At 36.7% G+C, this 72,089-nt stretch overlaps 1 protein-coding gene across 3 annotated transcripts; it reads right to left on the bottom strand.

The window, feature by feature from the left end:
* Positions 1-2,938: 2,938 nt before the first annotated feature.
* On the bottom strand, positions 2,939-52,449 carry RBM26 (RNA binding motif protein 26). Of its 3 annotated transcripts, none has more exons than XM_041471225.1 (22): positions 51,960-52,449; positions 41,140-41,258; positions 40,411-40,547; positions 39,406-39,494; positions 38,620-38,831; positions 36,503-36,763; positions 34,138-34,377; positions 32,519-32,659; positions 31,997-32,137; positions 30,865-30,976; positions 29,929-30,088; positions 28,365-28,529; positions 24,730-24,861; positions 23,658-23,729; positions 20,413-20,541; positions 18,189-18,263; positions 17,371-17,541; positions 15,911-16,015; positions 13,228-13,437; positions 11,408-11,494; positions 8,427-8,540; positions 2,939-5,081 (listed from the first exon to the last, which is right to left on the bottom strand). In XM_041471225.1, the coding sequence occupies exons 1-22, from the start codon at positions 52,028-52,030 to the stop codon at positions 4,992-4,994; spliced, it is 3,033 nt and encodes a 1,010-aa protein (XP_041327159.1). In that variant the 5' UTR covers positions 52,031-52,449; the 3' UTR covers positions 2,939-4,991. The 3 variants fall into 3 exon arrangements, with proteins under 3 accessions (XP_041327159.1, XP_041327157.1, XP_041327160.1); XM_041471223.1 differs by having other exon boundaries at positions 32,492-32,659; XM_041471226.1 differs by lacking the exon at positions 20,413-20,541 and having other exon boundaries at positions 32,492-32,659.
* Between the last annotated feature and the right edge of the window lie 19,640 nt (positions 52,450-72,089).

A 72,089-nucleotide genomic window follows, 5' to 3' on the forward strand; every position in this document is an offset into this window, starting at 1 on the left:
ACAGAAAGGACACTTCTCCTATCTTTTATGCAGCAGAGCTCTGCAGAACTGGGAAGCTCTATAAAAATGAGGGGTTTTACCCTAAAGGCATTTCTGCGCTTCAGTAGATCTCAGCTACACTATACATGCACTAGCAACATGCACCTGACTTCAGCAAAAGGATATAGATTCTTACATGTGTAGATCAACACACATTTTTGTGAAGTCTTTTTTTCTCTTTGGCTCAAATACCTTTATTGCACAAAATTTTTGAGAAGCTAGTGTTTCTTTTCCTTTTGAATTTAAAAGAACACTAGGTTTAACAAACAGACGTCATTCTTCACCAACTAGTAAAAGAACACCTGCACTGCTGAAGTTCTGGGGTCCGTAAACAACATTTCTGATTTCCAATAATCTTCTCAGCTTGTCAGGAAGAACTCTTAACACAATTATTTTTCTCCCTTTTCTTTGCAGATATACAGAATACACTAGATGATATCAGAAGATGATTTTTTTAAAGAAAAATTTTATCCATCAAATTACTACCAAAAAATTTATATACATCTGTAACACAGAAAAATAAAATAGTGTAAAAGAGTAAAAAGGCTATTCTACCCTCTCTGTATCCAAGAGGTCAAAATGAAACAAACAGGTCTACTGTAGAGGCCTTTCAGAAAAATGGGTTTTGAAGAGTATATGTCTCAAACTTCTTTCTTCTATTTGCTGATAAGGAAATACTAAAATCCAGTTCATCAACTAGACCAGACAGATTTGCTAAACATGGTATTCCAATCTTCGGCAGAGAGAGGTGAGAAACTGAATGAATCCGTTCTGCTAACAAAGCAGGAAGAATATTGGAATTCAAGAATTAAAACTATAATATCAAAATTGCTACATTATACCACAGGGTCAGATGAGATGATTTTCAAAGACATCAACTGGTCTCAGGATTACAAGCTTACTGCAAGAAGAAGAAAAAAATGTTAATCTTCACTCGAACTAAGAACAAAGTACAATCATTCAGTTAAGTTTTAGCATTAACACATATAGAAGGATTTTAAAAATAATTTTCTATTAGAAAAAATAGATGGTATGGGTGGTATAGGTAGTATGTTCTTGAAATCCTTCTCATTAGAGTTCCCATTAGATCTCAAGAGAATTCAAATAAAGATTGAAATCACTGAAGTCTATTTTTGTTGTATTTTTGATGTCCTCAGAGTTAAAACATGGTTCAGAATAAAACATGCAGAGGTATATTTAAATAAAAAATACTTATAAGACTGCAGTATTTAGGTACCTGTGTAACAAGCACACTAGTGCATTTATAAAGGTCTATGTTGACCTCTTTACACAAAAACTAAAGGTTCATCTTCCCCAAGGATAAGTTTACAGCTATACTGGCTCATTAGAGAAAGACAAAACTTTCTTCTTTTGTCATGATCAAGAAATTTTACTTCATCTGACTTAACAGGTTCATTTTAAAGTAACCAAGTGCTGTAACACCAACACAGTAAGATACAGCTCCACTCAGAATAGTGTGATATGAAAATTTTTTCTAATTTCTTTTCTCAGAAACTCCTCAAATTTCTATGTTCCAGTTGCTCTAAATTTAAATTTTTTCACTGTAACTTACTGTCCTAGTTGTAATAAAAGATAAGTAATACAGAATTAAATCTGACTATTATCTTCATTAGCTGCAACATAAAAAAACCCAAAGTTGAATTAGAGTCAATGAGGTGTTTTATTGAAGGTCTCTACCCCTCTATATTACTTTGTGCGTTTGTACAACTGTAGTGTATGACTGGCCTTAAGAGAAGGAAAAATATGAACAGTACTGGCCATAAGTATTGTTTCAAAGATTTATTCTTGTTAATCTACTGTTTTGTAGAGATTGTAATATAGTCTGAATTACTCACTGTCTTTACTTCAAATGTTTTGTAGTTCAAATGTAGTTATAAACAATACTGCCATTGAACTGCATGTCAGCTCACATCACTCAAGTCCTTTAGCATCCAAGAGGAAAATAACATACCTTCTTAAACGTTACGTTTTATTCCATGGAAATTTTGAAAAGCTGTATTGAAGAAAACCAAGCCAGCAGGATGTTTGGTTTGTTGACTGAAACAAGGATGCTGCTCCAGGTGACAAAAGATTTCACTGTAAGCTATGTTAATAAGGATCTGACTGAACTGAACTGACAAGCATTGGCTAAGGTAGCAGCAAAAAGATGGAGGGAAGAGCAGAACTAGACCAAGGAAGACAGAGCAAACAAGAAATCAAATGAAGGAATCATTTGACAATGACAGAAATCTGTATAGAATCCATTCAGATTGCAACTGGGACACTGTTTTCTTATGTTGAATGACATATGACCACATATTGGTTTTGACTGGGGTTGGTTTTAAAGTGAGAATAAACCGAGCCATTCTGATCCAGGTGTTTTTCAACCATTCAGAATGTCACAAGGTAACAGCAGGGAACAAAATACTCACCAGTAGAAAGTTTGCAGAAGGAAGGCGATAGAAAGAATTTTAAAAGGTTCCCTCCTTTGCAGGGTGCAAAGTTTCAACGAAATCAATCTTGGATGGATGCATTACCAGGCTGAATTCAAAACAAGCAGGCAAACTCAGAACCCAAATTTTCAAATTATATGATACAGCAATTTCAGATGATTTGTAAGAAGCATCCATGTAATAAGCACACTTATAGTTGCCATTAGCTTGTGTTGAGTGACTGCAGTGAAAAGGCAGGTTTGAGCAGCAAAGCACGCCGCACAAACACTTTATGGAGCATGGACAGTGTTTTACTGTGCTGTACCTGCTCTGTAAGACAACACACAAAAAATCTCCACATCATGGATTGTCAATTTGGCACTTCAATTGTACTAAATTAATTTAAAAAGTAGGAAAGTTTGTACTTAATTCAGTGAATTAGAACAGCTCATTCAGAGCATGGGATAAAAAGTTTCTTAAAATATTTTATTTTGCCTGAAATTCAGTGTAAAAGGAAATCAATTTCCCAAATACAATTCCTTATGGCAAAATTTAGAACTTAGTGTAACAAGCATGGCAGTCAATTGTGACATTTCAATGTGAAACTAGGACTGTACAAAAATTTAAGTGCATGTTTTTTGCAACAAGATATGCATACACATCAGGGCAGAGGGAAAAATCAAACCAAACCAAAAGCTCAACAAAAAAACCAGGATCCAGTTCTTGAAATCCCTTCAAATAACTGAAAAGCACAAACAAAAATTCTACAGCTTAAGCTCTTCTCTCTAGAATGCTACTACTTCTACTTTCCTCCATTCCTACTTTGGAATTGAAGAAAAACCAAAACAACCAAACAGGGACACGACTTATACCAGTTCTCCCCCTCTTTCTAGCAAAAGACAAAAACATGGACTAAAGAAAACACCCTATTAACTGAAGTACTATCACAAAATCACAGAATATTCAAAGTTGGAAGGGACCCACAAGGATCATTGCATCCAACACTTAAGTGAACGGTGGTACAGGCTCATATCCATCTATTTGATAAGTAAGACAGTGGTTTTAGGATGCACTCGTTAATGAATTAATGGGGGGGAAATATTAAATCAAAACAACAGCCCACCCACTCCCTTCCAAACAAAAACAAAACCCAAGAATTTAATACTTAACAAATGGGTTTCCTTTTCAAACCAGTCCAGCAAAACGCCACTAAGTAGAAATAAAACCAAGTCTTTCTGAGAGGTCCTTTACTGCAAAAGCGTAGGCAGTTTCCCTTCCTAAGAAGAAACTCATATACCAGAAAGACCAGCTAGAAAGAGCCAATGAAGATTTTCTGTAGAGTACACTAACATTTCACGTACTTTTGAATGGTGAATATGTGCTGTAGTGTGAGCACAGGATTTTCCAAGTGTTACTTTTGAAAATAAAAAATGTAATCATAAAAACACAGGAATATTAAAAGGTATTAGCTGTGTACTCAATTTTTTAGACTATTACCTAGAAAGTATTCAGATTCTCTTCACATATTTTTCTAAATTATGTTTCAGTACTGCATGTTATTTTTGTGGCATCAAACTTTCTTCTAGAGATATATTTTAAAAATTCCTTATTGTTGAGAGTATTATTCTATTCAAGATTTGACTTGCATCACTTTAAATTCAGAACATCCAAAAGTTTTTATGAAGAGCACACCATGTGTTAATGTAGATAAAACACGATTGAGATTGGTTTTCTATATTCAGTATTATTTCAGTATTATTTTAGTGTAAGTGATAGTGATTCAAGCTCCTTTTGTGAACATGGGGGTGGGGGTTGCCATCTGGAATGGTCTTTTCTCTTTTTTTTCTTTTTTTTTTTTTTTTTCTTTGCTTTTTTGTGTTTTTTTTTTTTTTTTTTTTTTCTTTTTCTTTTTTTTTTTTTAAGACCATTCCATTTCTTTATTTTTTTAACATCTTAAAGTCATAAGGACTTATATGCAAAGCAGTCATACACTTTATCATTAAAACCCATAGGTAAAATACGTACACAAATCCAACAAAAGGCTAGTACATAGTAAAGCCTAAGCATACTACTATGCAATATTATGAATACATAACTTTAGAGACTTCAGTTTAGTACTGTTATCTATTCATTTCTGAAAACATTCACAAAGATTTTAAATGCAAATTTTCATTCCGTATCTGGAATAGAACAAAAATTATCTATGTTATAACAACTTTTGGTCATTTGTGTTTGACCAATTCAGTAAATTACAAAGAACCCAAAGAATTCTGTAACTTTCTGTAGAACTATGTAATAAAAACATTGCATATGTTCCTAGTATGATGTCTTTAGCAATCATTTACTGAAATGTAACTCAAACATCAATCTCTCAAAATGTATAACCCACCAGCTGCTTTTTAATCTATATCTGAATCCAACTTCATCACAAAACCCCTTTTAATACAAAGATGCAGAAGTACATTAGGTAATACTAATGCAACACAGGTGCAGCTCTAGCATTGTTATTGATCAGTTGAATCATCTTCTCCATGAACGAGATTCATTCTCCTCTTCCTCTTCATCATCATCTTGAAGCAGTGAGTCATCCACCAAAGATTCTTCCTGAAACTTCAAGAGAAAAATATGACAACCATTATATCAAAAAATGTTAAAAATCAAAAGGCGAAATACAAATCTCTGTCACTTGCACTTTAATACAGAAGAAAATTTGGTTGTGAATAGGTAAACATCAATGCTTTCAATAAAGTACACTGGATATGTATGTCTTATAAACATATATTACTAAATGACAAATGAAACTTGTTTCAATAGACTTGAAGACGACCATGACACATGTACCTCATTCTTAAACAGCTCTTCTGATTCTTCAGCATATCATTCATGTCCAAGCTGCTATATTCCCATGAAACTTAATATGCTATACTGAAAACTAATGATTTTTTTGCATGTTCATAGTATCTTTGCCTGTTTTCATCCAAGAGCTTAATCCACATATTCCACAGTATCAAAAAGGCTGAATCTGGGATTTTTTTATTTTGAGAGCTTAATCAAGACTGAAATCAATATAAAAATTTAAACTAGGCAGGGAGACAGGTATTTAGAGAAATTCAGACAAACTGTATTAGTATATTCTCAATTCTGTTCCATAACATAGTAACTTGACAGACTACAAAGCCTTTGAATTTAAGTTGCCTTAATTTCTATCTACATATAGGCACAGAGGTGTATATAAACTATCCTATCTTGGAAAGTTTTTGACGATTACATCTAACACAGCAAACTGCCATAGCTAAAGAAAGGACTAAAACACAAGGATGTCTTTCCCTAGCAAAACTGCCCAGCTGTTAGATAGCAGCCGTGTTCTTTCTTGCCTATTCTTCATGTCTAAGGAATTGTAGGTTTTTTGCTATAGTATTTCCAAATTCAGCAGGAGGTGTGAAGGTTGATTTGCAAAATTATGAAGTCTTCTGAGAGAGAAGAGACTCTAGGCTAAAGAAATCCTAGAACTAAGCCTTCTCTCTTTCCAGCAGGCTCTTTTACAAGAGGGAGAAACTATGTTCTTCATTACTCTCGCATATGGAAAAGCACAGTTTCAAAAGGAGCTCTGTTGACACCTGACCTGTCTATCAATGCACGCCTGCATAGTCTGACCCTGACTAAAACACAGAAGCTTTCTGACAACATAGATTCTTTCCTGGTATTCAGTGAGCCAAAATACAACATTGCAACACTCAAAGAGGAGTAGTCCTGGGCAGTGCACAGTGCAGAACGCTACAGAGCACAAGACTGAGTGGTAGTAGAGATGATCAAAAAGCCAGGCTTCCATACAGGGGAACAATTACAGGGAGATAAAATAATTGAGGCGAACTATGACAGTGTCCCTGCATATTAAGTATCTTAAAGAAAGTGAAGAGAGAACATGTGGGTGGCTGATCCAATAGAACAATACTTATTCAGGACAGACACAGCTGAACACTAGCATTCCTTGTTACAGGATATTACAAATGCTACTCAGATTTTAAAGAGACCAGATAAATTAATACAATAAACACATGTCAAGGCCTTTCAACTATAAACTACAAAGACACCACATCTCTGATTCAAGAGGTCCCTCAACTGCAAACCCCTGATGATTAAAAGCTTATCTCTACTTACACATTTTATATTCTTCTTAGGGATCAACTGTTGACTCAGTAGAGTCAACTCTTTTGCTAGGCACCCAGGTGTAGAACATAAGGCATCTAGGAAGACCAGATGCTTTTAGAATTAGCTGCCTACTCACCAGGGATTTTCTAAAGTGCTCAAGTCCAAAAGACTTTCCTCTTATTTACATAATGGACTGGGAACCATGTTTTGTTATTAAGAATCTCACTTGGCTGAATTATATAGCTTTTTTTTCCTTTTTTGAGACAAAGTACTCACTTTCATTCAAGTCTTAAGCCTGCTACCTTCTCTAGCATAGGACTCAGCTGAACTAACATGGCATTACAGATATGGAATAATGAAGAAAAACTTTTTCATGCGCTTACAACTGCTGCTATAAAACAAATTAAGTAAGTAGCAAGCAGACAGAACCCATGAACAGCTAAGGGTTTTGATCAGAGTTCAACTCTTAGGCATTTTCCATAAGAATAATTAGCTAAGGCAGTTAAAAGACAGATCTCTCTGTAGTTCACCTACCAATGAATACGTACATTCCTTCCTTTCTTCTGCCGAAATGTTTGCCTATCCCTGCATGCCCCTCCTTCACTACACAAAAAGTCTCAGTGAAGTGGCTACTCAATGAGACCTCTCAAAACTGCATCAAGACTCCTTGCATCAACACACTGCTGTTCATCTTCCAAGGCAATACTTCCCTGAAGGAGATGCGACAAAATACCTAAGATGCTGTGAAGATTCCATAATATAGTCTCTTGTTCACTTACAGCTCATGACCATCTGACAATGCTTGAGATTTGTGTACACGAAGAAAGGAGCACTCAGTAAACTGGAATGCACAAACGTCTAATATGAGAGGTACCTATCTTCAACTGGCACACAAAAAATGAATGGGCATTTTTGGCAACAGGAAGCCAGCAGACAAAGTGACTTTCTTCAGGAAAAAAACAGAAAGCGAACACCACCAATGTAAGAAAACAAACTAAATTTGGTTGTATCAAATCAAACTTGTTAAGCTGCTTCTGTGGTAGATCAACCAAATGCCACAGGAAAAAGATGCGGACAAAATACTGTCATCAAGTAAGTCAAGGTGCATTTCCATTTCAACTTTTCTATGCCAATTATGTGAATACAGTTAACTGACAGTAAATAAATTTGGAAAAAGATTGCTTGACTTTATCCCCAGTGACATTTATTTTTCTGAATTCACAAACCTAGGTATTTTGAGTGTAATGAGTTAGATTGCATCAATACATATTGCCCCACTACTCCTACATTAACCAATTATTTGGACATGGCTTTAGTATCTCTTATGGACCAGGACGAAGTAACACTCAGAAAGGGTACTTTAGATGTTTGAATGAAGTCAGAAAATGCTCTGAATTACTCTTTCAACCGTATCCTCTCAGCCATATCTATAAAGGAAAATTAGAGTCTAAAATATGATCCTCTAAGAAATTAGGGCCAAAACGAGATGGCACAAATCCATGTTTTGGACAAAATCGACAATCTCTCTCATGCAAGTTCAAACCTGTTCCTTCCGTTTTCTAGATATATCCTCAACAGTTTTTTGTTATCTAAGAAATGAAATATTTCTGCAAGCAAAAGCAAACTATCTAGACTTCCAATACCCTAAACCCCAAGAAATATACAGAAATCTACTTTCTGATATCAAAATGTTAGATTAAAAAGTACAAGTATGAATCCACAGATTCATTGGTTTTAGCTTTGAAAAAGCTGTATTACTTCATCTTAGAAAAATTAAAATAGAAAATAAAGAAAAAGCAAGCTTACTTCTTCTTCATCAGGTTCAGCTTCTTCTGTTTCAACAGCTGACAAACTAGCAACAGGCTTGTTCCATGCCAACTTTAGCTCTTGTCCTTTGAAACGAGATCCATGAATTGCAGCCTAAAACAAGTTTAACTATCTTAGTGACACGTGACTTTACAAAAGAAAGCCTAAGTTGCAATACATTCATATTGAAGTACTGTTACTAGGTTAAATAAACAACTTCATTCACTGCACACACAATTCATACATCTTTTGAGGAAAAAGATGAAAATACACTCAGAAGAAAATAAGCTTGGAAAACCATAAATCATTTGGTAATGTGGGTAACATACTGAACCAACACCTTCCTGGTTTTTATTTTGCTGGGTTCCTCACCTTTCAAAGACAGACACAAAACTGTTAATGCACAACTTAGTGGAAGAAGTAAGACATCCCTACAAATGATTTAACCTGTTTTTAAAAACCCAACAACCAAACAACTGAAAAAAAGCCCCTTTGTGATTACAATTTAATCTACTGGAAAACGTTCCACTTCCTGTAAAGCTGTAATTGAAATGTAAAAATTTTTAACTTATGGGATATTCATGTCTTTCTAAGTACCAGCTGCATTAAGTGGCTGCTTTAGAAATACTATGTTCGAATTAAAGTAACATGAATGAGCATAAATCAGCGTTAGCAACATTCCGAAATAACCGTCATGGTCACAAAAGATTTATAGTACAATCTGAAAGTACAGCATAATGTGAAATGTAGAAACAATTACATGTTCAATGACATCTGAACATGAATTGTGTGATATTAAAGTCCCCAGGTATAAATTTTAAATCTGTACATATAAATTTATGATAAATTTAAAAGATTCTATGCTTATTAAAATGCAGCTCAGGAGCTTTTTGTCCATGGTCTCATCACAATGTCACATAACTAGAATTTTCAGAAGTACTTATAAGTGACATTTAGGCCCAGAAATAACTTGTAATCTTTGGAAGAAATTACTACTACATAAAAATGCAATGTTTTACAACAGGGAATCTTCCTCTTCCTTCTAGGCTAGAACATATATGATCATAAAGCCTAGGCCTATTTTCATTTAAGATGGTAAAATATTAGCTGCATTTACCTCACAATTTGCCTCAGCAGAGGTTTTTAATGATGAGGTTTTTTTTTCTACAACTTCTCAAATTACCAGTCTTAATGCTTTAGTTGTAAACACAGGGATGCCAATGGAAATACATTTAATATGTAAAATATCTTAAAGAAAATACAAACTTTCCCAGATTTGACTGAACCCAGTTTTCATGAAATCTTCATTAAAAATGAAGGTGAAATTAGACACAAAGTCTAATCAAACACAAAGCTGACAATTAAATGTTTTAATGCTCACTAAAATATGGACATCTCAAACATTGATCATGAATTCTGATTCTGATCCTTGCACTGAATCATACTCCATCTGGGAGAAGTAAAGACTTTATTTGGATAGTTCACAAAAATGGATTATTGTTCTAGGTGACCTATTTTTCTTTTCAGGGAAGCATAACTTTCTCGCCACACTTAAGAGTATTTCTTATGTAAACTACAATGTCAAAGAATATGAAACTGCAAAAGGAAGTGGCCAATACCAGGAAGCACCAGAACTAAAATCCCAGCTTTAATTCAATTCATTTATGAATATACTAATTACAGCAGCTTTTATCTTTGAACAGAATTTTCGTTCACTGTTGAACTGTGTTCCTTCAATACAGCTGTACAATACTGTTTTTCCCCTATGAGTTAGTATACACCATGTACCATTAACTGTACCTCCTTTTTTACAGAATAAATACTATCTCCATACAGTTAGTGCTCATCATTCCTATAGCTATGAGTTTCACAAACAAAACAGAATTCTGTGTTTCTGTAAAACATCTTTGGCACATGGATATCAAAATATCTAACCATAAATGATACTCTAAGTGTTCAAAACTATTGTTCCCAGTGGTTAATGTGCATTGTAAATAGCAGTTTTTTCTATCAATCACCTCACTGGTGTCTCAAGATGAACAAGAGAATAGTCTGGCCAGGTATGAAAACTGTGTTCAGGTAAACTCCACAAGATAAAATTTGCGCAAAATATAAACATAAACTGAAATCGTTCCATACAACCATACTGCAAACATGAATCCACTCTTTCTGTAGTCCCTACTATTTTCAGGAATATTCCATCCCAACAGTGACACAAGGATTTTAAAGAAGAAAAAAAAAATTGTAGAACAACTATGTTCATAAATTTGTTCAGGATCACATAATATACCTATATTATATGCCTATATCATGAACCAAATAAGGCAGGAGTCTTGCTGAGCCAAATGTATTAAATTCTAATGATCCATATGTAATATACTGAATTATAACTTCAGTCAACTCTGGATTTTAGTTTCTGTTAGTTACTTCTGCAACTCTATGCTTCTGTAATTCCACAAATTTCTAAAAAGATGTTTGCATAAATTTCCAAAAACATTCCATAAATTTCTAAAAATAAATTTCTAAAAATAAATTTCTAAAAGGGGGAAAAAAAAAGAATCATATCAAATCCCATTTACACTACCACGGGTTTTCAGACAAAGGTAAACCAAACTGATCCCCAAGTAAATATACAGGTTGACTGTGGAGGATGTCAGTGAAATTCCAGGTAGACTATGAGGGTACCAAGTCTTCAGGTGAAAAAACCTGGCAACTAAATGAAGATAAACCAAGACACCTAAATATAAATTCCTAAGTGTTTCTCTTAATTTCCCTCTAACATCCTGCACCTCGCTTCGCTATGAACTTAATTTCTTAAGTATTTCAGTACCTTTCAGTTCTGACACTTTTGTTGGATTTACACTTTTGTGTCAATAGTTTTAAAATGGTTAACAGTATTACATTTAATCAAATACAGTAGTGTAACATAAACAGAAAGTATTTGAATGCCACAGTGTATTTTCAAGAAAGACTGTACTCACAGCTTCAGCTTCTGCTCTTGTTTTAAAAGTAATCACCGCATGGAGAGAAGAGTCATCTATCTGGCAATCTTCAATTTCACCATATTGCTTTTGATAAATAAACAAACAAAAAAAAAAGTTTAGTAAAATAGTTCTCCCACCCCTAAAAATGCAGTACTAAATAAAATGTCATTAAAAAAAAAAAAGTAGAAAACTGGAACAGTGTATACTTCACAGTCTTAATGCCTTAATGCCAGAGAACTAGTCCTAGCCAAGAATACAGTTACTTGTACTTGCACTTCTAAACCATCAAAGTGCTCTTGTTTCTGGATTTCCCAATTCCTATAGGTATGAGGTAAAACTATTATAGAAATAGGCTGTTCTGCTTTAGTATTTCTCTTCTGATTAGAAAGAAGGGATCTTGAAACAATTACATTAGCCTATTATGAAACTCTTCCTCAGAAATATTTCTACAGGAACTGCAGAAAAAGTTTGAAAACTTAACTGTGTTTCAGCATCTTAATAACATGACTTATCTGTTCCTGTAATGGCTGCGATGGTATTGCTACCTTTGACGCTGCCATCACTGTAAGCTGCTAAGACCAACCAAAAAACCACATCTGTGTAAGTGAACTGCACGGCTCGTGTGCAGAGGGCTGCATCACATCACAAAACCAGAAATACAGCTCAGAGCATTTCCAATGGAATCTGAAGTAAGTTTAAAACAGCAAATTTGCAACCTGCAAAATGAAATAATTAATTTTTTTTCTCAGTGATATCCTACTAACACTGTGAATGGAATTATATTCGTTCATGTTTCTAAGGTTCTTTTTGATTAATATTTTGGCTTGTTAAAGATAGTCAATTTCCTATAAAAAGAGAGACAGGCCCTTGTTTGATTTTTTTTCTTGTTTTTAAAGCTTCCTGCATGACTGCCTGGCAGGAAATATTAAGTAGTCTGACTGGAGTAGAATTTAGTGGACTAACTGTCTCCTGGACTTCTCCCTTCAGAGAGGACCACAGCAATTAAATGTTGGGGAAAAAACCCCAAACAATTACAGCGGAGGGTGGCACAGATGGGAGATTCCCATTATATTCTTATCATTTATTCCACAAAATAAAAAAAATTGCTTTTATTGTACTCTTTTTTTTTAATGGAGGATAAGGGGTTTTATAAATTTATGTTAATTTTTTACTATTATATTTGCAAAGAAAAATTTGCTAAAAATTATGTATGTCCATTTATCATTTTTTAGACTGAAAACAGAAAAAAAAAAAGTAGAAAAATATCTGACTTCTTAAGCTTAAGTATATGATTAGACAGAAATGTTTGGATGTCTTTTCAAGATGTACATATGACTGCACAATTTTTCATTCTGACTCTTAAATTCAGAAAGTTGGGCAAAAACACTGAAAATGCTTGAAGAAAATTTTCATTAAGCACTTGTTAAGGTACTTCAACAAAGACAGAATGATTTCAGGTACTGAAAGTTTGGCAATAAATCAAACTTTGTTCTCACCATTCCTTCAGTTATTTTATTTTTCTGTACCTAAAAAAACTGTAAAAAATTTACATTTGTCCTGAGCAAGTAAATATTACAACCTGTTTGTCTTTTTAAGAAAAAAAAAAAGCCTTGTAAATGCCATGTGATTACAGCTACAACTAGTTGAAGCAACAGTGTATTTTTCCTGTTTTACCTTTTCCTAATGCATCCTCTGCATATCATGCTAAAGATTCATTCCTACATAATATTTCCAGATGAACTGAATCAGGAGAGAACAAGTCATCCAATGGAAGTATGTTATCCAAAGGGAAGAAAAAGAGTGCAATTGTGACATACCGCAAAATGAGGCAGAAGATCTTCTCGGTCACTTTCGGTGAACGCGGAGATCTCCAGAGCCCTGGGCCGATGATCCACCACCGCGTGCACAGGAACTCCTCTGCCTCTGCCCCGGCCCCGGATTCCTCTGCCTCGGCTACGCGATGCACCCCGGCCTCTCGCGTGAACCCCTCTGCCGCGAACTGAAGAGAGAATCCCTCGCTTGGCAGCCTAAGATGTTTACACGTAACAGTGACAGATTAAAATTCACCGTCTACGTGGTTAGATAGAATTAACAAACACATATTCTGATGTTTCCTAAAAACACATCCCCAAGAAAGCCCCAGAAAGAGCAGTTTGCAGGTCTTAAAATAACAGAAGGTGAACATTTAAGTAACATTCAAAAGCTAATTATCTAAAGGTCAATTATTACCAGACCAATAATAGGACAGAACTAGGAAACCAAAACCAGGTATCAAAAGAGCCCTTATCTGTGAAGATTAACTCCTCATAGGAAAAAACAACTGCTGCATAACTGAAATGTCATTATCAAAATTTCTTGATATGGTGTCCAACTACTTAATTAGTCTCTTTATCCGTTTGTCTCTGAAGTTTAGGCAAGACCTTTATTCTGACCAGAATTATTGCAGCCTAAGAGCTTTTGGCCACAGAATTGTGAGATGCGAACAAAGGCTTCTAAGGGGCATCTCCAAGGACAAAGTATTCAATGAACACTTGGCTCTAGGTAGTCAAAAACTGCCATTTCCGCAGTATCTGTGTACACCTAAAGAACTAGCACATGCTCTTCATGAACAATCAAAAGGCCGATGACAGGGACAGTAATTTAAAAAATAATTTCAAAAAGTTACTTTAAGCTTTGAAAGACCACTTTCAGGTATCTAACTTCAATGTTTGCAGCAAGAAAATACATCTTTCTGAACTCAAACAGATCTGCCATAGGAATCAAATGTTAAATGAAATCACCACACTTTTAATAAAACCTAAGCAGTGTTTACAAACTCAAGCAGCAATGGCACTACTTTAATCTATATCAGTGATGCCACCCATGAAGAGATAATTTTCTTATGGATTTATTCATTAAATTATTCAGATAAATTTACTCTAGTTTGCTGTTTAGTTTTTTATAAACATAATGCTGAGGTGTTTGGGTTTTTCCAGTTTTGTTCTTTGTTTGTGGTTTTTTAATCATTTAAAAATGTTTAAATGAGTAATTCAGGGCATGCTGACTCAACAAACAAGCTGTAAACTATTTGGATTTTCTTTCAGTAAAGTCAGGGTCACCTGGAACAGAAAAACAGGTTATGAGTCAAAGAAACAACACATTAAATATTGTGGGAGTCAAAGTCACAAGCACAATGTGTAAATACAAGTTTCTAAAATAATTTTTAATTCTGAAGAATCAAACAAACACCAAGGGAAAAAAAAACCTCCTATCCCTCTTGTAATCTGTACAAGGGATATATTTCATGCTGTTCCCTGAAACATAAGTGTGCATTACTGATGACCCCGTTTTTCTTCATCTACTTCTATTGGTATTTGCTAAAGGATTCAGGAAAGTCATTTCAATATTACTGTCCTGAAAGAGCTCTTTTTTACCTAACTCAAAATAAAAACAGACTTAGAGATGAAGAAGGATTAGTGCACTTAGCTGTAACTTTATCTTAAATGTGCACCTACTTCTCCTATTTTACATGTCATTCAATTCACTTATTTTCTGAGATGCAGAATTTATAAACAAGCTTTCAGTACACTTATATAGCATTACTCACCATCAGAAAATATACTGTTAACATAAGCTTTTGTATCATCTCTATTCAATTGGCTTGATTTATTAGCAAAACTATTTTCACAATTACCAAAGCTGCATAACAACTTAGTTTTAAAGTAAGGATTTAATGCAACTTGGCTGCACGTATGTGCATATTCATAGGCAGTATACGTAAGACATGACCAAGCTTCATTAAGACAAGAGTGATTTAAGCGACACAGCAGCCCTGCTTAACAGTAAAAAGAAGTAAGATTATCAAGTGATTCAAGTACATACTGCAAGAAAGTGCAATATAACACAGAATAATTACCAGTATTCATATTTCTCAAAATTAGACACACATATGAAGAATTTTGTACAGCCATCTCAATTTTTTTTCAAATTAAATACTTAAAGAAAAAATTGTGTTTCTACATATTGAATACTTCTTCAAACACTGTATTTGCTTCTGTTAAGTTCTCCTCTTGAAACTAACACTCTAATAATATTACTTTTGGCACCTCGGGCTTTTTGATTAATCTCATTAAAAGGATGCTAACACTTAGAAACAAAAGATTAGGCAGTATTTCTTAACTTTTCTGGGTCAAACACAAAACGACCTTCACGCAACAATTTAAAAACACTCCACACTCAAGAAAGCATTAATACCCACAAATCTATAAAATATCATGTCAGCTAAATAGCTACAGAATTTAAACAGATTAGCAACTGCAATTAGAGACGATACTATTTCTCAATTCCACTGCAGAAGAGAAAGTGGTTTTTTAAAACATTATAGATAAATGTCTCCATCTACATGCAACTTAATAGTGCACTCTGGATAAAAATAGTTCATTATACAATATGCAAGCTAATAAACATAAAGGAAAATATTTGATTAAAAGTTAATTGCTACAAAAGAAGACACAAACATACTTCCAGCTGCAGTTCTGTATATTTTCTTCTTAATTCAGTAACTTCCTCCCCAGCTTGCATCTTCTTGTATAAATCCAGTTCAGTATCAAGTAACTCCTTCTGCATCTAAAAAATTGTTATGGATATTGTTAGTTCCACAGTTCACATTCTCTACTAACGACACAATTGTTCAATAAAAAGCTGTAACTTTGCAGGTATACTACTTATTTCACTGGGCTTCCACCTCCAAAAACATACAAAGCACAAGCTTAGGAGCCTTCATGGCAAGGTCAAACTTTCATCTGAGCTTTGTGATGTCAAACCTTTTAGACTACCAAGCAAAGCCAAAGCTAATGGAATTTTTTCTATACATACAATAAAAATTCAAGATGTTATGGTGATGAATGAACTAAAAAAAGATGAAAAAGGCAGTACAGCTATGAATTAACACAAAATCTATGATCAGTACTGCGATAAAGCATCTAAGTTTATTACAACATCATGATGCGAAAGCACTAATACGGTAGTTCTGTTCAGATCACAGTAAAAAAACACAGGAAGTAACAAGACCTTTGCTAACAAAAGATTGGTCTCTGATGCACTCAAAAGTTACCTTCCAGGACACAGTACCTTAAAAAAATTATTGAAGTTCAGAAAATATATATGAAGCAGAAATGTATCTCTGAACCCCAATTAGGCGCATGTTCACTGCAACCACTGAGGTGCAGGGTAAGATGTGACCATGAAAACTTAATTTGAAGTCCTGATCCAAAGTGAAACTTTTCTAATGGAAGAAGAAGGACCCAAACATTTTAGTGACATCACAAATGAAGGCTAACTATAAAAAAACTACAGAGGATTGTGAAACAGTTTACATTTACACATGTTGATTCAAAACAACAGCATGAAATCTTTGCAAAGGCTGGATGTCATGAGATTAAGGTTTTGTGCTTGTGACAGTTGGAAACCAAGCATCACCACTGATAAAGAAAGGTGATTTTTTTTTTTCCTGGAATCTTTAAAAGAAAAAAAAAAACACCTTGATTATCCAACTGGCAACTTCAAACTCAAGTCCATTCACCCCCATTTACTGATTATCTACTGCAACCAGATGAAAAAAATCCATTATCTGTATAATGGTTTTCCAAATTTTCAAAATTGGAACCAGTGTCTCTGAAATCCCACTGTGCTGCAATACATCAGTAACATGACAAAAGAAGCGCTTCTGAAATTTAATGATGACCAGCAGTTAGCACTCACAGAGCAGCCAGTGACACTGGTGTAATGAAAACTTTTGCGGTTTATTATTAGTGGTCTTAATGAAGACTTCGCTGTTACAGAACTGTGCCAAGTCTGAAAAAGGAAACAGCTCTTCCAGGATACACCAGTTTGGATTTTAAATACTGCTGATGGGACTACTTATTTTTATTGCTCTGAAACAAACATGTTAATTCATCAATTAATAACCAAAACCTGAGTACCTGAGTTTTAGTTTTCATGCTTTTTAAAGGAGTCCCTCCTCCTGGTGATACACCTTTTAATTCATCCTTTAACTTGGTAATGCTATTAGTCAAAATTTCCAGTGTTTTCATGATTTCTGCTTTGTCTTCTGACTTCATGGCTTTATTCTTCTCCAGCTTTGAGATCAGCATCTGTCCAGTTCAGAAAAAGAAAAGTCTTTTTACTCAGCTACTAATACAGATCTGTTTTCCACCGGTCATTATAACTAATGGAAAAAACCAAATACTGCATTTCTTTTGCTTTGACCTACAAATCAACACAAAGGACTTTTAACATATTGTATAAATTAAAATCTTTGTCTGAATGTCTGATTCGTTTTCAAATGAACATCTGATATTTCCAATTCATTTGGACAGATTTGCTTAACACACTTGAATTATTTCAAAATTTTCTTCATCTTAAATGACACTTTGGCTTTTTTTTCTCTTCCTAACCCTAAGTGCAGTCATGCATCACTTCCTACATAATTCTCTCCTGCTCTTGTCGAACAGAACTGAGGCTTTCCCTTCTGCCAAACATATGCATGTTGCTCCCAAATTAGGCAATATCAGTTAAAATTGAACATAAATTGCGTAAGTTTGTAGGGCTTTATTTAAATGAACTAACAGGACAAGTTAGATTAAAACTATAAACCTCAAATAGTATGATAATTCCATTCTAAGAGAATGCTTATTTTATAGGCCTTTTATTTGTTCATTCTTACAAATTCTGAAATATTTTAAATTGAACTGAGATTTTATAACTGAATTGATGACTGTCTTTAATGATAGTATTTTACCTTCTGTGTTTCAATATGCTTCTCCAAGATTTCTTGCTTCTTTTTCCTCACATCTTGTTGAAGTCGCAATGCTTCCTAGAAGCATAAAAAGATTACAGAAAGTTTCTAGACTTTGAAGCATTAATGCCAGAATAATACACTATACCTGACAACTACACAGTAGTAACTTACAAGAACACATAAAACAATAGTAACAGGAAATGCAAGGTACTGATATTTCCAACTATGTTTTAGAATATAATACATCACCAAAATAAAGAAAGATCTAATTATCTTTTTTAGTTACATCTATGCTAGGAGGACTTAATTATTGCTCACATATAAAGTAACACCTTACACAACTCCACTGAAAGCTGAAAGGCAACATATTACACTACTTCAAGAGGTAAAGCATGCAAGTGTTTAAATGTGCAAGCACAATTATTTTGAAAGCAACTGTAAATCAAGCCCATCAATTAAAAAAACAGTCTCCAGAACCGTTACAAGCAGAAAGAAAACTTTTTTTTTTTCCTAAAATTGAAGTGTCATCCAAAGAAAAGCACCTCTTTTGTATCTGAGCGCTCCAACTGGGAATCAACAGTACAGCTACTCCATCTGCCAACAAAAGAACCTTGACCAGGCAATGGGCAAATCAAAATGAACTGAAACTGATCAGTAAGTGACAATACTGCACTCCGAATGAGAAGCAGGATGAGATGCCACCCCTGCTGTGCTCAGTGCCTACTAATGGTGCTTGAAAGAAAGCAGTTGCTTCTTGTTCTCAAATACAGAAGTCTTAGACAACAGAAAACCCTTAAGAGCTTTGATATCTACATATTTAATGGAGTAGTAGAGGAGAAGCAGAAGATGACCAACTGGTATCAACTGCAAGTGGAATATCTTATACAAAGATTGTAAATTCACAGCAGCTATAGAAAAAGAAATAGCAGTTAAGTTTCTGTATGTCTTCCCAAATACTGACAAATTCTGCTGCATGAAATGTTAGTTTTTCAATACAGTGTGCAATCATTTTTCTGAAGGCAAAGGGAAGGTAAGATAAGGGGATGAATGCGAAAAAAAGATAGCGAGACAGGAGGAAAGGAAGGGAGTCAGTCCCACAAAATGATGTCTTCCCACAAATACTAGTATATCATAACAGAAATCTCTGAAGGCAGGAAGGAGCACAAGATCACATGAAAAAAGAGCCAATCACTTAGACACAATTTGTCTTCTCTCAAAAAAACCTCTATAGCTCTTATGATGAGTCAACAATTTTATTACAAGGTTTTTGCCATTTTACAGGCATTTAGCATCTTAACTTGAAAGTTAAAGGCTCTAATTCTAAAAGTATGTGTTAGGGGACAAACATGAAATGAAATCTCAAAATCAGAACTGCTTTCTATAAATTCTGGACCAGTGGCAAAACTCACATGCAGCTACAAACTGCTAGTTCAAATTACATTAGACAGAAATTAAAGAAATTTAGCAGTACTTGACCAAAATCTTTAACAATTATACTGATTTCAACACTTACGTTTGTACGCAACCTTGTATTCATAATTTGTGGTTAAAAAACAGTAAGGCAAACAATGTCCTGTATTTAGTTTCTCCAAATGATAAGAACAAACCTGAAGAAGGAGTTTTGCTATGCTCTCCTGAAAATTCTAAGCAAGCTAAACTTCAACTGAGTGACCTATTAAGTCCAAATACATTTTTGTTGCATTTCCTTTCTAACATATATAAAAAGGGAAAGCCTAGCACTATGTAAAAATAAAAGTGGGTGCAGAAGAACTATAGCTTTGAAACAAGAAAATTTAGAGTCATAAAATTCTCAGTTCTCTTGAAGAAACCATTATGGTCACATGTACAAAATATACTGAGAATAGAGGCCAGCTCCAGAATAGTTTAAGAGAGAAGAACAGTGACTATACTATACTCCCTTTCACTCACAACAGACAATTCATACCTCAACGTGTAGATTCTGATTCCAGGAAAAAGTGTTTCACATTTTGAATTTCTATAGTTTTAAACCTGCTTACACTGCCTGAACATACACTGAAAAATAACAAAACAATGCTGAATTTTCTTGTAATATGTGGGGGGGGGGGGGGGGAAACATTATAGTGAATTTAATCTTGCAACAAGTTTCATCTACCATTCTTGAGATGAATATACATAGTGCTCTATCTCTAGGTCACAAGTTCCCAACCTAGGTCCATTTTAAAAAGAAGCATATTTAATTTACCTGTTTTTTCTTCTGTGCTTCATTAGAGTCTAGCACGGAAGTGGAAACAACAGGCAAAGATTTCTGTGCTGCCTTCAAAGCAGCAGGGTTGTACACAGTTTTTGTCAAGCCAGTAGAAGTAGATAAAACCTATAGGAGGAAATCATTTTATTTTTTTGCCAGTGAATTTCAATCTTTTAAAAAACCCGCATGAGTGCTCAAAAATATATAAGCGTCTTTTCTTTTGTCTCCTTTGATGATATGGAATATAAAAATTTGGTGTAGCAATTATATTTGGAGTTGTTGAAGTTAAACAATTTCTGAAGAGGCAGCACTACATTAGATATGTAAACTATCAACACCAGCTTACAAATCCTCTCCACTGAGATTTGGTATGCACTTCCAAGTTTCAAATACATAAATATTTACGTATTTGAGCATAACTAAGGAAACAGAAGATTGAGATTTTTACAAGAGTAACTGTTGTTTTTGTGTTTTGAAGTCCAAAATACAGTATTTCATGAAATTTCCAAGCAAAAGTTCAACATAATTTTAGGGACTAAGGTCCAACGTAGAGACAACTGTTTCTTTTCATGTACAGTTGGTGCAAAGTAGAGCTTGCACAATCAGCAAGAAGTAACTCAAGTACAAGGAAGTCTTCAACATTATACAGCACAGTAAGAGCCTCCTATATCTCTCTGTTCTCTTTCCTACATTTGTAATGAAGTATGAAATTTCTCCATGACTTACTGAGAACACTGAGGACTGCTTCACCATCTCCCTAAAACATATTATGCACCTCTCCAAAATACCTGAAGATTTGAACTATTCTGTTTTCTTAGCCTGTTCCTTAAAGAGTTTTCTTGGCATGCTAATATTGAAAACTCCACAGCTAAGTCCTAGAGATAATACAGGTACGATCTTGTCCACCTTGTTAGCAAATAGAAAAATGTATGTAATTGGTATGATTTCCAGGAGTTTAAAAATACTTCCTATCTATGTGGAAAATTAAAAGATGCATGCAGATTCTAGTGGTCACCATGCATTCCATAAAATAGCAAAATGCCCACCAACAGGAAGGGGAAAAAAAAAAAAAGAGACAGACAAGAAACAGAAAGGCAGAAAAGACCAAGAACTTAGAAGAATTTACAACAGGAAAGGTTCATATAAACCCTTTGCACTTCAGTGTGATATTTATGCTATTTCTTCCCACTGTATAGTGTTTTCAAGAGTACAGAGTGCATAGGAAACAACAGCAAAAAGAAATCAACACATGTTATAGAAGGTGGTACAAAACGCTCTAAGAAGGCCATTACAAAGATGAAGGATTTTTTTTTCTAAATCTATTAAAGAACATTTAAGTATGCATATCTGAATCATACAGTTTCTATTACAAAGTAGCTTTAGACAGGCTACAAGACAAACAAACAGAGGATCAAGCAAAGACAAAAATGTTGACACAATCCTTTCAACCTGAACTATCTTCAGGGCAGAGTGAACCACATCTCCTCATCTCTTTTATGTAGGAGATGTAAAGAGAGAAGCCACAGCACCAACACAGAAAAGTCAAAAGCAACACTAAGGTCTTCTAAATTGCTTAATACTATTCAAGAGAAACAATAGTGTGAATAGCATGAATCTCTTCACAAGTCCACAAACTTTAAGTCCCTATACAGATCCTACAAGGTCTCACAGTGACTGTTTTAGCACCTTTTCCTCCTGCTTTTTGGGAAGAATAGCTACCTTCTTTCTCACTGCAAAGTTCTTGTCAAACCGTGCACTCCATCAGATGCAAAAAAACCATCTAGGACATGACACCTCTGTTTTTTGACGGATGTCAGTAATTTTATTTCTAATGGTTATAGAATACAATAACTGCAAACTAAGCAAGGTATTTCCTTGTAAAGAGGCAGCAGTAGGTAAAAGTAAGTCAAATCAGATTTTAGAATCCTACTAAAAATGTCAAAGGAAACTGCTGTTTCACAACACATCCAGTGAACAGCCCAGCCGCTCAGCAAAATCACATCTGTACTGTAACACAACAGAACAGAAAATCATTCTAGCATAAAATTTAATCTTTGCAGAAAAGCGTTTCAGGATAACTCAGCTCTTACACAATCAGGAAAAGAAAGTATTTCCATTCAAGCTGCAAGATGAAGCAGACTTCCTCAAGCATGTATTATGTATGTAAAATGTAGATCAGGAATACACAGCAAGGTATTTATCTTCAACTAATTTAGAGTACCAAGAATGGAACTAACCAAACTAACAACAAAATACAGGCAAGAAGCCTTGATCAATGCATTTAGGTGGACTGCTCGGCTTGAAATGAATCAAAGATGCATTCTCTAATAAGACAATTAACATGATCAACTTCAAGTATTGTTGCCTTTCTATGTTAAGCACCTCTGGAGTGAATTTTACCTGTTGGATGCCACTTAATCCATCAACCACCATAATGAAAAGGGGTGGGAGGGGATGTGTGTGGGGAAATACAGTGGATGCTTCATTTATTTCAGGTCAAGCTAACTCCCAATAAAAAAGATATACACCTAGACAGAGGATGCCTGTTAGGAGGTAAAATCCTGTCTTTCTACCACAAGTTTTCTCGAATGTTAAAACATTGGGGAAGCCTATCCCCTGAAGTGCTAAATAGATCTGAAAACATGCATTACAAACTTTGCTACTATAGTAAACACATTAACCACTTGTATTCTGGAAATTGGAAACACTGGCCAAAATACATAGCTCATAACCACAATTCAGATGCACCTTTCCCCCCTTACCTTTGTCCTTTCTATACTGATTAATTTCCACCTTTATCTTTTCACAAGTACTGCAAATTGTAAAACCAAATAAAACGGTAAATGTTTACAGCATCATCTTTTAAGGGGCACAGAAGCCCAGAAACATTTTATAGAACTGCTTTCTATACTGTCATATGTAATGTCAAAATTTATTTATTTTTAAAACTTATTTTTGTATACTTCTAAACATGTCAGGATTATGGAACATATCCAGTTCTTTTTATGACTGAATAAAAGGAACCTGATAGATTAAACAAAACCCACAAAATAGCAGCTTTTGTCCTTCTTATAATAATTTAGCCATCTGCTGAGTTTTGACTTATTATACTTCCTAAAACTAATCCTTCACAAACTGTTTTATTCATAGTTATGAAACAATATTGACACAAGGGGTTTGATAAAAAAATTGCTTCTACTGAAAACATACATGAGAGGAGAGAATATGAGGCATTTTCTTACCTTTTCAGTTGTTGGAGTAACTGGCTTCGACACAAAACCCAGTCTATCCTTCACAGATAATTTAGTCACATTCTAAGAAAACAAAGCATAATTATACTTCAAATGTATAATTATACTTCAAATATACTACAAGCACTAGCAATTTAGAAAAAATACTTAATAAAATCATAGACTTTTAAGCAACAATAAAAGGAAAATATTCAAACAATTGATAAAATTAATTTTAGATATTTGATTTTTCAGTTAATATATGTCTATAACTGGGTAGGACAAATACAAAGCCAAATTTGGAATCAAAGATTATCTTACATACTTTTTGCAAGAAGTTCAAGACATGCTGTCTCGCAAAGGATTATCTGCACAGGCCCTTTTAAATACACTACAGCTCTTGTGTTCTATAATCTCCTATTTGCAGATCACATCTGCATCAAATGCAGAAAGTTGTTGGAATTTGAATTACAAATGTGTTCTGATTTGTGTTGGTCTTCCTTTCCAGAGGTAAAACCAAAGCAGTGGCATAATGCTAATAAGAAAATGTTGCAAATATAATAAAACATTAAAGACTATTTCTAATGGGAGTAACACACCCAATTCTGTCATTATTCACATTATTCACTGTGGTACACTCTTCCTTTTATTAGGGGAGATGAGCAAATTTTAAAAATTCTTCTAGATACAGAACTTCAATCTCTAATGGTTTTAGGTGTTTAACAGATAAAATACATATATGTTAAAAAAAAATTAGCTTTTAGTTCTTTGGATAGAGACTCACTTTATTTTGCAATCTGACACCAGCAATATAACACAACAGTCCTCAAACAGTCTGAAAGCCTTTCAGCTTTCCTTTTTAAACTATGTAAAAAGCTACAATACTAAAAAATTAAGTACCAGGCTCAGGTAAAAAAGCCCTGAGGAAAACTTTAATAGGAAAACACCACTAACAATGTAAGAAGCAGAAGCACTTTGAAACAGTAAATGTGTACTTGCACCATAGAAATAACTGGTACATTCGTACACTACGGAACCTATTTCAGACAGACCAGGCAAATTAATTTCTCACTACAATACAAACCTGAGTGACTTCTGTGTTGGCACCCTGTGCTTCTGCAGGTTCAATATTACTCGCAGGTACTGGGCCGAGCCGCTCCTTCACTGACTGCTTCACTACAGGCAAAGTGGGCTGCTGCACTAAGGGCTGGATCACCTGCAACACCGCCCCAGCCCCCAAAAGGCACAGCACAAGATTAACAACAGAAGGCTGCCACAGGTGTCATTCAGTTAGTACACAATGAAATTATAATGGAATTTACATTTACACTTCTTCCCTTCTACCATTCACCTGATGGGATAAACAAGCACTTCATGAAATTTATTATGTTATACTGAAAATTTGTGTAGTGCGAGTGGCAATAACATTCATTTTGCATTTACAGCTTACAGAAGTGACCAAACAACTGATTTATTTCTATTAATTACATTTACTCAGCCTAACTTAAATTCTACCTGTTAGAACAAAATAAAACGTAATAAAAAGGTCCTCTGATTCCTCTCACAACTCTTTCACCATCAGCTGTTTAGTTATGAAAAGAGAGAATACAAACTTGTATTACAAAGACTCTCACTTTTGACAGTGATACGTCACACTTTTAATCTCCTATGTGTTTAACTTGGACAAAATAGAAAAAAAAAGGATATAGAAACATGCAGTCGTGGGACCGAAGAAAAAGAAAAGAGAGCAGATCATCTTTGAATCTACAATGGATATACCCTGACAGATAACACCTTTCCTTTTTTTTCTTTGACAAAAACATTCAACAGTTAAGACCAAAAAATATGCTTCCAAGCAAGCTTATTGTCATATTTATAGCTCTCAGAAGGTCATCTAATCCATTTCTCTCCACTGTAGGGCAAAGTCAGTTATGCCATTACTGACAGCTTCTATCTATCTCGTTCTTACAAATCTCAGATGAAACAGGTCCTGTCACCTCTCTAGGCAAAAGTGCTTCAGTATGCTTTGGCATTAGAAAATGTTTTTTTAATATTTAACCTAAATCTCTTTGTACTGCCTTTTTAAGCCCAGAACTTCCTGTTTTATCTGCCTCAGATGTGGAGAGGATATTATTTTCTGCTTCTTGGCAGAAGCCTTTTATTTGATGATTTACTATAGTTGACTCCCATCATCTTTACCTAAGTACTTCTACCTCTCTTGGAAATTCTACAGCAAAGAATTTCCAAAGTAATCCTGCTGATAAAATAGCAATGGTTAAGCAATTGTGCTGATCAGATGCTACTGAAGGGACAATTTAAAAGTCAACTGACTTTACACTGAAGAAAATTCAAAAGCCTGTCTTGGGGCCTGATAGACAAAATCTGGTTGGATGCCATTACAAATACAGGTGAAAATTAACACGTACTTAATTAACACAACAGAAAACAAAAATACAAGTATTTATAGTATGTGAAATTAATTAACACGTACTTAATTAACACAACAGAAAACAAAAATGCAAGTATTTATAGTATAAGAAGAAGTATTAAATTTCCACACTACTCACAGATGTGATACCAAATATTAATTTCAATGAAAAGAGAAGTAAATATTCATGCTCCTGAAAGACTTATGAATACCTGTTTACTTACTTAACAATTTGTTAAATGTTGTATCTTGGTATAGAAGAACACAGAAGCATTGTACTTAAAATTCTGATTTCCTGTTAAAAGTTTTTCTTGTTACTGTGTGCCTTCTGTGGCTGATAACATACTTCAAAATGCAGCCTCCTTACATGTGCTGAATGGCTGTTCTTGGTGAGGCAGGAACATCCAATACTGTCCCCAGGACTAAGGGGAATTCATTCTCAAAACAACAAAGTTAACTTGCTAAAGGTGGTGTGATTGGAAGCTGTTAATACCACTAAAAATTATGGGACTACTAAAAATAAGAACTATATAGATCGAATGTTTGTTTGGAAATACAGAGTTAATACTCCAATAATACTCTGAATAGCATAATCAGCAAATAAGCTGATAGCAGAGAGCAAGCCATGCTTTGAGTAAGAGGGAATGTCTGTAGTAATGCAAATGATGTACTCCACTGCCCTCTTCTGGCTGAGATGTAAATCAAGCTTAGAAAATAAATACCCATTTTGACCAGCACTACTTTAGACAAAGCATTAAGGATATTGATAAAATCTAAAGGATAATAACAGGGAAGACCGTGAGATAGATGTCATTAAAACCGAATTTTTGAAGACAAAAATCAGGGCATTTCTTAAAAAGGAGAAAGAAAACTGTTAAAATGTTGTACATCAGGATTGCCATGGATAATCAGGTCACTGATTGTAAATGATGATGACAAACACCATCAAGAGAAAGTAGGAATCAGAGCAGCAATTGAAAGAATCCTGTAACTAAAGTAATTCACGTATTAAATCAGCATATATAATTAAGTGACCATTTCTTCTACAGAGCCTGTCTCATATTTTTGAAGTGCAGAATGTGCTGTTCCACACTGACAGCAAATCCAACAGAGCAGGATACACAGATATTTTGAAGGACTTGCTACACCACCCGCTCACTGAGAAGACTCAATTCAATAATCCACAGAGCCACAATGAAGCCAAGGTTCCTCTTCTGCTTAAGTACAGCCACTACTGTACTGCTGACAAGTCTGATTTGGCTTGACACAGGTTACAAATTTACCCTTCAAAACAGTAATTGCTGTTTTATTCTTTTTTATGTTCCCAAAGCTGCTACGAACATGACAACTTCCAAATATTCCTCTGCAATTCAATAAAAAAATGTAGATCAGAGTATTTCAGTTGTAAGGGACCTGCAGCAACCATCTAGTCCAACTGTCTCGTCACTTCAGGGTTGACCAAAAGTTAAAGCACATTGTTACGGATACTGTTCAAATACCTCTTAGAGAGTGACAGGATTGGGGCCATCGGCCACCTTTCTAGAAAACTGGTTTCATTGTCTGATCACTCTCTCAGCAAAGAAATGCTTCAGGCCCACTCTGGATCTCTTGTGATACACCTCCAATCCATTCCCAGACATTCTATCTCTGGATATCATAGAGATCAGCAACCATCTTCCTACTTAAAAACGTCTCTGATCCCATCCTAGAAAATTAGTCTCTGTAATGCAGTTCTTCTTTTCCACTGTTGTTCGCAAACCCTTAGATCTACATGTGTATACACTGACGCACCTATGTGTAAACCAAATTCTTCTGTTACTTTGTACAATAATACACATGCTCAACACGAAGGGAATGGGAAAGGGAAAGGGAAACAGAAGGAGGAAAACCAGAAGCTCATGGGAAAAAAGAGAGATGATCTTTCAGGAAAAGAAATAAAACTCTGCTGCCTTTCTTATGCTCACTAGAACAAATAAAAAAGCCTATATTAATTAAAACAAGATAGATGTTATTCAGCAGAGTTTCACCAAATCTTGCTTGACAGGATAACAGAGTGGAATACAGCAAAAGTCATGGAAGGGCTTTCCTTAAATGCCTTTGGTCTCATCTTGCTAATCAACTTCGTATATCAGGTCAAAGAATTTACAACTGAAGAGTGACTTTTGGAAATTAATTACATGAAGTAGTCATTATTTCAAAGGAATTTAGTTTACTTGATATAAAGAGTCTCTTAAAAATGTTTTCAAGATTCTTTTCTACATAATATGCTAAAACAGACTTAGATCCTCTACCTTCTGTGTGGTAGTCTGGATTTGCGGTGCGCTGCCTTCTCGATGCCAATAAACTTTAATAAAACGATTATTTAATACTGCTTCTGTACTTGATATAGCTTTCTTTGCTTCCTCATGTGTGGCAAACTGAATAAGGGCACCTTCTGGATCACCCTGATATGCAACCTAAGATTTAAAACAGAAGAACAAAACTTATCACACAGAGGATTCTCATTTGTGTCTAAATTATCATTAAATCATTAGCTTTCAGGCTCAGAAGCTTACAATTTACACCCAATAAGTGTCATTAGATAAATACTTCCCATTCATGAGCCCATTTGAAAGGCCTGGTGTCAAAATCAACCTTGAGTTTATGCTAATAAACTTTAAGAATAGTTTAAAAGACCTCAAAGAAAGGAAAGCAAAACCCCCAGTCAACCAGTATTTCTGTCTGCAAATATGAGCAGTTGTTTGAAAGACAAAAGAAAGCATCAGCAAAGTAAAGAAAATTACTATGAAAAATGCACGGGTCAGATAGTAAGTGCCCTACCTAAAATTAGAGCTAGTCAGCAAAGCTCATTTTGATTTCCCTCCTTTGAGCATTAACACATTATTTTAGCTTCAAAAGCCAAGCCTATACCCTCTGCAAGAAGAGCATAGCTTGCAACCTCCATATACATATCTGTCTCTCCATAAACATCCGTGTTTTACATAATTGCCTTAATGAATAATACCACCTGCTAATGCACCCATATTCTCAGGTAAACTACAGAAAATCTAAGAAATACTTAACAGCAATTTGGAGAGATTTAAAATCCCTCCACTGTTCAGACAGGCACAGTGTTTATTCTGTACTGTATCAGTATGTACAAAAATATTGTTGCACTTCTTCATACCAGCCCTCAGTGCAAACAAGAAAGGGTTTGGAAAAATGCATGGTAGCATCTGAAACTTGTTGACAATGAAGAATGGTGAAAGCTCACACTGAGTAGCTTGGACACTGGGCATGAAATAGTGACATTACACGTGCAGCCTGCAATATGTAACATCAGCCTCACTCAGGCCCTAGTTCTTTCATTGCTTTCCTCTCTCTTCACTTGCTTATTGGGTGACTCCAATAAATCACAAAGTAATTTTAAGGGACAAACCATCATTACCATGGAAGGCAATTATGTCACAGGGACTGCTTTCTGGATGAGAAATGCACGTTTTCTGTATTTACAATTTATCTCTGAATATACAGAGTGTTTATGACAGCAGATCCATACTTGATAAAATGGCTGAGAAAAACCCATGTGCAATCAATTTTCAGTGTTTTAAATGTCTCTTAAAAGTCTTATCTCTGAGGAACACATTTGTTCAAAATCTAAAAGATGACTAGAACATTTAAGTTCTGCTTCTTCAATGGCAATATCATTAAAAACAATGAGATCTTATTTAAGAAACAAGTTAGGAAAGTAATAAAAGAGTTTCAGGAAAAAAAAAATAATCAAGAGTTTCAGTAAAAAAAAAAAGGCATTCTTCTTTTAGCAAATACTACTACCTTTACATCAAAGCATACTGCTTTCTCTTTGTTGACTCTTACCTGCAAGTTGACTAAGTTTCCAAACTTACTGAAATGCTCATTAAGTTTGCTGATGTTGTTAAGTTCTGGAGGAACTTTTCTCAATTCAAGTTTTGTATTTTCATTTCCAAACTGCACTTTCTTCTGGAAACCTGGACTATTTGTTCTGTTAAAATTTTGCCTGCAACAAATAAAAAATCAAGCCAGAAATCCATAGCAAACTAGCAAACAGAATGTTAAATTGTAGATGCTTACACAGAAGCATGTGTGTATGAGACATAAAGATCTGCAGACTTAAAAAATAATGCAATTTTAGAAGAGTGAAGAAGAGTACAGGACATACAACCATACAACTGCTATCTTCCCCACTGATATTCTCAGTATACCCCAGCACATCAATCTGTGAGAGAATTCATATTTATTTGCTCATTTCAGTGTAATTCCTGACTTTTACATTGCTTCTCTCCAAAAACTATTTCCTAGCTATTCCATGAAACTTCCCCACTACTGTTTCAAATAACTATTACTTCAAGGCTTTCCTCACTCCCAGCAATCTCTTAAAATCCCTTCCAACCTTGCACCCTCTGTTTTTTTCTCAGTAACATACCTGGCAACTCAAATCAAAATAGTAGTGATAAAATTCACATTTCACAACTAAAATCAGTCATCTCTAACAACCATCACACTGCAGCTTCCCTGTTTCTTATATCATGCTAATTTTCAAGGAACAGATCTTAGTATCACTCAAAGCAACTTCATCTATCTGTATACTACCTTTGATAGAAGACAATCAAAAAAATACAGCTCACACTATAGTATGATTTACTTTAGTACCACCAGTGTACTCACAGTTTCACTTGCTTGCAATTTATAGAAATAAATATATGTTTCAGATTACAGTAAAGTAGTTAATGAAATTCCAGCTCTTAAGCCAACACTGTGTTAACAGTCACTCACTTGTCAAACCAAGTCTTCTTTGTAGGAACTCCACCATCCCCTGCACCAATTGTTCTTTTCCTGGATTCAGCATCTACCACTATTCTCATACTACTTTTATTAGGAGGTTTTTCTGTAAATAGATGAGAAGATTTTACTTTTTTTAAAATTTATTTTTTGTGCATTTGATTGTAAAAAAGTATTCTGCTCACACTGAATTTGCACTGAAAAGCACAATTGTTTATTTTGAAATTACTATGATTCTTGTTCTGACTGAATCAAACCTTGGTCACAGACTTCTTAACTATTAACAGATGTGACAGATCAAAATAGCTAATAGCACTCATTTTGTCACAGTGACATCACACATACAGATAACAAAAGAGGTGTGACAGAAGGCATCTGCCTCAAGATGACTGCGCTCTGATTCACAATGATTCACAACGTCCCATGCAATATTCTGAGGCTCACACAACTCCAGCTAACACCTCCATTCTACTATTAGATGACACACACAAAAATGGTCATGATAGGAAATGCACAGTACTCCAGGGCAGTAACACCTAGGAGCAAGATTTATGGATGGACTGGGAAAGGAGTCACTTTTGCTGAAGAACAGGAATCACACTGGGGGACTCCTCACTGAAAATACACCAACAGAAACATAGTAAGATTAAATAGAAATACATACAAATGCAAATAAAAACCACATTAAAAATGGTTTTATCCCTTTTCCATGCTTATTTAGTGTGCTGCTGCTTCTTCTCAGGACCACAGGAACTGTGAGGTTAAGATTATTCATGCATAAAACTGATACCAGATAAAAATGACTCCCTCCTCTCTAGAAGCAAAAATCATCCTGAGATTCGACTATAGAAACATTAACATTTTTCTGTAAAGAAGTTATACGAAGTGACCAGTTACTACAGCTAAGGGTAAACTGTTCAATGCTCTAGCAAGAGATTTCATTCTACCTGTAAAAATGCATACACAAAGCAATTATAGACATAGTTCCCTAATCAACTAAACATCTCTTAATTCCAGAAGATTTTAGGAAAATGCTGTATTTTCCAGTATTCTCTGGAAAGTTCATCAAACTGCATTAATGTCAGAAAATCAGCTAAACTAACTAAGTATAGCTTTGAGAGCATACCTCTGGGTGGAAGATCCATATCACCTGATGTGAGTCCTATCAAATTTGGTCTTTGGGCATGTACTCTATGTCTATACATAGGTCTTGAAGTATTTGTTATACTTGGAGCTTCTGGATTATAGCCATCTGTGTCATACGTTTCTGGTAACAAAGAAATTGTCTCATTAAAATAAATTGCAGTTAAAACCCTTAAGGTTTCAGATACAATATTTAATTTAATTACAAGATAGAGTTACAATAAAAGAGCTGTATAACCACTATCATAAAAAACCGTAATGCCAAGTTTCCTGCTTAAACACAATGAAAATATTACTCTCCAGTCAAAATTCACACTTTACATACAAATTTTACTTCAGCCTTGAACTAAGTCTGGAAAGAAGAATGTTAATTTACTGTCACAATCTATATGATACAAACTTATTCTCCCAAACTATGACATTATAATCTCTATACAGTACAGTATAATATGAATCAATGTTATTCTATTTAGCAAACCTTGTGGGCAAAGCCTCAGTACTACACCTGCTGTAAAAAGAGAGGGTGGAGCAGGAGGCGGCTGGTGATGAATACCCGTGGTAACAACAGTAGGAACTGAGCTGGTTGCTGAGTTTGGGGGGGCATCCATGCCAGCAGGCTGCAATGGTGGAAGGGGAGGGGGTGGTCCTGTCAAAAACAAAGGAAAATGCTGTATTAATTTATTATCCACTACACTTTCATTACATTCCCTTCATAAGGAAACTGATCTGAATTGCTTTTAAGGTTATTTTAAAAAAAGGGGCTGAGAGGGCACATCTGCAGACTTGATGCTGTACCAGAAATCCACATGAAACCACCCCCAACAGCAGATTACTCAGAACTTGGATTAGACAGAAAAGCATTTGAATCATTTAACATTTCTCCAAATACCTTCTTTCTACAAGCAAAATTTAACTGCTAGACCAGTATTCATCTTTACCAAATGAAGCATTTTAAAGCTCAATAAAAGCTGATCAAAGAAACAAATTCTATTTTTGAAGTAAAAAAGTATTTTTTAATATTACAAAAATATGCTATGATCACAATAAATAATTTGACTGAAATTATTTTTCCAAACTCTCAGAAGAAACCTTCAACTCTAATGGAACGCTTTTTAAAATTGAGGGAGTTTTTTTTTGTTTTGTTGGTTTGACTTTTTTTAAAACAGGTAATGTGACTCTTTCAAAGCTAAGCAGTCAAGCCTGATCTTTAGTTTAATCATTGATGGGAGTAGGTTTAGAAAAAGTTATAAAGTGATACATCTGAACTTGTCAACCAGATCTGAAACTAGCATGTACAGCAGAACTGACCAAACCAGAGGAAGTTACATTCTATATTAACTGAAATAAATACATTCATTCACACCTTTCTTAAATATACTATCAACAGGAAATTAAAACAGTTTAAGAAACTTCTAAGCAATATCAAATACCAATTACTCCTGAATAATTTTACTAAGTGGGACACCTTAGTTAGAAAAAAAAAAGAGAGAAAGGAATAATCACATAGAACTAACATAACAACGTTTAAACCACACAAAGCAACTGAGCCCAAACTTTAACTACTTTATAAATGACAGCCAGGTACATGTTTTCATGCAATTTTTAGTGCTTCAGCTGAAGTACTTTCCAGTGAAACAGTAAACAAAGCTAAGAGTTTTTCTTAGAAAGTTACAAGTTTAGTTTTAAAATTAATCTCAAATGATATTTTCAGGTACAAATTTGATGTGGTCATGAATTCTCTTTACCTCTATTACTATGAATGAAAAAGGAAGGATCAGCTGTTTCCAGGATTTTCCTTTTTTTGACAGTACTCAATTTTGGACAACTTCTCCTATAACACTCAAGGAATTGAATTTTGCCATGTCATGCTTTTGCTTAAATACAATGAAAATATTATTTGATATTAAATAGTCACATTTAGTGTGCAGCATTTTACAACAACCAACTCTGCAACAACTATCATCAGACAGAATAATTTTGAGGTAAGCTATGCCATAGTAGAGCACAGTTCAACTTTACATAATACAGCTGGGATTCTTCAAAACGGCATTTTGCATTGTGTACAGTTCAAGTAAGATCCAGGCTTTTCTATTAAAAAAATGGGGTTTAATCTTTTTTAATTACCTGTTACAGGTGGAAGGCTAGGTGGTAAGGGGCCTGGTGGTGGTACTGGAGGTCTAAGGTTAACAGGAGGAGGACTGAGAATGGGTGGAGGGGGAGGAAGTCCAGGAGGAGGTGGTCCTTCGACAACAGGGGGTTGTGCTGGAAAAGGCAGAATGCCAGGAAGATTCACATCTTCTACCACTACTGGATCACTTCCATGATCAAAAGGGCACATGTCTCCTCTCATACAGAAACCCTTCTCTGAAACATCAAAAAAACCTGATGTTAGTATTCATCTGTAGCTCAATTCAGGGTAGATACAAGACATTCAATGTGTAATGTGGCAGTTGGTAAATTAAGAGCTCCATATACCAGCAGAAGTTTAGATCAGAAAATGAAATTGGCTGTTTAAATTTGTTCTTAAGAGTCAGCACACACAGACATTGCAGAAACTTGCTAGGATGAAAGTGTTTAATTATTCTCGAAGAACTAATTCTGCACTGTATTATAAATGGTGAAAGCAAAGAATGAACTCTAGAGTCATCACATTAACAAAATCAATTTGTTTCTAAGCAAAAAAGTGCAGATGTTAAGATTGAGAAATCCCAATTATAAGTTAGAAGTTAATATTATGAAATTCCAACATGAGCAAATTCACTCATTTTTTTCCTCTTCTGCAATTATTTCAGGAAACATTATAAACATTTGCCATAGTTTCATGTGGTTACATAAGAGCATAATTTGTTATTTACATATAACACATGCATTTGTAAATATTAAATATATATAAATAAAAATTAATACACATTCACTTCTTTTCTTTTACACACAAGTGAAACATAGAAGGAGGTCAGAGGAGGGTCACAAAAACTACCAAATGCCTGAAGCACCTCTCTTACAAGGAAGGGCTGATCAGACTGGAGAAAAGAAGGCTCAGAGCAGTCAATTTAAGTACTCACTCCAGCCTTTATACTTTGAACTTTTTGGTGGAACCTGAGGTGATACGACCAGAGGTCACAGTATTAAACTAAAACATTGTAGATTCAAAGCAAATATAAGAAAAAGAAATTATTATTATAATGAGGGTGGTTAAACAGTGGAAGAGGTTGCTCAGAAAAGCTGTGGATGCCCCATCGCTGGAAACATTCCAAGATCATATTGGACTGGGCTCTGAGCAACAAGATCTCATTGAAGATGACCATGCTAACTGTAGGGATGCTAGACTAGATGACTTTAACAGGGCCTTTCTAGCCCAGTTCTATTATTACCTGTTTAGCAACAGTGTCCACAGAAACAACAACAAAATACCAGTCAGTGCAAAACACGGACAAGGCTGAAACACCTTCTGGTAAAATAGGAAGAAAGAAGAGTGCCCACTTCCTCAAAACACGATGTGGGGAAGCAGTATGTACTATCTCATCTTCAGGAAGAGTTACAGAGCACATGAAATTGAAATGTTAAACAAAAACAGAAGCTCAGCAGAGGGCAAAGTTGAAAATTTGAAAGTGCATATAGGAAGAGCAGTATGATGGAAACATGTAGCCACTGAAGAGAGAAAACTTCAAAACAAAATGACACATTCACAATTCCACTTGTTCCATATTGCTGTGATGTACACTGGCAAGTACAACTCTGCCAACACTTGAAAAGCTCAGTTTCCCATTTTTTTTACTTAAAAATTTGAATCAGAGTTCTGAATGTAAACTGGCCTAGAACTTAAACTCCTCATTGTGGTATGCAATAATAACAACAATAAAATCCCTCAGAAGCAACTTTACAGGAAGATTTCAACTCTCCTGAGCTCACAGGTTGACTGGGCTGAGTTTAGTTAAGGCACTTGCCAGCTGCAGCAGCCTCTTGTGTGTATTTTGGCACAAGACATTTAAAATGAAAGCTTCTGACAGAGATAAGTGAAAACCTAGCCAGTTTTGAGAAACACCTACACAGAAAGAAATGAGCCTGGGAAGTTTCAGCTCTAGACCTTTCTAGGTAAAAATTGTCTGTTAGGATAGAATGAAATAGGATGAGATCAGTAAAGTGCCAACCATTGCCAAAACCACCAAATACAGGATTTGGTTGGAACATGACCTAAGACAGAAAAGCTGGGTAGAACTTGATTTTTAAAATGAATTTTTAATATACTATTTTTAATTTATACAAAATAGTCCCAGCAAGCAAAAAAAATAGACAAACACTAAATGAGCAAGCTGTCTGAAGTCACTAAGAAGTGGTAACATAGTAAAATTTGCAATCAAGAAGTGTGCAATAGAAAAAACCCACTATACTAGAGAAGATCAGAAAAGGAAGGGTGAATTACCTCAATCTTTTCAGAAAGAGGACAGAACCATAGCTGCAGGAAGCAATTAAAAAATTAATATGTACTTACCATCATAATCTCTACAGCGTTTCTTTGGCAGCGGAGGTCTTCCATACGAGTTGTGGTCCAGCTGCTCTTCGTGGAACTCCGACCAACTTTCAGTAGTGTTATTTCCATGATGAGCAGGAGCAATAACAGTAATAGTACTGCTCAGTGTAGGGACAGGGTAGTGGCCAGATGAAATATTTGTGACAGAAGAAACTGGAGTATAATTATTCTCTAAAGGATCTGTTCTATCCATGTCATATTTTGGCTTTCCTAAATCCCTTTCTGTAACAAAAAATAAAAATAAAAATTATACTGGATAATTCCTTATCCACCTTATCACCAGAAGCAGCCACTACTCTCTAAGTATCTTTACTTCACATCAACTCAATACATATACACAATAATAGAAATGTTTTACAGGTTGCCCAAAATGTCTGTGGAGTCCCCACCCTTGGAATTATTCATAACCCAGCTGATCCGTAGCAATCTGCTCCAGTTTATTTGTTTTGATAAGGGATGCTAGACTACACCACCTTCAGAGGTCTCCACTAACCGCAACTATTCCATGATTCTACATTCCAAAGGTTTAACCAGAAAAATATTTTGTGAAGTATATAGTCAGGCCCTGGGCAATTTTAATAACAGTACAGTAATATACCCACAGTACAGCAGATACACTATCTAACTTCAGGCAGAGTACATCTTCTTTAGTGATGCATGTAAGAACTTCAGATGTAATATTTTTTTGAATAAAGGGAAGCAATGGCAAGAAAAGGGTAACCATGGCTTGAAAATACTATAGAAGTTACAAAGCTTTAATGTTTCAATACAATGTTATTGCTGTGTCTTCATTTTATCGATCTTCCTTTTCTGTTGCACTCAAATGCATGCATTTATTGCATGCAAAGCTTTGCCTTAAGAGGTGAAATAATAATGCTTGACAGGTATGGAACACTCCTGGGCAGATACAGCAAGTAAAATGACCTTTTATTCTGAATACATACAAACTATTCTCTTCAATTTCTAGTATTGCCGCCAAATAAAAATTAAGTATCCCAATTAAGACAGATTAGTTATGTTATGACATAAGTTAACAGACCTAAAAAATTCCACATTAAAGGAACATTATGTAATATCTTAAAGATGGCTCATCATGTGGGTAAAACAGGCTTTTCTTCATGTTCTAAGAAAAAGAAACAAAGCTTTCACTATAAAATATTGTCCATAAGGTACTGTCATTTCAGTTTGTGTATATAATCCTTAAATTAAGATTTAATCATGTTGTAATCTTTTAGTTAAACTGCTGCATGTTATTTAATCTGCTTGTTAAAAAGTTGTCTGGAAAATAACCACTCTCGTATTTTCAGAAATCTGCATTTCTAGTTTTAAGGCTGGGTTACCAAGGCCTGTTTTACGGAAAAAAAAATAATACACAGGAGAGTTCCACCAGACTATTTTTCACCTGTACATTGTCTAAGACAGGACAAAGACGTAAAATTATTTTCACTGCTCTTTTCCAATTTACCATTAAAAACTATTGAGGGAAAAGGCAGTCTTTTCAGCTGAAAAAGCAATCCCCTTTTCAAAGAAGTTCAATTCTACAAACTACTGTACTGAAGCCTTGAGTCCTACGGATATGTGTACAAATGCAAGTATTTACTGTAACGATTTCAGCCTTTCACCTATGACACTAAAGTGGGGACAAGACCAAAAGAACTGAGCTGTACTGCTCTGCTTGACCAATCATTTACTGCCAAACAGCCAATTTCTTTGCCACTTCCACCTTTATAGATCAGTATTAATTTCCGTATCTCCCTAAACCAGATTCTGAGTTTCTTAAAACTTAATGAAATGGAAACAACTCATATTTTTCTGCCTCTCTTGCAACAATGCTTAAAAGTGGCCAGCACAGCCACGTCAATACAAAGATATTAAAGAAGAACAGAGGGTAAAAGAGGAAAACAAGAGCTGAGAACACAATCACAAAAGCCTCATTTGCACAGAAAACAAAGCTAAATTTGAATAAAGGAACAAGAACAATAGAGGAAATTCTAGTACATTTTGAACACAGTTTTCAAGTTTAGTTTCTAAATTTTGTAGAAAACATTCACCGTATTTTAGAGACCAACTGTTGGTACCTCTGCTTCGCGTTCTGCTCCGGCTTCTGCTCCGGTCTCGATCACGGTCCCGCAACCTCTCTTTGCTCCAACTCCTACTTCGACTCCTGCTGTAGCTCCGACTCCTCCCTCTCCGTCTGTTGTATCGATCCCTATAGGAGTCTCTTCTGGGAGGATTTCGGTCATAATCCCTCTTCCTAGAACGTTCATCTTTTTTCCTTTCATCGCGGCTTCTAAACATGACATATTAGAGGTTAATTACAAGAATTATGAAGCTGTAATTTGAAATCTTTACTTAAAAACTTTAAGAAATGTCAGTGGAAAACTAGAGAAGGGCTACAAATTGTATGTAACTTATGCTACTCCTTTCTTCTCAGAAGGATTTTAAAATTAATTTTGCTTATTAGTTTTATTTTTACCACGCCTAAGATTTTTAAAACATATATTAATTTCTGTTTCAGCCCAATGCTGCATATTTCCCAAGTTGGAAACACCAATACTCATGGAAGGGAATGCTTCTAAATCAAAATTCGAACTCAATATCAAGCAGAATAAATACTGCAATACAAATCACAAATCCAGAACCAGAATTACTCCTAAAAGTCCAAGGATAATAGCTCTGCACAACTTGAGAGACAGGTTACACTTACACACACTCACCACTTAACTACATATGTGTAAAAGCAATAGAAGACTTCTTTTTAGGCTTACTAGATGACAAGACAGAAACAAAGTATTTAATTCAGTAAAAAATCCAAATTCATCTGATTACTGACATAATACAAGAGGTTAAACAAAATTTTTTACCTGGTTTCTCTGTAGCGAGAACTTGACTGAGGTGGGCTGTGATTTAATCTTCTAGAGAACTTTTTCTCTCGCTCTTCCTCTTTTACTATCTGAATTCAAAGCATATGTATTAGATCAAATTATGAGTATACTAAAATGCAGACTTCTACATAACCAAATAAAACCAAAAACTCTGAACACTGAGCAATCAGCAGTAACACTGAAATTAAATATTTTAGTCTCTAACATAATAAGAGAATCTTCATAACATGTCTGTTTCTATTTCTAGGAATATTCAAAACGCTGTTTGAGAGAAAATAAAATAATCTTTATAGTGCTACACAGAAAATACAGCTGCTTTTACTGTATTTAGACAGTAGACAAAAAACCATATTAAGGCTTTGGGAAGATTTGAGAAGGCATGGATATTCAACAACCAACACCAAAGCCTTTTTTTCATCAGCAGGTTATCTAGTTCAGTTCACACTTAAAACACTTTCATGCAGGCAAACTTGGGCTGCTATTGAAAAGCACAGACTTACTCTTCTGGCTCAATGAACAACATAAACACTTGTGACAAAATGATGTTATCTGGATCGAGCAGCTGAAGGAATGAGAACTGCAATTTAGAATGGTGGCCTGGATTTTTGGAGCATTAAAGAGCAGCACAACTACAACAGCATTTTTGACCAGAGAACTAATGCAGGCTGTACTGCAGCTCCTACACTACTAAATAATCTCACTGACCTTTGCCTCGGCACAACATCCTTGGATTATGTTTGAAACACACACTTGTGTTAGAAAAATCGTGCAGCAGTGCTCAATATGCCAAGCATAACTCTTGTGACTTATCGTAACACTGTCATGTAATTATTAATAATATTATTAATAAACATAAATTATTATTGACATTGATTATAATAAATTGCTAATAACTATTATTAATAAACACTATGAAATTGAACACATAAGCAAATTACATGAATGAGGAAAAAGATGCACGTGTAAATTAAAATCAATGCCCACCTCTTCCTTTTTTGTCTCCTTTTCCTGGTGCTGAAAAAATTCTACTTTCAGGCTTCCTGATGATGGCTGTTCTGGTGGAGGTAGGTAGCTTTTTGTATTCACAGCATCAAACAGTTTTTCCACAAATATCTGAGTTTCTAAAAGTAAAGAACATACAAATATCCATTATACAAAACCATGGTTAACATTTGCTTTAAAAATAAATAAATAAATAAATAACAATAGATAAATACATAAATGAACTTTTTCACAAAAATTTTCCATTCTTGAATTATTCAATGTCTCTTAATAAAGCATCCAGAAAAATATTTCTGGCATCTATATATACAGAGGTTCAATACTTGCCCAGAGAAGTAGTGGATGCCCCAGCCCTGGAAGCATTCAAGACCAGGTGAGACAAGGCCTGATAAACCTGGTCCAGTGTGAGATGACCCTGCCCAGGACAGGGGGCTGGAACTATAGGATCTTTATGGTCCCTTTCAACCCAATGATTGATTATTCTATGATTCTGTGCCTCTGTGAGTACTCACAAAACATATACGTAATATATGTGTGCTAACGTATACACCTGGGCTTTTTAAAATTACTTTATGAAAACTGAATTACAATTTACAAAGTAACAAAGTTAATAAAGAGATCAAAGCCCAATTCTATGGTAAAAGATTGCTTGAATAAATTGAACAAGACAGAATTTTCACTCAATCTTAACTGTTATGACAAAGCCCATACCTTTCTGAAGAAATACATCCAGCTGATCAACACACAATGCCTTCAGTTCTTTTTCACTTTTATCCTTCTTTACCAAAGCCAGAACATATTTAGCTAGGGCAGATGGATCTGCATCACATCTGCAAATAGATTAGTTAGAAAAAAAAGGCAATTTAATTACAGAAATTAATGTCTGAAACTGGTATGACCAATACATATATAGGGCAAAATAATTTCCTACAAAAGCAATTGAAAAATATACTCAGGTGTATTTTTCAAAACATAGTCCAGATAGGTAACATTTCTAAGTATCACTTTCTTTTTCAAGAGAACAACTGCCTAGAATATATCGTAACAATACTGCACAGAGAACATCAGAGCTAACTAGAACAAACTGTTTAGTAAGAAACAGCCTCAACTGCCTAACTGTTCTGTATTAAAAACAAAGACAATGAATATTTCCCTAACTCTCCAAAGATGGAATCAATAATTCTGAATGCAACACTGAGTAACTGTTATCTGGGAAAAGTCAGTCTATCCAATTACAAATTAATACAGTGATACAGTAGAAGTGATCTATACTAAAAAAAAAAAAAAAAAAAAAAAAAAAAAATCAGACCCTTGAGTATTCTCTTAAACACACTTTAGAACATTCTTGTTACTACTTACATATGAACACCATGAAAACTGAAACTCATTTTTTCAGTTTCAAACTTGATTTCAAAAGCCTAAATTCATATATTGTAACAGACACTTCTGTAAAAGGTACACTGAAAATTGAGGGAAATTTAGGGGATCATTATTCATTTGGCATCTGAATTCAGAATTCAACATACAATTAAATACAGAGAACCTCAATGCAGAAGTTGATGGTCTTATGGACATCAACAAAGAACTTAGAATGAAGAAAGCCATGCATCCACATTCAGTAGAACATTATTTAATGTAAGTAGCAGGTTTTTTTACAATGTTTCACAAAGAGGAATCTACAATGAACTTTGTGGTGGTGTTGTAAAGCCTGCCAAAGCACGTGAGACTACTGCACAAAACCATTCATGTTTCAAAAAGAGTAACTAATTAAATAGTGAGACACTGTTCCTAAACAACTTAATCTCCTTATTTAGCATATACTAAAGGAAGACTTCAGGCCCCACAAAACAACGCAAGACTGAATGGATGCATACCATGTGATAAAGACAACTTTTTTGGGTGGTCGTCAAAGTTTCTGCTAATGTTTTGAAGAACAACAAGAAGAAAAAAACTGCATTATTGCATCCTAACTGTACATGCTTTCTAGCAAAAATAACCAATAAGAAAAATTAATCTATGGTCAGGGAGTTGCACCGAATATGAACATTACACAAATACTGCTCTAGCAGAGAGGTCCAACAGTCATAACAAAGGAGTTAACATAACATAAAAAGTTGGAAATCCTTTCCACCATGAGTAAGATACAAATACTGAAGCTTAACTGTTAATCTAAATGTTGATCATTGAAATGACATTATTTTGGACACTGGGCAAAAGAACCCAAATCCCTAAACAAACATATCACACCACCTAATTCCTCTCACCAGAGAAACTTATCTCCTGCACAGCAAGCAACATCCCCCAGGCAAACATATCTGCTAAGCAAAGGAAGCCAATCTGTCAGCACCTATGGATAGCCTGGGCCCAGCACAGAGAGCCCTGAAGTTAAAGTCAGGGCTTCAAACGTAAACCAGCATCCTTTAGAAAACAGGTAATACTAGAATCTCATGCTGAAAAAGCAACTTAGGCTGCTAGTGAATGTACTACTGTATTCCATGTTAGTCTGCATTATTTATAGATACAGGAAATTGGAGTTCATAATCATTGCAAAAGAACCCATGGACACTAAATGAACAAAATGAAAATATATAGTGTTAATCAAAAACCAGGCTGCACGTTGACTGAAAATTCTTCAGAAAATTTTCACAACTAATTTGCTCCATTCAGGTCTAACAATTCTTAATCCAGAAGAAAATACAGTCCAAGCACCAAGTCAGTGCACAATCTGCCACAACCTCCTACAGTGAGAGCAGTAGGACTGCAACGCTGCAGGCACCTGAGCACATCAGCCAAGCAGATTATCTAAAAGCCCAGTGTCGAACAATACTCATCACAGGCTGTAATGAGGGTTCACTCTCAGCCTTCAGCAGGCCATAGGACCAGCATTTCATAACCTCTCACTCCTTGAATTTGAAAAGTTTTTAACTTTTTTTACTGTTTCTTCACACAACTTCAAGGGCACTTCAAATTTTCAGTACCTTCCCAGTTTCAAGCTGAATTGTGCCATGGAAAATTAATGTGCTGTTTTCATCATGACATGGGGAGAAGACAATTTTCACATGATTATCCTCAGTTTTCCTTTTTTAATTTTAATTTCCATGAATGTGGTTCTCATTCAATAATACAGTCAGCTATAATTGAAAATCTGCTACAACTTACTTAAATCACATGTGCACTCAAAATTTAGTGGGGGGAAGGAGAAAAAGGGGGTAAAAACCTACTGCTCCTAACTACTACAATGTGTTTTATTCTCCAGCTCCTACAACACTGACTATACAACAACCTCATATTCAGTTTAAAGCAATTCCCCTTTCATAAGCAGGATAGAAACCAGAAAATCTCTGGAAAGCCACATAGACCATAACAAAATAAGCAAACCATAAACTATCCCCCCAAAAAACAAACCAAAAAACCCACAAAACAACACAAAACCAACAAACAAAACCCCAAAACCCTAACAAACAGATGATGCTTAAAAATAATGAACAGTTAATGCTTTCATCCTCCCTGCCATGATGACTTCGGAAATCTCAGCAATCCTGTCCACCCCAGGACTTGAAGTCATCTACCCAACTCCAAGATACACTTATGAAAATATTCTCAATGGAAATGTACTTTTAATTTGCAAAACACAGGATCACTTTCTGCTGTGCACTCATGCACATGTTTCAACATTTGTCACCCTGTACAGCCACATATGAACAATGTAAAACACTCATACTGAATTCTACTATTATATCATTCAGGGTACAGGGGAATTTCTACAACAATAAGAATTTACGTGTTTTCAATTTTGGCTACTTAACAAACACTATTTTTTTTAAATACTAACAGGCAAATTATTTCAAATTGACACTAATTAAGCAATAATGAATACAGTGAGTTTTGTGGCAGAGTGAGATGAAGATGCTTTTGTAAACCAACACTAGGATTTTATGTGCTTTAATTTTTTAAAATTAAACTGCAAATGATCTCTACACAGATAGAGGGTGACATCCTTTTTTAACTACTGACTTGAAACAGAAGTCTCTTCTACATCTGTTCTTCAAAGCTTGGAAAAAAACCCACAATTAATCTTTTTCTCCACACTAATGTGAAGACTGTTTCTGTAGACAGTATCTTAAATAAATCTAACAAGTCTATAATATGATCTTTTATGGCTTTTCAAACTCTTCTAAAATGCCATTTTTTAAGATGATGCTAAAATTAAATTGCTAGCAACCTCAAGTGGTGGAAGAGAGGACTAACAGGTCTCACAAAGTAAAAAAAATAATTAAAGTTTTGCCGGAAAAATTCTTTATAGCTACCAAGAGTTCTAGATATAATCTTTAATAATTTTGTTTGGAGGGAGCATTTTAAAAAAAGCAATTCCTTCCTACTTTTTCACTCAAACTTAATTCTGAAATATTCTGTATAAATTCTCCATCCACCGGTTTAGTCAAAATCCGCTGGTTTGGATTATGGGGCCTTGAGTTCTTCTGATAAACAAGATCTTATGTTCTTTAGTTTAACAGTATTTTCACAGAGAACAGCAGCCTTTGTGTGTGAATAATACGCAACATGCTTGCTCTGTCTTTGTTGTGCATACATGGATTTTTTTCACCAATTTTGAGCTACCGTTGTCAGTTTTTCAAAACCCCTTTGTCTTGCATTTTATGCTCTTATAATCGACTTTGTTTTGATAACAAGTAATGTGAGAATAAAGAAAACAGTAAAGGCACCCCTGCCAATGGCAGCACCCATGCCAATGGCAAACATACAGTGTAGCACAAGAATTTATCATACAATATATGTATCCTGCTATATTCTTGCAGACTGAAAGATAATAGAGAAAGATTCTTAACTGGTATCTCAGAAAAATGAGAATACCATCAACACATTGCAAATACTCCAAGTTGCTCTAAAAATGAACAAAAAGTTTATATTTTGATTCTACTGCTGACTGAATGATATACATTTGCAGTTATTAAATACAGGTTTGAATCCTTAGCTAAACTTGAATATAGCATACTACATCAGTCCTCACCATAAACACAATTTGTGCGTTACAAGTGTTACAGAACTTTATACATAACTACATTCTTATAACACCTGGCTACTAGAAAAATGGTCACATTCATCAAGTATGTAGAAAAACACTTCTCAACTCTGATTTCCCTATCTTCATCCCCTCAACAGGCACATGCTGCAAGCACTAACACAGATCGGTAATCACAAATTTCTCCTCCTGTTTTCACTTTTGTGTTCTCTTTAACAAACAAACAAACACCAGCTGGCACAAGTAATCTGCATTCATTTCCACTGCAGCAAGTACATCCCAGTGTGCACTACTACAGCGTGTTTTCTTACACCCAATTTCAGTATATCATATATTCAGAAATATATATATATATCATTGTTTCTAGCAATGTTTGTTTTTACCTCTAGTAATACTTTTTTGCAGTCTGTACTCTTTAAGTAAGAAAATACACAGCACCTACTCCTCTCTCTTCAACAAAGGAGACTGCTCATGCAATCTTGCTTTAATAAACAGTATTGAATATACAGGCACAGATGGAAGAATTCTCTTGCTAGATCGCTACATGCTCTTCAGAGAATTATATGGATACCTCCAATTGCTGTGCAACAGATAGAAGCTTCAAAAAGGAAAGCAATTCCCAACCAAGCATTTTGCTCAGTCACAGAAGGAACAGTACAATAAAGCTCACAGGAAAGTTCAAAACCCCATGTTTCTGACCTCATGTTGTTTTGCAGTCATTATCTGAAATTACTATTTCAAATAAAGAGAAACCAGAAAAGCTGAAACTGTCAGGGTAAACTTAAGTTTTAATTCTTTTGTTGTAAATAATATTTGAAAAAGGAAAAGTAATTTGGCTGAGTCACCTCTCAGTACAGTATTTTCTTCTTATTTGAATACTCTGCAATTCATTAAACACTTTTTAACCTGCTTCCAACTCACTTTTTTTTTTTAATATAAAATATGTTCTGAGAACCCACTTCTACTTTTTTAATCACCAGGCAACTACAGACATTAGCCTTAACTGAGAAATGCAGTACACGTGGAACAGATATTAAAGGTATTTGCAAGAACACATTAGTCATGTAGCTGTATGTTCTAAAGCCCTTATTAACACATAGCTTACTCTGTATGCACACACTACTTTAAGATGTAAAGGAACTACACAAGGGGATTTTTTCTTCAGTTTTAAAATTAATGTACAAACCAAAAAGATGCTGCAAATCCTGAAACTAGTTCCTTTACAAAATTTTAACTACTACAACACACTAAAACCTCAGAAGCATGTCTGCAGTCCTCCAAGCAACAAATGGTGTTGCTCTAAAGGAAATAACATGTAGGTGCATGCCGTTTGCTGTGCTCTGATCCTGAGAGTTAATAACCTAAATTTCAGAGTCTAGTTTTGTTGCCTGAAGACCGACTGCTAAAATACGGCTCATCTCTTGACATTAACCAATGTGGACATGGCTGTGTTTGAAGGCTGAGAGAAATGCTTTCTACTTGCAGGGCTGAGTGGGTGCAGAAAGATGCACACAGCCTACTGGGCAGTGGAGCCAGCCTAATTCAGGCAGCTGCACCACTCTCTTGTTACTAAAAAAAAAAAAAAAATCTATAAAAAGCTATGGTGTAAAGTAATACGGTGTAAACTTACTTCAGTAAGTAAAATGAACAACCAACTCATTCAGCAAGATCCAACTTTTATCTTGAGACACTATCGTAGCTGAGAAGCACCACTCTTATGACACTCACTTTAATTACCTCTCTAACAGTACTTAAAGCAATAGAAACACATTGAGGAACGCTGCAGCCTCCAAAGCTGCTATTCAAGCTAATGATGCTATTAAATCAGTTCTAAATTATTCTGATACCCAGATCTGACATGTTCATACAGCTGCAACCAGTAATTGGCAGCCTAGAATACCACCCCTAGATTCAAGACAGCTCTCATGAGGCAGAACAGCTGTCAGCTTGCTGGCTCTCCAACACCATTCAATGCAGAAATCAAAACTCATCACAGTGTCTCTGTGACTCGCAATGCAGTCAAAGGGGTTTCACTTGACTGCAAGAACAGAAAAGGTTTCCTGTAACGAGGAATAGTTTTCTCCTTTTTATTTTCTGCTTCCAACTATACCTAATACCACTCTTTAAATACTAACATAATATTTTTACACAGAAGCTTAGCAGTATTGGCACTCTAGGCTAGGAACCTTGATTTCTCAATTACAGTAGCTCTCCGTGAGTCAGGTGAACAGACTACCAAGTTTCATAGCAGATGCAGAAAAATAACTAGTGTTAAAAACTACCTACCACTGATGTGCATTTGTGCTTTATTTATCTTAGTTACAAACAGCTTCACACAAGGTGTTAACAAAGTAAGTGAAATGAAGAGACATGCTTATTGCTTCTGAACTTCTAAGGAAGTTTTATGGAAAATGAGAGAAATGTCATGGTGGCCCAATGAGTGTTACTGGTAGGGTGATGCGCCACATGAAATAAATGACAAGGTTTTTCATTTGAACTTATTTCCATGCCTTCAAGGTCCTCGCTTATCAGCATATTCCTTACACCACTGTTAAACCGTTTTTATTTGCTACCTTTTCCCAGTAACCTGTGAAGCCAAAAAAAAAGGTCTGAAAAGCTTGACAAACAAAGAGCAGTGAGGGCATAACACCAGAGGACACAGATCAATTACCAAAAAATATTCCAATGATATACTCAAAATATTCTTTAAACAATTTTCATTTTATTCCATCTGATGCAAGTCATTACCACATTCACTTACAGAATTCACCAATGAAAAATACCTTTCCATTTCAATGAGGTATGCCTAAATACTGCATAAATGTTGTAGGCATTTCATCTTTTTTTCAAGTTTGATTTAGTACAGGAACAAACCTTCACAAAAATGTAAATACAGTGAAGTGGAAAAAAATTAGATATGGGAGCCTTAATCAAACTAAACGTAAAATTCAGCAGGCCACAAATATTTCAATTTAATTTATTTTACACAAAGTAATTAAAACCAAGGAAACTTTCCAGTGTAGAGAATTAGGGCAAGGGGGAGAACATTACAGCATCTTAAAAGCGAAATTGTGAGTATTGCATTAGTACAAAAAGCTCGTTTTTTTCACAAGTAGCGATTCAAACAAATTCAAGGAAAAAAAAATTAAAGAAATCCCTACTTGGAACTTTGCCAAGCCAGATCCTGATATTCCAGCAAGGACCATATACACAGTTTATAGAGTATCTGGAATGGACTTGCAGGAAAGAAACTCATCACAATTGACAGGCTCAGTGTGTGCCTTGTTAGTATAGAAATCAGAAGTGACAGGCAGACTGTTATATTCCAAGTTTAACACTTTCCAATACTTGATAGAAACCATGCCATGAACAAGAAAGTGTGTAACACTAGAAACTTAGCTCGTTGCTGTCTGCAAGCAACGAGGATGACTGGTAACAAATACCTTCTTTACAGAGCTGACTGGAGTTGAATATACAAGACAATTCTAGTCAAACACACAGTAGCCACAGCACAAAAAGCCTCTTGCCACCCTATCTGTACTGGTACTACATTTACATGGCTCTATCTGCAATGATTCTGAGTGTATATTTAGCAATTCTGCACGAAGAGTTATTTCCAAAACCACAAAAGCAGCCTCTTCTTGAAGAGCTGCAGAAAGCTCCTACAGAACTATTACCCCTAAACGGAGCTGGACTGTGCAAAGGCTCCAGCATGGCAGCATTTGCAATTTCTGCCTCACTGCAACAAGACAAAACTCACATAAGGCCTTTTTGTAGGGATGATCACCAAGGCTTTGCCAAAGGCATCAGAGTAGTCCAAAACAAACAAACAAACCCAACAACCTACCACTAACAAAATTCCAAATCTTACATCCTCCACCATCTCTCCCCTTCAAACATTCTTGTCTATGAGCAGTGTTTCCCAGAGACTCCATGCGAAAGCAGTCCAACAAACAACCAAATCTTGTCCAGTCTACACAATTATGTAACACGCTTGTTTCATTAGATTAAGAAGTCAGCATTTTTAGAATGTTTAAAGATAAAATGAGACAAATTTTGTGGCTATTGCTATATTTTAATTCTGAAACATTATGTTTGAGATGTACATGCATTATGGCCCTTGGAACAAGCTATACGTCCTGATTTAAAAAGGCTAGCTCCTCGGAAAAGGCAGCTTGGAAAGTGCAGCACGTTCTAACTATTCAGCTCTAGGTAACTAGCACATAAATATAGATCGAGACATTTCTGTATAAAATTATTTCATGTTTTTTTCTTAAATGCACTTCTCCCCGTAAAACCACCAAGACACCACCTCCACAATAGCCTAATAGTGTCTTAGTGTAGTTAGCAGGTTAAGTTAACCACGTTATCTTCCAGCTAAAGGTGTGAAAGAGCCATTAGACAACACTTGGCACTTTTGTTTCATTAACAGGAAAAGACAAGTCAAAAATCATTTTTTCGTACAGCAACACCTCCAGAGGCTCAGCAGTTAGCGCCTCACTGTACTAGTAGTGCAACAGTTACTTTAGAAGTAGCTGCACACTGAAATTTTCATACAGCCAGAAGCTATGGCTGTAGGCACACACTTCAGATAGCTGACAGCAAAAGCATCTCCAGGAGTATTTGACTGCTAAGAAAGGACAATACATCTCCACCAATTCTAACATCTATTCAACAGTAGGTTACACAGGACACTGCAGAAAACTGAATGACAGTCACGGCTGGTTTGTTTCCTCCCAAAGCTAAAAATGCAGAGAACTCATCATCCTCCAGACCAGCATCTCCCTAGCTCTCCAGAGTCTTCCAAAACGACAACCGCATTTAACCTAACAGATACACACTGGTCTTCTTAGCGGAAAAAAGGCAGAAAATTGCACTGGTCACGAAAGCTGAAAATCTCAATTTCATCCTTTAATTGCTGACTATTGCTAAGACAGCTCATGGTTTAATATTCAAACAAAGAAACATGGACCAACCTGAGTCTGTTCCAAGTCTCTAAATCAGCACACTCTAAAATACTGACATCAAACTGCTGATTGCCATTAACAAAATACTCATACAAGAGAGTACCCAGAAACTAATAGTGAGCACTATGCAGCAGAGGACTAGGGAAGTCTACTACCCCACAACACAATATATTGCATTATACTGACCCAAGATAAAAAGTAATTCACCTTCCCCAAACTACAGCTTTACAAGATGATGCCCTTTTTTCTCCGCAAAATAAAAACCTTAAACGTCAAACCTTTTCAAATAAAGACTCAGTGTAATTTGCTGCAGGCCTAATTCAAAGACCACTGAAAGTAAGCTCATAGATCATCTCTTTCTGTGTGGTCTGGATTAGACCCTATGGAAAATAGGAGAACCACCACCTCTCTCCCACCACCTCAAAAAAAAAGCTCCAAACAAACAAAAGAACAACTCAAGTGAAGCTCTCCTAAAAATGTCCCAGCATTTTATAACTTTTTCAAGTTATTTCAGCATAAGCCCTACAAACTGCATCTGTACATACAAATACTCAACTAATGGTTATGGAAGCAATAAAGCAATTTTTGCTCCCCCATCTGAACTCGTCAAGAGTAAAACCTACAGTGAGCAAACATCTCAGCACAAAAGTTAACACCAGACTGAATTCAGTTCTAGTTCATTTAACTCAAATCAAACTCCAACAAATTTAATTCAGACATGTTAAAATAGTGGTCCAGAATGACAAAAAAAGTGCATGGTTTCATCCATAGACACCATACTTGTGAAGATAAACCTTCCAGAAGATAAACCTTTAAAACTAAGTTCACACTTCAGTTCCACTAAAATACCATTCAGAGAAGGAAGACGCATTTGCAGAAGAGCCCCACTTACTCACACGAATGCTATCCTTAGAGGGCACGCACGTATTCACAAACAGACAAATTATTCTCTGGGGCTCCTACTCCCAAGTCCTCTACTGATGCAATTATTATTTGGGTGAAGGGAAACCAGACAGCGTCAAATACTCCGAATAACCAAGAATGATGTGCGACGAGTCTGTAGCAAATGCTACTGGGAATATCCCAGGATCCCGCTGGACATCCCAGCGGCACCTGAGCTCTGTCGAAGGTCCCTGCACAGGGCGGCGGGCCCTGCTCATTGGCGTGGCCTCTCCGGGGGCTGAGCGCGGGGCACAGCGAGCTGCACACGCACACACAGCGTCTCCCGCTCTCCCTGGGCTACAAAAGGAAGAGGAACGCGGTCGCTAGGGGGGGAAGCTGCATCCTCCGGAGAGAGATGGTCCTACCTCCCGGCCGAGGACGGCGACGGGAGAGCGGGAGAGCGCAAGAACGACACAGCCCCTCACACACGGCGGCCGGAGGAGGATGCTGAGAGGGCATCTCCCGGGATGCCCTCCCGGGACTCGCCAGCACCGCGTTTCCCGCCCCTGCGGATCCCCATCTTCTGCAAGGGGAAGGTTTATTTCGAGGGGGAGAGAGGGCGAGGAAGGGTCGCGGTTACTCACATGGGCTCCAAGGTTTTGCTGAGCCAGGATTTCAGCGCCTCGAAGTTTTCTATGATCATTTTAACCACCATCCAGAGCGGCCCGGGCCCCCCGCCTCCCCGCCAGCAGCAACAGCAGCAGCAGCCCCGGCGGCGGGGTCCGCGCCGCTCGCCGGCCGGCACCCCGGCTCCCGCCGCGCCTCCCCGCTCTCCCCGCCGCCTCCCGGTTCGACAGAAGCCGCCCGGCACGGGCCGGAGGCCCAGCGACACGGAGGGGGCGGAACCAGTCGATCAGCGGCTGCTTCCCGCGGGCCCCGCTCTCGCCGCTCGTCTGCCGGGGAGCGCGTCCCGGGCGCTGCGCGGGTGCCCCCCCGGCGGAGGGCGGCGCGGCCGAGCGCGGCGGCGGTGGCGGTGCGGTGCGGTCCGGGACGGGCAGCTCCCCCGCCGCCCTGAGCCGCAGCGCCCGACACAGCGAGCGCCCGAGCGAGCGGGTAAGATGGCGGCGCCCCGCTGTCGCGAGAGCCCAGAGTCTCGCGAGGCCGGGCGGCGCGCGGGGGCTGCCGGGAGGCGGGGCCGGGCGGGGAGGCCGCGCTGCGGGGACGGGGGAGCTTTGTGGGGCCGGGGAGCCTTCGGAGGCCACAGGCATGCGGGTGCCTTGGCTGGGCCGAACAGTGCTCTAGGGGCAAAAGAAATACCACTGTGTATTCCCGACTGGTGTCTGAAATGCGCATGTACTTATTTTGTTTCTTGGAAACGCTGATAGCCTTACCTAATATGATCAGAGAGCGGGTGAGGTTGGAAGGGACCACATTGGGTCACCTGGCCCAGCCTCCCTGCTCTGGCACGGCCATCCTAGGGCACATTGAACAGGGTTGCTTCCAGATCGTTCTTGAATAACCTCTTTTGAGGGACACAACCTTTCTGGACAATGTGTTCTTGTCCAGGGTTGCCTGTACTGTCAAGAAGTTCTTCCTCAGATTCAGGTGGAACTTCTGTGCATCAGTTTCTGCCCATTGCCTCTTGTCCTATTGCTCAGCACCACTGAACAGAGCCTGGCTCCATCCTCTCGGCACCCTCCTTCAGATAATTATTGATAAGATCCCTTCTCAGTTGTCTCTTCTTGAGGTTGAACAGGCCCAGCTCCCTCAGCCTTTCCTTCTAAGAGAAATGCTCCAGCCCCTTAATCTACAGCATCTGGACCTGCTCCAGGAGCTCCATGTCTGTCCTGTACTGGGGAGCCCAGAATTGGACACAGCACTTCAGATTTGGCCTCACCAGGCCTGAGCAGAGGGGCAGAACCATCTCCCACAGCCTGCTGACAATGCTTTTCCTGATGCACCCCAGGATACCATTGGCCTTCTTGGCCACCAGGGCACACTGCTGGCCCAAGGACAACCTGTTGTCCTTCAGGAACCCCAGGTCTTCCTCAGCAGAGCCGCTTTCCAGCAGGTCACCCTCAATCTGTACTGGTGCTAGGGGTTATACCTTGTAATCAGCCCACAGCTGGACACAGTTGCCTCCTGTCCCTGGCCTCCCACCGGCAGAGAGCAGCCCCCCAATCTCCGGGGCAGCCGGGACTTGCTGCGATAAGGAACCGCACCCTGGACAAGCAGGAAGGGAGGTGCAGCCTTTATTCCCTCGGCTCCCCATATGCAAATTCCCATAAATATTTGGAACTGACATGAAAAAGAAAAGCATCCAAATTTTTTCTTTTTTCTTTTTCTTTTTCTTTTTTTTTTTTTTTTTTAAGAAGACGTAGGACCAAAACAAAAGTGCTTGAAAACGTGGGAGTTGGCACCAAAGTTCCATGTCTTCCTGACACGGGGGGTTCCATCTCCTCAGGGTGCACCTGGCAGGGGAGCCCAGCCCACATTGCTGCTTGGACACCCCATGGACAGCAGTGGTGGGAGCACACAGGACAGCTCCCTGCACTCCTGTTCCCACCAGTGTGGCACCTTCCTGTGGAAAGTTATGTACGTGCTGCTTTCTCTGATACCTGGGGTTAGCCGAGCACTGAAAGAAAATGTTCAGTCAGACTGATCTGCGCTTTCCAAAGATCTGCATCCCACCTGAGCTCCTGAGCCAGGCATTCTGCACAGGCAGCTCACAAAGGCAAGTGTTTCATGGAAATCATTCACTCTGCCTTTCTTGGGGTGACTCCTGAGCTGCCTGCTTGGTGTTCTCAGAGGGAGAGGAACTTCAGATAATTCACTGTCACCGAGACAGCGAATGAGAGCTGGGGGAGGCCAAGCCTGCGTGCACACAATTATTTGTGACTTGATTGTCATCTTTGAAAGTTTGTTGAAGACTGGAGAGTGTGGCAAGCCAACCAAATAAGCTGCCAGCTTAGTAGGTACTTTGGTGAGGACTTCCCAATTACAAGATACACTTCAGTTTCCCTGCATAGTGGAGAATGAGCAGCACATCCTGTCAGTAGACAGAAAATCACTAGAGCCTGAAATTTTCTGGAGACTGTTCTATAAACATGTGAAAAATCCTCAACTCACAGTCACCAACTTGTAGGTTTACTCCCTGTGAACATGTAAAAAGCGTCACTAACCTTGGGATTCTGATGGGTCTCTGAAGGGACGGGCACATAGAGATTAGACATTGTGATAAGAATCTTAATTTGTTTTAGGATCTGTCCCCTCAATCCTTTGCAAAAGGCAGTGTCTAGTGAAAATAATTTAGATGTGCACTGCATTCAGACAAGCACTGCAACTACCTTTGATCCTTGGGTATACAACAGCCAGGAAAAAAACCAGACTCTAAGGCTTCCCCACATAAGTGTATGGATATAATCACAGTAGCAACTTTTCTGATATTTCATTTTCTAAACTGCTTTTTCAGCCATTTGGGAGCACAACGCTGTAAATAAAAGAAATTAGTGATCACAAAAAGGTTTTCACAAATACATTTTATGCACTGGATAAGACTTGTCTGTATGTGGTAATTTCTGAACATTTTTGTGTTTACAGAAGTGTGCTGTTGTCACACTTCTGTGGTAATATTCAGGGTAACTGTAATTAATTAATTAATTAATTAATGCTGACATTCCCAGTTCTAGAGTTTGCAGATTTGTAATCTCAAAAGCTTTATAAATATTCACATCCCACATTTTCAGAAGTGACTGCAATGTTTTGTAACATCTTTCGGGCAATGTTAATTTTGTTTCACAGCTGGAATTACAAGAATACAAAATAAAATTCTTTATTAGATCTGAGGAAACAATTTTCTCTGAAATATAAAGTGTCTTCTATGTATAAGGTGGTTTCTATTTAAGACACAAATACAAATTCTTAATAGCAGTTTTTAAAACAAACACAAAAAAGGAATAATTTTTACTTAACTCAAATTTCATTCACATGTGAAATCAGTACTCTAAAACAAAAATCATAAAGACCATGTTTCATTTAAGGCAACATGAGATTCTGTACAAAGGGTCAAAGTAATAATTAACTTCTACAGTGTCATAATTCTGTGAGACAAGTTTTTATTTCTCCTGTTGGTGTTCGATATAAAATTCACAAACTGTAAAGGCAAAAAAGCACATACTGTAAATTTCATCTCTACCTGTACAAAAAAGCCCTGAAGGAGATAACAGGGAAAAAAAAGAACAGGCTGAACAGCTAACCTCAGGTTTCAACAATTTAACGCTTTCATTTAAGAAATCAGTTACAGCTGATACATGATAGTGATATCATGTATATGACCTATGGGTACCAAACATTTATTAGGAGCTAAGTAACTACATAATGATTTCAAAACATTGAAAATTGACATATGTGTTCTGTGGATTAATATAAATGTTGCATTTTAACATCAATAAACCCAAAATATAAATAAACTGTTATGAAAATAAAGTAATACAAGTCTAATTCTCTTAATTCATGCATCATAGACTCCTAACAGCTCTTTTGGCTTATGAAAACTTTGTTAAGTTCTTCAGAATAGTATAGATGCTTTCATGTGTCATAACTCCCAAAGTTCATAGGTTTGGTGTGCATTTAGTTTGCAGTAATCTTATCTAACTCAATGTAGTGACCTTTGATGTCTAAAAACAATGGGTTGTATTTATTCACATTTTTATTGGATCACCTGCTAACATGAGAGCTGAATGTGGCCAGTGAAGTTAAGAGAGATCGATCCTTCCTGACATTTCTTGAGATTTTATTTTGGCTGACTCCTCTCCAAAGCCATTGAACTTATGCTCTTAAGCAATCTTTGTCAATGTGTAAAGCTGCAATTTTTAAGTGTTAAAGATTTTTATTTGAAAGCTGACATTTTCTTACCTGTCCGTAGATGTCTTTTTAACCCAGATTTGACCCTCTTTTTTTAAATACAAAAAGCAGCTGTAGAAGAGAATAACTTTCAGGCACATCATCCATCTTTTTGCCAAACTTATACTACCTTCATTAGTCCTTGTTTCTGTCATACAGAAAAAAAAAGAAAAAAAGGTTAATTCTTCTTCTTTTTTATTTGTTTGTATGGTTTGGTTGTTTTGGTTTGGCTTAGGTTTTTTTGTTTATTGAGTTTATTTTCTTTTGAAGACAAGCCAGACTGGCCTATGTCATTAAAAAGTTCTTCAATCTATGCTTCTAACACGTCACCTTTTTATTTAGGAAAATGCAATTGCATTTGCAATTGTATTTAAACATTCATCTCTGACTGGAGGTTTTCTTTTAGTATTAAATGTGACTCTGGTTTTGCGTAGCGGGTATATCACACCAGGCTTGGGGCTCCTAGTGTCTGTTTTCTCCCAGAAAACGCATTTCTATGAGAAAACAGGAGCTCCTGTTTTCTCCCGGAAAAAGCATTTCAGCATTATAGACCTCAGGTGTATCTGACCTGATATCAAGAGTTCCTTGTCCCTGAAATTTATCACAAGTCCTAGCATCAACACACAGGCTAAAAGGTAGGGCTGCTGAAACTGGATGGCGTCAAGATGGGTTGATGGAGCTAAACCATTTTCTATGTTGTTCAGACTTTTAGTTTGTACTGTCATTGAATTTTGGGGCTTACCATTAGATATATATCTGTACTTGCACTGCCTTTAATCTCTGTAAAAGGATCAAATGATATTTCTCCTGATGTTCCTTGTCTATGGCGAGTTTCATTTCTGGAGGCGTCAATATGAGTTTTGAGAATCATTGCACAGAATTGATCCAGACCTGAAGACTCCCGCTTCCATCCTTCACAAACAGAAAATGTTCATCAGTTCTTGAACATCTGAAAGCTGAGGCACTTTTGCCTTTCCCCATGAATACTCCTACTAGTGCTTCCATAGTTATAACACTTCCATAGGTATAACAAAGCAGGTCAGCTTTGTAATACTCTTACTTGATTGTGGTCCAAAAAGATCAATGTTTATAGGAATGTTTAGTCCTTTGCTTTTTTCCTATTGACTTCTGCATAGTGAATTTAACCAAATAGAGCCATTGCTACTTAAAAAGCAGGGTCTGTAGAAGCTCTCAGAGCAGATTATCTGTAAGATGTAAATTAACATTTACAACCTTGAAACCAAAATTTTAATTAATAAATAAGCTCTGGACATTAGACAACTTCCTTGTCCATAGTCTTTCTATACAACACAACAGCTCTAAACTTTGGGATTATATGCCTCTCCGGCTTTCTCTTGCTGCAGGAAGCAGATAGGTGACATTGCTGGAGAAAAAGGATCTATATGGCCCTACTGAGCAGGGGAGGAATCCAGAGGTGCTTTCCAACCTAAACCACCCTGCAATTCTATGAAAGGCTTTGTGCAGAGTGTCTCAAAGCCACAAGTGTTTGAAGTATTTGTAGGTGGTGCATGTAGCATTTAGCTTGGGATTGCAAGTCATAGGATAGAGCATTGCTTTTTTGAAATGACCTAACAGTTGTTCGACAGGTTTCCTTGAAAGCCAAGGTTGCAACAAATTGCTACCATCAGAAGTCAAACCTACAAATTTTGTGGTTTTAATTATTGTTTAAATACAGAGACCAGAAGTGGGATATTTAGTTGATATTTAGCAGAATACATTACACTTCTGAAGTCACACTATTCTAAGTGTGTATTGTATAATTCTAAATGGCTTTGTGTCTTGAAAAGTAGGAAGTGTTGATTTTGTAAGTCAAGATGCTGGTGTTTTAGAACGTCATCAACTTGTACTAATGCAGGGATAGCTTGTTGTGGGCTTGCTCATTAACTTGTACCAGCACAGAGGCAGGATTGCGCCACTTTGCCAATAGCAGCAAAATTAACCTTAGCCCTTGCTTGTGCCTGTGGAAGGATGACTGAAAAAGGGACCGGGGTGTAATTAATACCTCCTTCCTTTTCTTCCCAAGTTGCAGAGTAGCAGGAAAGGAAATACATAGCTCATAACTCTGCCCCTATGACACCAACCAGCAGAACTTCTTCTTCCAGAAATCTTCTTAATGGAGTCTCAAGCTATTGTGTCACTCTGGTTTGCACGAGCCAGTGATTACGGGGCAGAGCCACGGCTGAATTTATGCCTGCGTGTGGGCTAAGAGGCTGCCCACATTCCCCAATTCCCTTGGGCAAACTGCTTGAAGAAGGGGTTGAGGCTGGAGGCAACTGTGATGCTGCTGATGGTGCTGTGGTCTCAGCTGTCATGTCATGAAGAACATATGGTTGGGATTTACTGCTAGGGAAGAGAGGCTGCCTCCCTAGTAATTAACTTGGTCCATCCCAGATGTCAAAGATTCAAAGTCCTGTCTGCAGTGTGTCTTAGACGCCACCTAATGTTCTGCCCCAGTTTTGAGTCACACTACACAGTATGTGGACAGTTGATTCCTGGAGTGGCAGATTTTCGCTTAGTGCTGTCTAATGTATTTCCTTATTTTGTCCTTCCTGCTACCCCTTATGCCCAGCTCATCTTCCTATTAAATTGAACAAGAGTAGAGCAAAATTGTTTTCCCTAGTGTTTGTGTTTTTCTCTCCACACTGGAGAGAAGGCATTCCTGAGTCACAGTATGAACCTTATTGCCTCTGAGATGGCTCAGCTATCTAAGAGCATAATAAAATTGTAATGAATGAAAAAGTAATCTCAAGTGCTAGAATGTACTTTATCCATTTATTGTGAAACCACTAATTTATTTTTAATTATAAATGAATATATTTTCTTAGTTAAGACTGAAATAACCAGTCATTATTAAAGGCTGTTGAGAAGCCACATGACTAATCCAGCAAGGATGGCTTCATCCTACAGATTAAAGAGCTCTGTGTTGAATGTAGTAGAACCACTCCAAAGAATTTTAAAGGATACCTTCTGTCATATTTGAGGTGGAAGTTGTATTGTTCACACCACCTGTTCTTCTTCATATAAGACTATACATAATCATATATGGTGATGCAATAAAGTATTGGTTCTATGAGTTCTACAGAAATATACACATAAATTGCTCCTGAGAGGATGAAGCTGTCTTCTTTTATTTCTGGTACTGTTTGGTTTTGCGGAGCTGCTGGGTTTACAATTACACAATTAAAAAGGATCTAATTTTAGCATTAAAAAGGTTATTTAAATCTTCTTTGTGAACAATTTATTAGATAAACTGTTATTTTAAAGATTTCAGATTGCCCACCATGGAGATCAGGATGTCTGTAACTAACTATTCTTAAAAATTACCTGCAGTATTACAAATACTGAGAAAACTGCTGTTGTCCCCTGTGCAAGGCATTTTTATATTTTTTAATTATCAGATCTTGGGAAAAACTTTCAAGAAACTTGGAAATAAAATGTTTTAAAAATAATTTTAGTTTCCATTCAAAGCAACTTCTAGTTTTTGTCATTGAGGAAGCTGAAACAGTGCAGTGTTTCACATTTTTGTTCGTTCTGTTGTGCACAGGCTTCAGGCCCTGATGTTATCCTGGTTAGGATTTGCCCAGGTCAATGTTGCTGCAGAGCCAGGAGAGGGAGCACAGACATTGCCGCTTCCTGGTTATGCTTTTAGAGGTAATTTGGATTATGTCCAGAGGAAAACCACTAAACTTGTTTTAAGAGAAGGCATTGTGGAATCCTCTTTTCCTACTTTTATTTTCCTCACAAGTTTTTGAATAATATTTAATTAGGGGAAATTAAAAACTGGATATTTTTATCCTATAATCCTATAAAGCAAAACTAAAAAACAAAAAAAAAAAAAAAAAAAAAAAAAAAAGCCACAACAAAAAAATATAAAACCCTGCAGTTTTTATGAATGGCTGCTATAGTATTTCAGCATTTTAGAAACTTTTAAGGAGTATGTTTTGCATTTTATTCTGCAGACACTGAGGAAGGTGAAGTTTACCAGAATCAAAATATAGGAGGAAAACTTGATTCACTGCAGCCTAATATTAGAAAGTGTCTTTCAGTGTGTTTTCATAGTTTTAGTCTACCTTCAGATCATATGGTTTACTCAGTAATTTTCAGGTATTAAAAAGATTATTTTAAAGACACAAAGGGTACATAAATTCTCTCCAACTTTTTAATAGCAATTGTTAGAATTTCCCATATCTCTCTGCTGTCATAATTTCCTCGATTTCTCAGTTATTTCTCATACCACTTAGATATTCCTGACTTTAGAGACAAAACCATCCAAAAGTGCCTTGTTTCACCCTAATAATAATTTCTACTAATTTATCAATTGATATAGGAGAGTTGCACTGCTTTCCTGTAGCAGAATCTGGGTGAAGCTTTTCTAAGAATTCCCTGAATAAAATAAAAATGCATAATCTGTGAGATGGCTTTGTAGTGCTGAAAAAATATTTGCTCATGTCTTTGGTTTGAGATCTGTGTCCAAAGAGAATTGACAGCATTACAAGGATGACATCTTACAAGTCAGGCAATGCCCGAGTGAAGGCTGCCCATTGTCCTGATGGCCAGCTCTGTCATTCAGGGCCACAGACTCTCTATCCCAGGTGCTCAGGGAGCAAGAGGCTGGCTTCTCACCCAGACTGCATGAGACAACATGCCTGGTCACTTCATAGCTCTGTGTGTCTCCCCATGGCTGCTTAAATACTCAACAGATAAGACCTTATCACCTCTCATCTGTGTATAGAGGACTCACAGAAGAAGTGATGATAGGTGTAGTAACACAAATTATAATCATCTGGCCACACTGATTACGAAATGGTGGAGTTTAAAATTTGCAGTGTAATGAGAGAAAAAGTCAGTGAAGTCACTACCCTGGACCAGAAGAGAGCAAGCTTTTAGTTGCTGAGGGAGCAAGTTTACAGTGCCCTGCCTTTTGAGGATGCAGGGCTTTCTGTGAGAGCAGGTCGGTTTTGAAGAACCGCCTTCTGCAAGCCCAGGACAGGTTATATCATGGTATTGTAAGTCAAGCAAGTGGGACAGAGGACCATTTTAGGTGAACTGGGAACTCCTTTTGCCTCTTGGGTGGAAGAAGAAATTATATGTTCTCTGGAAGCAAGGTCAGGCTTTGCAGGAAGATCATAGAGCTGTAGTTCTCATGTGTAGGGAGAAAACACTAAAGGCTAAGAGTTGAAACTGGTCAGTGTTGTGTCAAGACAATAAAAATGGCTTTTTAAAGTATGTTCATAGCAAGAAAAGGTTTAAGGAAAATACTGAACCAAAACTTGATGAAGCTGGTCACCTGACAAACGGTGATGAAGAAAAGGCAGAGGCATTGAATGCTTTTTTTGAGTCAGTCTTTAGTATTACTGATAAACCTTGGGGTGCTGAGTCACTGAGTCACAGGGTTGCAGGAACAGTGGTTCTCCATTTTTGGACACCGGACCAGCTGTATCAGCAGAGTGTTCACAAATCCATGAGACCTGATGGGATTCATCCCAGAGATCTCAAGGTGCTGGTGGATGTTATGGCAGGACCTCTCTTGACCATCTACCAAAGGTCTTAGATGTCTGGGGCGGTCCCTATGACTGGAAATTGGCCAGTATTATTCCCATCCACAAAAAGAGCAAGGGAAGATAGAGGCATTTTATCTACCCTCAGTTTCTGTAAAAAGCACTGTAGAAGATTATACTGGATACCACTGAAAGGCATTTAAAGAATAATGTAAATATCAGTCACAATCTACATGGACTCACAAATTGAAATTCCTATTTAACTATAGTTTGATATTGTTCAATGACAAGGTCATCCAGCTCATGGATGAAGAGAATACAGTGGATGTAGAGTTCTGAATTTTAGTAAGGCTTTGGATACTGTCCCTCACAGCATCCTTCTGGACAGGTTGTGCAGTTGTGGGCTAAACAGTGCACGGTGCACTGGGTGAAGAACTGCCTGAATGACCAGGCTCAAAGCGTTGTAGTGAATAGGTGGTATAGCAATACAAAGTAAATGAAGGTTTCCCATTCTTAACAATTTTTCCAGAGTATGTTTACATTTTCTTCTGCAGCCTCTGAGGAAGGTAAAGCCTATCAAAATGGATGAAACTTATCAAAATTAACAAATCACAGTGGATGAAGGGAAGACAGTTATGTTAAATGCTGATATACAAAATTTTCTCAGAAGCTAATCTGAAACTGAACTACTTCCTAGAATAATCAATAAGTGTACAAGGATTTTCTACCTGCTGTTTATGCAAAGTTCTGATGGATTTTCAGATATAATTTTATAGAAAAGATGCTGCATTTCTGATACAAGAAAACTAGTTTTGTATGGGGTTTTTATTGGTTTTGTTTGGTTTCGTTTTTTGTTGTATTTTTTTTTCCCTTTAGGAAAGGCAGAAGTTGAGAATCACTATTTATACAGTTCCATAAAACATTCCGGTCTGGTCCACAATGGTTTGTTTCCTGCATCCAACTTCTGATTCTTAGCTAAATACCTTTTTTTTTTTTTTTACCTTTTCCCATATCGCATCATCGACCCATCGTGTATATCTCGTGTATATGTCATGTGGTGTGACAGAAAAACACCTCTTCCAAAAACTCTCCTCTTTTCCCACTAGAGGGAGGGCTCTCCCAAAATACTCATGGGAGACCGTTCCACTGACTGAGACTCTTCTACTCTTAAACAGACGTTTTTAGGATTGTTTACGTCTAATGGTAAGGGCTACCCTGCAATGAAATGATATGTAATGAAATGTAAAGAAATGAAAAAAGAAATGAAATTTGTGTGAGGTTTTGGGGGGGGGGAAGAACTGGCTAATGGTATTTGCTTTTTTTTTTTTTTTTTTTTTTTTTTTTTTTTTTTTTTTTTTTTGTCTGGGGGGGAAAAAAATGGATAATGGTTTTTTTTTTTTTTTTTTTTTTTTTTTTTTTTGTTATGTAGCTATGTATTTTCTCAGGTTTAATTTAAAACATAAAAAACCCCAACAATCCTATGCACATTCTGAGGAGTGATGCTGACAGAATTTTAGATATATAATTCTTGGAAATGTAAGAATAAACAGAATTTGTACACAAGTATTTGTGTCTTCATTATCAGCCATATTAATATGTCCACAAAATTGTTGGCTCGATAAACCTTGACTGTGTTACAAATCTGAAGCCAAGTACTTGTACCAGCACTCAGTAAATATGTTGTCCAACTAAAAATAGAAATTACTGTCACCAGCAAAGGGTATCCACGAGGGAATGATATATACTATAAATATACTAAGATAGATGGGTATTAGTTTAATCTAATGAAGTGTATGTAAACAAACCCATGGAGAGCTTCCTTTGAGTGGAGGAAGTAGGATGAAAAGAAGAGGAAGTTCAAAGGAAACTGCTAGATAAACTCCTTCATATTATGCCTTGATTAAAAGCAAAAAAGCAACAAAAAAGTTTCTTGTAGGTTGTGCAGCTATGACATTAAGAACTTGTACATTACTGTCCCTACATAAGTCAATCAATTTCAGGAAGAATTTGAACAGTAATGGGATTTCTTCTATATTTATCTTACATCTAAAAATATCAGCCTGTGGTTTCAAGTACTTAAATTTTCCACCTGAGATACTTGAAAAGGGACAGATATTCAGAGGGTGATTGCTTAGTTTTCTAAATGTGGCATTTTATCTAAATTGGGCACATTTATAATTCAGGTGAGGTTCCCAAAAACCCATTCAAAATAACTGATGGCATTTTAAAATTTAGGCCATGGAGTTAGAGATATGAGAACATTTTAAAAATAATAATTTATTTGTTTTCTATATTCATTTTATGTTTTCATGTTGACCTGTAATCAGGAAGTCATGGCTAGAAATCACTTTGGTATTCATGGTGAGGAATACATTCAGTGCCGGTAGGTCGGGGTGCAGCTGCAGTTCAAGGTGCAGGTTGAGCTCTGGGTGTTGGAGCCCCAGCCAAGAGGCTGTGAACTGCTGACCCTGTGCAGAACAGAGGGCACAGGGGCCTGTGGCCCAGCCAGGTGACCAGGAACTCAGGGACACTCAGCTGGAAACCCCAGACTTTACCATGCACCGACTGTGAGGGTATGAAAACCCAGGAGTCCTTTGTTCAGGGTCTGTCCTCAGAGGCACCAGCTTGGCCTGCTATTCTGTGATTGCACCATGATTAAATTATTTTAGGGATCCAGATGTCTGAGATTCTGCTGTGGAAATCCGTGGGTTGAGCCAGTATGGAAACCTGGTCTGACTGTGTGAGAGTGGGGTGTGTAGGGTGTCAAGACAGCTCCAACAGCTGTCAGCTCTCTGAAGCTGCCCACTGTGAAGGGACCTCCGTCCCACCAGTGACAGCCTCAGGTGCTGGGAGTGTGACTGCCAGAGTGACTCCTGGATGGTCAGACAAGGAAGTTACCTTAATGTTCAAAGAGCTTTGTCAAAACTCATACATGAAATTCTATCAGAAGCTTTAAAAACATTGGTAATAACACAGTCACAGGTTACAACAGGACTTCTACAGAAATAATTCCTTTAAATTTATTTGCAATGAAACATAGACACAGACACACAGAAAGGGATATATTTCAGCTCCAGAATCTGACTCCTGTCAACATTTATTGCCATCATGTTGGTTTAAAAAACAGTGCTCCTCACTATTTATTCAAGAGGGTGTTGAAAGGTGTGGATAGATACCATGTCAAATTAGGAGAAAGTAAGAGGAAGACCCAGCTCTGCTGACTGAGGAGGTCTCAGCTAAGCCATGTGAGGAAAATACCAGCTGGTTTTGAAGTCCAGTCAGATTTAAGTGGGTTAAATTAATTAATGTATGATCCTATTAAAGTAAATTTTTATATGGAGTCAGTGGGCAGTTTCAGCTAAATACATGAAATTACTTTGGAAGAGATAATCTAATTTTTCTTTGGCAAAAGTTATAAAGTTAATAATTTATAACTTAAGTGGAGTTAGTTAATCTCCCCACACATACACACATACAAAAACTATTTTAATAAGTGAAATTAAAGAAGTAACATCTTAGCATTAAAAAAAACCCTGCAGATATTTTCTACTGATTTTCTCAAGGTTATAGCCCAAGATTATTTGGGCTATAGATAGACTAGCATCTATGTAGCCAAAATAATCCAATATATATTGGATAACTGTTCTACAATAATAATCAACAGGATAATCAACAGGAAGAAAAGACAAAGGACTTTCATATAGTGAGACAATAAAAAAGTTGTTGGCCAGATATACTGTCTATACTTGGCCTTTTTACACTGTAATTCTGGCATCTTCTACAGGTAGAGGTAGAGGTCATATTTCTCTGTTATTTATTGATCCTCAAGTACATGTCTGTGTTTGTGCAAATACATAGAAAGTAGCTGTGTTCATGCCTAAACATTGTCCAAAACTTTCGCTACTGATACTTTGAGGCATACACAAAGCAGTGAAGTACGAGACCATCGTGGGGGAAGAGAGACAGAGTGTTACAAGGAGAGAGTTGGATGAGGAAGAAGGGTTATTTGGTCCATAACATTGCAAACACCTCCATGAATATCAGTAGTACAACCTATAATAAAATTATCCATCTGCATCTCCTGGTGCTCAATACACAGCTGTGTCTGCTGCCTGCTTTGCAGCTAGGCTCTGTCAGGAAGCAGCAGCCCTGGGATACTCTGGAAGGGATGGAGGGGCTGGCAGGACAGCAATTCCCACCACCCAAACAAGGGGAAAAGGGGAGAGGTGGTGATGGGAACCAGGTCAGCCAGCAACCCAGGCAACTAGACATGTCCATAGGGATGAGGCAGGAGTCTGGGAAGTCAAGTGTGTGTGTGGGGATTGTGTCTGTGACAAATTATTAAGGTCAGCTACCACCCAGTGATCTCCAGGCAAACCTATAGTGGTGAAGACAATCCAAGGTCATGGTTCTGGTATAATGGACAAGTGGATCAGAAAAGGATTCTTGCAACCATTCAAAATAATGATACATGGTTGGGTTTTTTTTGCTTTAGTCAGCATTTCATCTCAAGTGTTGAAACACTGTTCTTGCCAGCAACATGGCAGAATGCTACGTTGCTGTTTGGCAAAATGCTACGTTGCTGTTTTTCTATTTGACTGTTCCTATTTTTTGAAATACCTACAAGTCACAGCTGATGCTGAGAAGACAGAATGTCAATGCTTAGCAAAAGATTGCAGTAGAAAAGTTTAAAAGCTGAACAGAAAATAGCAAATTAGCCATATTTTCCAAGTGAGAAGAAGCACTCACCCAAAATTATACAAGACCTGAACTTTTGTTTCACAATTTCTGTGCAAGGCAAGTTTTCTGTCCATCATTTGGCTGATGAGTGGTCCAGGTTCTCTGGTTGCGACTAGCAATTGTGCTGGAAGTGGCCATGACACAGAACTGGAGTCAGTACTAGATTTCTTTTCTCTGACCAAACTGGGTGAACCATTTTCACAGTGGTGTGTGACTACAATGATAATGTTTGCATTATCAAAGCCAGGAGTATTTTAATATTTCTTAGGGAAGATGCACAGCCAGCTACAAGGCACAGGCAGATTGTGGCATCAATTTCTTATTCATTTGTGAGGGAAGGAAAGAGGTGCTGAGACTAGACAAAAACCAGAGACCCACAGTGCCCCCATGTCTGTTCTGTTGGGTTCAAGACTGCACAGCATGGCCCCAGCAGGTCAGACAGACCAGACATAGAAACAGAGACTTACATGGCTCTTTAGATCTTATCCTAAGCAGAAATACCTTTTGATTTGAAGTTTTTCCTGCCACAACTTACTCCTCAAGTCTCTTGTTTTTCCCTGTGTTTAGCCCCTTCCTGCTACACACAGATTGGTGAGCTACACAGAAAATTTATGACACCCCATCCCCAGAAGAGTTCAAAGCCAGGCTTGATGGGGCTTTGAGCAGCATGATCAGTGAAAGGTGTCCCTACCCACAGCAGGGGGAGTTGATACAGATGGTCTTTAAAGATCCCTTCCAACTCAAAACATTCTATGGTTTTGAAAATACTGCATTCAGTTTTGGACTCCCTGGTACAGGAAACTGAGGCGAGTTCAGTGGAAAACCATCAGAGTGGTTTCTCACAGAGCGGCCTGTGAAAAGACACTGTGGACAAGAGCTTGTTCAGCCTGAAGAAATCATGGATTTGGGGGCACCTAGTAGAAGCCCTCACCTAACAGTGCCTGGGGGGAGGTGGGCAAGGAGTTGAAGCCTTGTTCTTCCCAGTGGTGCATGGTGGGAAGAGATGACAAGCACAAAGTGAGACAGACTGGACATAAGAAAGAATTTTTTCCGCACGAGGACAGTCAGGCAGAGAAGCAGGCTGTCCAGCAAGGTTTTGCCATCTCTGGCCTTGAAGGTGGTCAAGACTTGACTGGGCACATGCTGAGCAACCTGGTCTGACTTCAGTGAGCAGGAGGTTGTTCTGGAGACTTACTGAGGTCCTTTGCAGCATGAACTATGCTGTGTGTTTATGATCTGTGTCTCTGTTAGTCACCGTGGTCTCCCTTTATAATTAACAACATTTCTAGGGAATTATTACTTGGACCTAGTTATTATGAGTATTTATTTTAACTGAGAGGAATGGTGCTATACAACTGTTTCTTCACTATGAAAACAGTTCACACTCAGATCTAATTGTCAAGACGTTAAGTGTCCAAAACTAGGTCAGATGGATCCCATTTGGGTGTATGTGCTCCCTGAAGGGCCCAATTAGATTCCAGAGAGGGAAGGAAGGACTTATTTCTGTACAGCATTAGAGCAGTTAAAACACTTGCTCCAAAAGAAAGATATCTGAAATCTGGCTTGCATTCCTCAAATCCTTATATTTTGATCCAAACATCTTTGATACCAAACTAATAAATGTGTAGAGCATGGAATTTTCCATCTTTGTTAATTCTGTCTGATTTTTTCCCTTTTCCATCTCTGGCCCCTTACACCTTACACCATGGCAGAGGCCATGCTCTCTGCCTCTCTCTTCCATGGATGCATGGCTTCTTCCTGAACCAGCCACAGGGCCAGCTCTATTCCTGGTATGGCTGCTGCTAAAACTAGCTTCTCTTGGCACCAGAAAAATTATAAATAGCTGTTTTAGGTACTTCTGCTTGGACTTTGATTTATGGCAAAGGGACACAATCTGATTTTTAAACTGAATTATTTAAAAATATTTTTCTTCATGTAATTAGTCAATAGGCTAGAGAAATAACATTCATGCTACCACAGCATCTTGTCCTTTTTACCAGTATAATAGTAATTCAGCATGAACTCTTTAATATATTTTGTAGCTTTATACATAGACATAAAAAGCAGTGGCATGTTCATCTATGTTGCTAATAATGTGTTGCCAACAAACAATACAATTAAGTACATCAATAATTATCATAAGGATAATACTGTTACTTTTTCCCCTGAAAACTCTATTCAGATTATTTGTATGAAAAAGGTTAGTAGTTTTCCATCCATTTCAATGTATGGATCTACTACACAGGAGAAAAATATCCCAAAGTTAAGTTTGCTAGAAGTACCCTTGCCATCCTTGCCTATTTTTATTACAAAGAGTCCATAATTCCGTGGAGTGTCAATACCACTCGGATTTCTAGGCTTCTGAAAACCATGCCTTTAGCTTAATAATACCCATGGTTTTTCATGCCTTCTTAGTGTTCAGTGCTTTATGACCTTTGTTTTCATGTATATTCATTACACCAAGGCACTTTGTGTTGCTTTTCTTCTCTCACTTTGCACATTATTACCATTTTCTTTTGTGATCCAAGCATCATCTCTGCTTGTAATAATTCAAAGCAAGAATGTGATCCTGCATTTGAAAATTTACATCTTCCTAACACAACTCCTCCTTCTGTGTGGTATATTTTGTCTTCAAACATTAGCACCCTGAGGCTCATGTGTGACTGAACCTTGGGAATGTGTACTTCCTTTTGAAGTTTGTTTGCATTGCTAATTCACAACAGGGTGCAAGTCAGGATTCCTGAGCACAGAAATAAGGACTGGCTACCATTCTTTTATTTTGGCATCTCACTCACAGATATGTACGTTTTCTTCCATAATTATTGCAAACTGTAGACTTTACACATATTGATAGATTTATATTGTATTAGGCTATTACAGAAAACTCTAATTTAACCTAATCTTTTTTATTATTGTTACTTGACAACTTTAATGCTGTTGCAAGGTCTTCATTGGGACACCTGCTGTACACAGGAATCTTTCTTTGCTAACATGCTTCAGTTATTTGCCTGAAGGCCACTGCAAAAGAGTCACATTTTCTCTTTAGGAACTGGAGTTATCACTCAGTAAAATTAATTACCATTATGTCGCCTGAATTTTTCTTTCAAATATTGGCTCTTGATCATAAGTAGCCTAGGACAGACTTTGCTAGCCTAGGTTTACTTTTTTCATGCTTGTGTTTTTATGATTATCTAGTTAGGATTAAAAGGCTTCTCCTCCTCCTTTGTATTTTTCTTGCAACTGTGGCAGGTTAAATTACTGAATGTATTTCCAGTAGACAATTGCAGAAAAAAAAAGTCAAGATTAACAGATCAGCTTTCTGGATTTTTATTCATGATTTTTACTGAACTCAGTCCAGTTATTTATTTTGAGCAGTCTCTAGATATGCAACTCTGCAGTTTTCTTCCCATTAAATTGAACCAGCCAGTACATTTTTGTGAATCTATGCTGGACAACCTCCTACTTTCATGGCAGAAATTAAAATAAATGCTATTAAAATGTGCTTTCATACAAGCCTGTTATGTTTTTCATTAAAGGCCTGATTGTTAAAACTGATATTCATGTCTATTTATTAAAGAAGGTATTGTTCAAATATGCAAGCAAATATGCCTATGCCTCACATGTAAAAAATATGCTATCATAACATTGAAAGTGACCTTTGATTAAGGCACTCTCGCTTGTGAAAGTATGACTGTTGACTATTTCAGAGAGAAAAGATGTTTAGAAACACAGATTTCAGGCTTGCTAAAGACTTGATAAACAGTAAGCTGGAGTAATTAACTAGATTTTTTCTGTGTCCATGAAAAATAAAAAAAATCCATATTAGATTCTCACTTGTTTAATTTTTTAGAAAAACAAATGCTAGTGACTGGGTTTGCCACTTAATATTCCATTTTGTGTTTTGATGAGTTAAATTTGAAAAAAAAATCATGGTTGTATGAGAATATGTAACCATTATTACTATTTGTAATAATGCCTTTCTACTTTTCTAGGTGTTACTCTTTTTGTAATTATGTTACTGCAGTCAGGAACAGTAATATGCATTTTGAGTATTGCATAATATTTCAAATGGAATTTGGAGTCTCAAAATCCATGTACAGTCCTTTGCACAGCCTGAACATGAAGATGAAAAAAGGAGAATCAAGATTTCTGTAGTTCTCTTGACATGAAGTATCTTTGTTAGTCTGTTTGACCACAGTATAACCTATAAGGAATTTTTCAATATTAAAAACATAAATTATATAACATATATAAATTAGATCTTTATATGCTTTGGGAAAAATAATCTCTGGTTCAGTTCAGCTTATTTCACTGGCATAATGAAAGGATGAATTTTAATCTGCATGTCATCTCAGGGCAAAAAAAGAAAAAAGAAAAAGGAAAAAAGGAGAAAAAGAGAAGAAAAGAAAAGAAAAGAAAAGAAAAGAAAAGAAAAGAAAAGAAAAGAAAAGAAAAGGACCAAAAACCTCTCTGAAGAACAGAGAAAAATACAGTAAATATTTCCCATCTCCTTTTTTATCTGTGTTTGTACAGCTGATGTATGGAGGCAACTCAACTGGAGATGTGAGCACAATAGGCAGCCACTCTAATAATTGTACCAGATGCTTAAAAGCTTCTCCTCAAAGTTTTGTTAAGAACTTTTTTCCTTTCTCTGAGAGATCCTAAGGCTTTCTCAATAGGAAGGCAGTGCCTTTTTGCTTACTTATGGAGGAAACTGAAGCCTTAATCTTAGCTTTTGTTACTATTTAGCTGCTCTCTTTTACAGTAGAACACAAAAACATAGTTTTTCTTCTAAAAGTCCAGAAGTAGATGTTTTAGACAAAATACATTTTTTTTAATATCAAACCAGGAGGAATAGCAGCTCCTTTTATGAATCCTTGTAGTTTTCATTCAAATAGAATTTAAGAAATCTCCTTAATTAAATTTTTATTTAAAATTATTTAATTCAGTTTGAATCAACCTTTCAGATTGTAGTTATCAGCTATCATATAATTAGTCACATCCTCATTGCCACTTTGGGGCTGTGGTGGACTTATGTAAGGTAGATGACTGTTCTCTTTCTCAGGTTTTCTAAGTATTGGAAATATTGGATAGAAGGAATCTCAAAGCAATCTGAGGTCTGAAAGAATATTGTTTTCTTAAAATGTGTGATTAGACCCTGATACAATCCTTTAATGCCCATCAGATAATGGAATTTTCCTGTCTCTAAGTTTCCTTTCATATAATCCTGATGGCAGTTCCCTTCTAATCAGTCCCTCTGTCCTTCCATGACAGCCCCATCAGTAATCTCATGTCACTCACTCATGCTGGGCAGTGCCTGGAGATATTTGAGGAGCTAAGGACATATTTCTGCTTAACAGTGAAGCAGAGCAATTCACAGAGGTTACTTTGTAAGAGTTGTCTTTGAAAAGTTCATGATGTTTTGCCTTTCAAACCGAATAACTACTTTTTGTTTGTTTGTTTGTTTGCTAGAAAGCTTAAACAAGCATGAAGGGATGCAAATACTTGTCTAATCTTTCTTCCTTTTTAAATAGCTTTCATCTTACCATGAGTATCTTAAATTTTTTACTTTTAAACCAGCATCACAATCTGGTTTTCCTTTTCTTTATTGAT

The sequence above is a fragment of the Pyrgilauda ruficollis genome, unplaced genomic scaffold (genome assembly GCF_017590135.1).
Source record: "Pyrgilauda ruficollis isolate IOZ18807 unplaced genomic scaffold, ASM1759013v1 scaffold26, whole genome shotgun sequence".
Lineage (NCBI taxonomy): Eukaryota > Metazoa > Chordata > Aves > Passeriformes > Passeridae > Pyrgilauda > Pyrgilauda ruficollis.

Coding starts and splice junctions, on each gene's coding strand:
- RBM26 (XM_041471223.1), bottom strand. CDS start 52,030: ATGGTGGTTAAAATGATCATAGAAAACTTCGAGGCGCTGAAATCCTGG. Junction 36,764..38,619: donor GAGCAGAACGCGAAGCAGAG/GTACCAACAGTT, acceptor TTTTTGTTACAG/AAAGGGATTTAGGAAAGCCA. Junction 16,016..17,370: donor GCATGAAAACTAAAACTCAG/GTACTCAGGTTT, acceptor ACAATTTTTTAG/ATGCAGAAGGAGTTACTTGA.